Here is a 72,089-nt window from a genome sequence, read left to right as displayed (position 1 = left end):
GTACAAATTTTTTTTTTTTAAATTTTGTTTATTCTCAATATTTGATTTTTAAGAGTTTACTTTTTTATTTTATTTTTTTAATATTTTTTATTGTACTTTCAATTAAATCTAACTTATTTACATTTTCACTCTCTTTTTAATACTTGCTAGCCTTATTTTTTCTAGGTCTGATCACTTAAAACCCCTACACTTTTAAATTTTTTTCAATTGCACTCTAACATTAAAAATTTCTCTCAAAACCCTTCCACCTTTAAATTTCTTTTCAATTGCACCCTGACGTTGAAAAATCCTCTCAAAATCCTCTCATCTTTAGATTTTTTTTTTCAGTTGTACCCCAAATTGGAAATTTTTATGGTTTTAATTATAAAAATTTATTGGAATAAATCTAGAAAGAATTCTTTTTACATCATAAATAATATTAGCGGTTAATTAGAATATAGATTAAAAATAAAAGATTATTTTAAAATTTTTTTCCATGTGAAAAGAGGTCAATTTACTACTTTGGGGTACAATTAAAAAAGAATTTAAAGGTGGGGAGTTTTTGAGAGGATTTTCCTATGTCGGGGTGTAATTGAATAAATATTTAAAGATGAAGGGCTTTTGAGTGATTAAGCCTCTTTTCTATCCTTGTTTTTTTTTTCTTTCTTTCTTCTTATTCTTCTTCTTCTTTTTTTTTCTCTGTAGTTTTTTTCATTTGCTTCCATAAAATTTCTTAAAAAAATTCTATATTAGTTCTCTATAATTGATCTAATATATTCGATTTATAACAGAAACAATTAAAAAACTGAAAAATATAAAAAATAAATAATAAAAAATTCAATTATATTCGTCTCAAAGAATTTGAAGCAACAGAATATTCCGCCATTGCCACAATCATATTCTCTTATTTTAGATATTCTTCTTCCTCTTTCTATATTTATGTATTAATTTTTATTTTTTATTGAGGATTTTTGTTCATACGTTTGAAACTGTTTTTAAAAATCATTTTAAATTGTTTGTTTGACCTTTATAAATTGTTTAAAACTTTATCAATTGTTTTAAACTGTTGTTACAACTAATTTAATTTTTTATTAAATATTTGGAACTGTTTTTAGAATCCGTTTGGAACCTTTGTTAACCGTTTTTGAAAATTTTATAAACTGTTTGAAAATATTTTTTTAAAATTGTTCAAAACCTTTGTAAACTATTTGAAACTCTTTGTAGATAAAAGTTGCAAATTGTATTTTATGAAACTGTTAGAAACCTTTATAAACTGTTTGAATCTATTTTTTGAAACTGTTTGAAACGCTTGTAAACTGTTTGAAATCATTGGATAAATTTTTTTAAAGATAATAAAACTGTATTTTAGAAACCTTTTAAAATTGTTTGAAACTTTTATAAACTGTTTGAATTTGTTTTTTAGATAAAGGTTGCAAATTGTGTCTTCTGATACCATTTGAAATCTTTATAAACTGTTTGAAAATTTTATAAACTGTTTAAATCTATTTTGAAACTGTTTGAAACTCTTATAAATTGTTTGAAACCATTGAATATATATTTTTTAAAACGATAATAGAACTTTGTTTTTATTTGAAACTGTTTGAAACTGTTTGAATCTGTGTTTGAAACTGTTTGAAATCGTTTTAAAAATATTTTTAATAAGAGCAATTAAATTAATTATTTACAGTTTTCTTTATTTATGGAGAAAGTTATAATCGTTGTATTTGAATTTGAAGTAAAATTTAAAACGATTTGATTACGAATTAAAAATTCGAACATATTAGAAACTAAATTTGAAACTCACAATAAATTTTTAAGAAATAAATAGAATGATATAAATCAATTTGTTGAATTGTTATGAGCTGTAATTTATTGAATTGTTAGTTTTTTTTTTTTAATAAGACAAAAAAGATGAAAAAAAAAGAAAGATGTTTGCATATAAAGTAAATAGATGTTACAAAAATAAAAGAGCATAATAAAAAAGTAAACATGTAACACGCTTGTAGACATCTATTTTTCGGACAGGTAAAAAGTGATAAGGAACTGAAGCGTCCAATGATGATTTCCAGAGAAATCCGTCCAGGTGACGAGCATTTGATTTCCTTGCTAGAATCTAAACAGGCATAGTTTGTGCACTATCGTGAACTTGGAAGATTAAAACGTAATTAAGCATAAATAGGCCATAAAAATTCAAAAATTGTAATTTAAGTCTAGAAATTAGTCTAATTGCCATAGCTTAGATGTTTATGAGTCTGTTTGCAAGTTTTACGGACTGGAATTAATCATAACCAAACCCATAGAACTTTAGTAGTCTATTTTAACACTTTTAGGCGCCAAAACTTACCTTTAGCACCTTTTTGCTTAGCAACTAAGTGTAAATACGAATTTAATATATAAAATCCTAATTAATTAATTAAAAACCTAATTCTAATCTGAAAAGCATATCACTTAACATTTCTTCAACCCCTAATCAAACTCTAACTAAGTAAATAGTAATTTAAAACTAATTCAACCTCTAGCTAACCCTAGGTCATCCCTTACCATTATAAATGTCACGACCCGAAATCTCGAGTCGAGACCGGCGCTAGAGAATGGGAGTGGTAGCTCCGTAACGCGTAGCAAGCCTGAAAATATTGTAAATTTTTCGCTTTCAAATCAAACATTCATTCTGAAACTGTTTTATAATACTATAACCCCATTTAAAATAAATATTAGATTTAAAATACTTAATACATAAATATTAAAACACTACTCTACTGCGGACTTCTAGAATAAAAATCTTCTTTTCATGTCTTGAATAAAATGACTACCGAGGAAATAAAACTTTGGAAGTTTTCATCGGATCATCATTTTCTTTCCTGTAAAATTGGATGGACAACGGGGTCAGTATAAAACTGAATGAGTTCATAATATTACTAATAAATGTTACATAAAGGGTAAAAACACTTTAAAACCACTTTATGTAAAATATACTCTTTTGAAATTATTTTTAAAATTCTTCTCAATTAAATTCACCATCTACATTGTTTTCAAATACCTTTAAAGTATTTATAGAAAATACTTTTAAAGTCAATAGAATCTTAATTAGTCTATAGCATTAATACTATTGACAATCACTTATAAACAAGTAAAAATCATTTTTCAGAAACATAGAAGGCATATCAAATATGATCCACATCTTTAAAACTTATAATCACATGAACATCATATCAACAATTGTGATATCCATCTCTGTAATAATTCACCAAACCCTAGGTCTGTAACTAGGAAAACAACACTGGCTTACAGCCTAGTCAAACTCTTTCTAGGCCACCTGGCGGCTAACCCTTCTACTTCACTAGCAGGCTCGGCCTTTTTCTCTTCACCGACCATCGTTCAGAACTTAACACGATGTATTGCGCATTGACACCAAATAAAATATTCTCCCATGTGCATATCTCTATCTCAGTACATAATCACAGGTACATATCACAACTCAGCACCTCTCACACACATCATTTCAGAGTCACTATAAAAAATTTGACTTGTTGGGACGACAAAATTTATCACGTTAAGCCCAAAATTTGTCACAACAACGTTATTGTGACTACTTTGTGACAAATTTTGTTGGTCACAACAAACAAGTCACAATAAGTCCATTTTATAGTTTGTCACCATAAATTTTCTATTGTGATAAAATTGTTTTGTCACATTCATATTTATTGTGACGAAAATGTATCTCACAAGTAATCCAATGTTGTCAAAATTTGTCGTAATATACATCGACTTCTAGTGACAAAACGCTAATAACGTGACAAAAAAATATTTATCACAATTCATATAAATTTGTCACTACATACACCGAGTTATTAGTGACAAAAAGATTATATGGTGACAAAACCATATTTTTCACAATTAATATACATTTGTCACTGCATACGCTGAGTTATTAGTGACAAAAAGATTGTGAAGTGACAAAAAAATATTTATCATAAGTAATCTATCATAAAGTGACGAAATTAATTGCCATAATAATTAATTAGCTGTGATAAATTTAATTTATCACAACAAGTAATTTAACATAATGTGACGAGATTAATTGTCATTATAATTAGTTAGTTGTGATAAATTTAATTTATCACAACACGTAATTTTATGATAATGTGACAAAATTAATTGTCATTATAATTTGTCGACAGTGACAAATTTAATTTATCAAAATAAGTAATTTATCATAACGTGACAAAATTAATTGTCATTATAATTTGTCAACGGTGACAAATTTGATTTATCACAACAAGTAAGGTATCATAACGTGACGAAATTAATTGTCATTATAATTAGTTAGCTGTGACAAAAATAATTTATCACAACAAGTAATTTATCATAATGTGACGAAATTAATTGTCATTATAATTTGTCAACGGTGATAAATTTAATTTATCACAACAAGTAATATATCATAACGTGACGAAATTAATTGTCATTATAAGTTGTTGACGGTGCCGAATTTAATTTATTACAAGAAGTAATTTATCATAACGTGACGAAATTAATTGTCATTATAATTAGTTAGCTGTAACAAAATTAATTTGTCACAACAAGTTATTATTTTCATTTTTATCGATACTAAAATAATTGAATACGGTAATTTGTTGCTAAAATCAATGAATAAAAAACAAAATTAATTCAAATATTATATAAAATTATCAATGAATAAGTCTTTAATAAGACTAAAATAATCGATCATATGCATACATGTAAACTATTTGCTATAAAGAAAATAAACTAAATTAAGCATAACTTTTGATATAGGAGACGTCCATCTTCTTTCATTCCAACAATTCCCATCTGCAAGAAAAAAAATACGTTTATTATATACACTTTTATTTTCAAACTGACATAATTAAGTGAATAATTTTGAAATTATAAAAAAAATTAAAAGCATAACGAATTAAAAAATATATTTAAGTAAGCCATCACATACCAATCATTAGATGGTTCGTCATCAAAAGATTTTTCACAGCCATCAATACATGTTTCGTCGCCATCAATAGATATTTCCTCATCATCTTTTGCATTCAACATTTGTTGAACAAGATGCTTGAGTTTGCTATATGATTGAGAAATATTGTCAATTTTCACCTGTTGATTTTGAATTTGGTCATTTAGTTCTTTAACTTGCTTTTCAGTCTCAAACTTCTCAGCTTGTAAACGAGCTTCAAACTCTGATTCTTTAGCTGTTATCCGTTTGGCTCCATATCCGAGTCCACGAGCATAACCAGACTTCGGTATATCCAAAACCTTTTGTAGAATTTTCCTCCCATCAATTGCAACGCCTTCCTCGAGTGCTTTTGAGCGAATAGCTTCCATTTGTTCCTAAGAATAGAAATATGCTTTAATAACACTTTATAAAATTGTGGTTAGATAACTATATATATATAAAAAGAACTTACGTATTTATCTCCAGCTTGTGGGTCAATCCATGAGCCGTCTTTTTTACGGTGTGCTTGACAGTAGAGCTTCATTTCAGGTGGCTCTTCATCAATGACTTCAGATGTTTCCTATAACGTTCATACAATTGATTAAAAATTAAAGGATAAAGAATTTAAATACGAAATCAAAAAAAGATTACATATAAACTCATATTTACCATTTCATATAAACGTTGGCAATAAGACTTTGATCCCGAAGTGTGAGAAAAGGTCACTTTCTTGCGATTATTAATGTTTACAGTGCTTCGATCCTATTATAATAAAGCCAACACATAAAGGTTTTAAAGGTACATATTATACTATCAATAATAAAAGCTTTATATAATTAGAAATAAACTATTTTAACCAAACTAGTAGAGTTATTCGTATTTCAGAAGCATAACTCGAAAATATGCCAAATACTCGGTGAAGTTCAAGCATTTCCTCGAGTTACGTAAACTATGGAGACATTTGAACTCGAGGTAAGGCATAAAACTCGAAGAGTTTCAAGCCTTACCTCGAGTTTGAGCTTCTCAGAAATGAACTAACTCGAGGAAGGAAAAATACTCTACGAGATCATTCATTCCTCGAGTTTTTCATTTCTGGAGAAGCTCATTTTCGAGGAGAGGCTTTAAACTCAAAGTGTTTTAAGGCTAACCTCAAATTTAAGCTTCTTCAGAGATGAAATAAATCATGAAAAGATTAAAAATCGTTTAATATTGAAATGCTTTGAACAAACCTCGTATTGTCGTTCAGAACACAATATGTGAAGCTAATTTAGATATAATTGGAATCATACTAGCAACTAATTAGATAATAAACTACTCATTTTTAGCAAACGATAATAGACAATTGTACATAAAATTGAAATGTTACCTTAAAGTGTGCATGTTCATCAAAATGTTCACATAGGTTCTTCCAATCGTTAATTTTTACATCCTTGGGTGGATGTTTTTCAGCTTCCTCACGAGTAGAGAACGTCTTATAGTGTGAGTGACACTGATACTTGAAGTTTCTAAATCCTCTAGCCATCATTTCATATACTACTTCTCTTGCATGTGGATCACTTAAATCAATCTCAAATTCACCCTATCAATAAAAAAACACATGAATAGTCACATATTATAAGAATATAAATAATTGAAATAACAAGTATGCTATAAAATAGTTATTAATTTTACCTGAATAGTTGTAAGTAAAGCTTCCTTTTGTTCAGCTCTTATTTGAGACCAATAAAGTTTACCTAGCGGTGCCAGTAATCGAGTGACAATACCAATTTCCATTTTGAATATCTTTTCTGAAGGACCAATTGGTAATCTGTTTGTTTTTGCAATCAAAATTCCACCAATTTTTGAACCATCTTTAGTCATTTTTTTAACTTCAAATCCTCTAGCTTTCCCTCTACCAATATTTTTTGGAAGAGGACCTAAGAAGTACAACAGTTTACCTCATGTTAGTTTGCTTTTTGTTTCTAAATTGATATGTACTTCTTTAAAAAATTATTTATATGCAGTTTTTTAAAAGTTATAGTGACTGAATATAAACTACATGTCAACCATATGTCAACCTCGAAAAATAAAAAACAAACACAGAATAGAGAAATACGTAAGAAATACAAAACTTTACCTCATACTAGTTTGCTGCTCTGTTAAATTTTATATGTAATTCTCATACTAATTTAAAATTTCATATGTATGTCTTATACTATTTTTAAATTTAAATGCAATTTTTAAAACGTTTTTGTGTCCAAATACGAATCTTATGTCAACCGCATGAAAAACAAAATAATCACAAAATAGAGAAATAAATACGAATAGCAAAAAAAATATGGTAAAGAAAAACATGAAAAATAATCTTTCCATTTCGGAAAAAGCATTAAAACACATTTATTTTTGGGAAGAAGACCTAAGAAATACTACAATTTATCTCATGTTAGTTTTCTTCTCTATTCAAATTGATATGTATGTCTTATACTATTTTTAAATTTTATTTAGATGCAGTTTTTTAAAAGTTTTTGTGACCTAATATGAACCTTATGTCAACCGTATGTCAACTTTGTGAAACACAAAATAGAGAAAAAAACGAATTGCAGAAAATATATGGTAAAAAATAACTTGAAAACGATATTTCCATTCCAGAAAAAGCATTGAAACACAATTTTATTTGCTAATTATATCAATTCTCTAAGAAAAATAAATGAAACATAAAATTAATTCAACCTAACCTTCATCAATGTTTGTTGGTTCACCGGACATGGTTTCAGTTTCACCAACCGTATTAACTTCAGCAGCCACTGGTCCTTCAGTTGTTGAATCATCACAGTGGTTGTGATGTTCAATAATATTTGGGGTTTGAATTGGAGGAGACGGAGATGTAGTATTCACCAAAAGAGGAATAATTTCCGACTCAGTTTCGGTAGTCTGAGATTGTTGTGCTATATTTTTCATCGATGGTTTGCCATTCACCTTTCTCATATGAGCTTTCAGTCTAACTGATTTTTGTAATTCGTTAAACGGTATAACTCTTTTTCTGGTACTAGGTGACATTGTTTAGAAAATCGTTGAAACAAATTGAATTGAAGAACAAGAATGGTGAGAATTGTTTGTAATTCTTTCTATGATCGATATTTTGATAAGAAAAAAGAAACCACTTTATTTTGTCATTCAACAACGTGATTCCTGCAATTATGGTTAATGCCAAAGAAGTTTCCTTTTAGAGAAAACTTTCATTAATTAAAAAATTAAATAAGGACAAAATTATTTTCGTTTGCCTCCTATTTTAATATTGTTTCCCTCCTAATAAAATCGTTTTTCACTTTTCCTGATTTGATTTGCCAAAATCTTGGCAAATCTAATCAGTTTGAGATATATTCTGAAAATCTTGTTGCATAAAATTTGTTTGTTACTCGAGGTAGTCCAGAAACTCGACGAGTTTTATATGTTTCATCGAATATATGCTCTACTGAACTCGTAATAACTCGATAAAATGGCAAGTATTGACGATTTTAAACAATGTCCTCGAGTTATAATCTGTTTTTTTTTTCAACTTAATCCAAATATCACAACTTTCCTTTAGATATCTAGAAGAAAAATGCAAAATAAAAAATTTTCGTATCCCATATTAAAAGCAAAACAAAGAGTTTAAAGGTTATAAATGGTTGATTTTACGGTTATTTATGGTTACTTATAAATAATTTATGTGTTATTCAAAGTAATAGTTGACCGCGTCATTTTTATCGTTCTCCCATAAATATTTCAAAACAATATTTTGTCTTAATTTTTTTGGAGGTAATATATGCCTTTTGTAAATAAATTGAAACAATAAGAAATTTTTGCACTTTTGCCTATTCTTATAATTTATTTTAATGTTTTTAATTAGTATAATTTGAATTTTTAATAGCTAAATTTATTCGGTTGAATATGATTTTACTCGCATAACCATTATTGAAACTGTATTTTAGGGTTTAGGGTTCAGGGTTTAGGGTTTTGGGTTTTGGGTTTTGGGTTAGGATTAGTGTTAGGGTTAGCAAAAACAACATTTAGCAACATTCAATTTTTTTAATGACCGCTAAAAAGATATAACATTTAATTTATTTTTTTAATGACCGCTAAAAAAATGTGGCAAAATTTACGTGAAGCTAATTTTATAACTTTTTACAATTTTCCAAGGACCTCCATTTTTTATATCGCTGACATAAAAAACCTCATGTATACTTGAGAACTCAACACGAAAGAATCATCTCTATACCATTTACGGCTCAAATTAACAGAAACTAAGTTGCCATCTCTTTTAATTCCATTTTTATATTAACAAAACAATGTGGCAAAATTTACGTGAAGTTAATTTTATAACTTTCCATAAACATTAAGAGAACTTAAAATATATGTTACATGTGCCTCAATTTACGTTGGATGTGCCTCAATTTACGTTGCATGTGCCTCAATTTACGTTGCATGTGCCTCAACTTACGTGAGATGTAAAAATAAACCTACAAATTCAACCTACTCGTAAAATAAGACATGATTTCATCACAATTAAACCTACTCGTTTTCAAGTACATAAATCTCAAATTCATGTACATATACTGCAATCAGACACTTCTGCAATTTTGAAAACATTGGTTCAGGCAGTACACACTTTAATAATCACAAGTTATGAGTAGCACACACAGACCATGTTATTATGTCGTTGCATTCTATAAAGTTTATACATTTAATAATGTAATTTAAAATTTTATGAAACAAATTAGCAACAAAATATAATTATATAGATCATATCCTAATATATTAACAAATTTAAATATTTAAATATTTAAATATTAAAAAATCGACTCAACCGAAAAATAAAACCTTAAAGACCGATGTAAGAAATTAATTACATATTTTTAATATTTAAATATTTAAATTTGTAAAATATTAACATTTATTCAAATTATCTAGATCATATCCTTCTTATTTTATGGATTTAGATATTTAAATATTAAAAATTGGTTCAACAGAAAAATAAAAGTTAAAAGACCGATGTAACAAAATAATTACATATTTTTAATTCATAAATATTTAAATTTATCACTTTTTATTCTGTGCCTTTATAAGAAAACTTAATCAATAAAATTCATTAAACTATCCTAATTTATAGCAATTTAACAAACTTAAATTTTAAATTTTTACAAAAAAAATATTAGTGTACAATGATCCAGAATTAACAAGTGTTAATATTCAAACTTGATAATAGCATTCAGACCTGTTAATATTCAGACTTGATAATAACATTTCTGACATACTAATAACACATGAGTTTATCAAAATTAAACCTACTCGTGTTCAAATACATAAACCTCTAAATTTAAAATACCAAATCCGTAATAACCAATACAATTTCAGCTCCACGTCTTCAAAACTGCACCTCCAAGTCTTCAAAACAGCATATCCAGAATTAGACATTTAGAAACAGATATGCAATTATACAGCAGCCACCCACCTTATCTGCAATTCGGAAAACAGATCGGTTCAGGAAGAAAAGTAATGCCCTGAAACCAAATGAATGACATAAACCAACTGATAACATTTGTATGCATGACAGCAGACATATATGAAATAATCAAAATAATTTGTTTGTTACTAACCTTAACTCTCCGGTGTATGTGGAGGTGAAGGATCATGTGCTCCCAAGGTGCCGAAACAAGCCTTCCATCGGCGATGTGACCTTCGTTGTTCTCTTTTAATCTCTTAGATAGATGTTTCAATATTAGTCAACCTCGACTTTGCTTCATTTAACAATGAAAGTACTTGCTCTTCAAAAGCTCCCCTTCGCTTCGGCTTTCTTGGTCGCCTCACTTCCTCCTCTCTTGGTTGATCTAAACCGACATCATCCCTCACCACCTCATCTTGACCATTCTCGGTTTCGAGTTCTCTACTTACATTTTCCTCATCTTCGTCACGGTCATCTTCAATTTCTGCTTTTCTTCCCTTTCCTCTTCTCGGCTGGCCAGTTTTAATTAAATAACAATTTCGGTCCTTTACATTCATTAATTCTCCATACAGATCAAGAATGTCGGCTTTACGGAGCATAGTTTCATTAAGGTACGCATCCCCCAAACATTCCATCTTCTGCAAATCATCCTCATCAATAGCACTATGAAGCAAGGCTATACAAGTTACTAAATGACCATTTCCAAGTGCAACTTTAGATGATGTGGCCATGGTCATCATGCTTTTAAAAATTAAGTGTATGAAATCAACACTTTTTGCCGAGCGTCGCACTAAATAGTCGAGTACTAGTAAATCATCCTTCGTTACTCTATTCGACTCTTTTTTACCACATATAGAATGACAAAGGAATTTATGAAATATAAGTTATGATGGTTTAATTATGAGTCCATTAGGAGCTTATTGTAAATCGACCGAGTCATCACTGGTCAATTACTTCCATACTCTATTAACATCAAAATTTGAAGGACAACCTCTAATTCCACCTTTAGGCAACTTCAATTTCTGATTCATAAAATCATACCCTATGCTATAATCAACCCCTTTTATTCTAAAAGAAATTGCTTTTTCATTCTTAGAGAAATAATTAAAGGTGGTATATAATTCTCTAGTTAACTCTTTAAAAACTTGATACTTACCATGTGCAAGAAAATTAAAACTCATTCTACCAACTATTTCATCCATTTTTGATTTCAAACCCAACCTAGTATACAAAGCATAATCAAAATATCTAGGTATAACAATAGGTTTGCGTGAAATGGTTTCGTAACGAATACCTTCTTCGTCGGAGAAAATTGGAAATGGACAATCATAATTTGAGGAAAAATCTTCTCTTCTAACAAATTTCGGAGGCATAGTTCAACTTGAAGATTTTCCTTTTGAACCAACTCTTTTAGCTCGTCCCTTTGTTGATACCATGATTTTGGTTGATGATTTGATAAGATTATGATAGAAATTTGATGAATTTAGAGGCTAGGGTTCGGGTTGTGGAATGGGGAAGATTAGAGGAATTTGTTTTTTCACTCGTTTTGATTATAGGTTTCTAAAGAAAAGTGGAAGGTTTAGTGTTCAATTGCAGTAATTTTCAAAATAACTCGAGGTTGGGCTACATACTCGACGAAAACAAAGTCTGACATCGAGTTTGGCATAACTGGACAAGCACAAACTCGATGTTAGGTTTAAACTCGTCGAATATTATCCCAGCATCGAGTTTATGCAGAACTGAACAACAACAACTCGAGGTCAGGGTTAAAGCTCGTCGAGTATTTAGCCACACCTCGAGTATTTGCTTGCCCAGTTCTGTATATGCACATACCCTAATCAAAGTAATCATTTTAATGTTTTTAATTATTAAAATTATACCAAAATCAATTAAAATCTCAAAACTTTATATTATTGATTTAATATTTTTTTCCTTGAAAAAATACCTCTATTGAAAACATTATTTTATTTTCAACACCCTTTAGATTTTTCATTCCTATTTTATCCTTATCTAAGGTATATGTGTCTTAGTGTGTTTCTAATGCACCATATAATTTACCTCCTTTTCTTTTTCATATAGCGGGAAATGGGTATTTCATAATTTGCAATTGATTTCATTCCTAATCAAAACTCTTTCTTTCCTTCCTAATTTACCTTGTTTTTCTTATGACCTAAATCCATGGTGACTAACCACGGTGCCACTGATAATGACGACAACATCAAAATCCCAGATATGGGTTAGAAGGCCGTTGCAAAAAAAGCTTCAAAAAAGACAAAGGTGGTGTCAACCGGAGAAGCTCCTGTTCCTCCATCTCCTATACATTTGAATAAGAATAGACATGCAGATGATTTACCTCTGAAATCGAAGAAACACAAAGGCATTTCCAGAACTGAATCCAAGAAATCTCCTCCTAAGGTATGATTTCATTATTTTATAATATGAACATTAAGAACCTAGTGCTTTATTTTTGTTTGATGTCTTAGAATAATAAATTGATTCTGTTTATATCATTGTTTGAAATTATGTTTTAGTATGATTGTTTGGAATTCTGTTTATATAAAATTTTGGTTAGGTTGGTTGGTAGTTAGTTTTGAAGGTACAATTCTGAAATCTATTTTTTTAGGGTTCACATAGTCAGTTTTGAAGGTTAATTCCACCATTCTACTGGGTTTGACAATGAAATATCAGATTTTGATTTGGTTATTTTTGGGCATTGTTTTGAGAGGAATGTTAGAAGTTAGATTTACAAAGTTGGCAATGTTTCTTGTATGCTATTTGATAAGAACTTAATGTGTATGGTTGTGCTTTTGAATAACTTATTTTCTATTTAAGTTTGAACACCAAAACAGAAAAAGAGTTGAATTTTGTTTGGGTGAGATTTTTTATATCTAACAGTTTTCACTCTAATTTCCGTACAACTATGGCAGTTGAAAGTAAACCGAGAAGAGCGTGTTCACTCAAATATTGATACGCGCATGTCATACGATGTCATTTCTGATATCAAATCGACTCTAACTCCAGGTGAATTGGAAAAGTTTAGAAAATCTTGCTTTGGCTACTTCCTTGATATTCCTAAGATCAAAGTGCAAAATCAGATCATACATTGTTTATTATTGAGGGAGGTTGAGAAGCTAAACAAGTCTGAGTTGTGGTTTGAGGTTGGCGGTCATAGGCTGAAATTCGGAATCGACGAATTTGCTTTGGTCTCGAGTTTAAACTGTCAAGGTGACAGCAGTAAGTATGCCTATACAAAAGTTGAAAATGGCATTTTGGGTAAGTACTTCAGCGAGTTGCAATCTGTTTCTAAACAGACCCTTCAGGATTTTTCAAAGCTAGGCGTTGGGAGTCGAAGGAGGATGGGTTTAAGATAGCATTTATGCATTTTTTGCATAACTTCTTGCTTGCTTCACGGAGGACTGCTCGAATCCCTTTGAAGGACTTTGACGTAGTTGATTCGGCTGATTTGAACGACTATCCATGGGGTATTGACGTTTTCAAGTACACGTTTGATTCTTTGTCGAAAAGAGCTGTTCTTAGTCCGGGATCTCTTATTATTGAAGACAACATTTACCAGTATCGCCTTCAAGGTTTCCCATATGCACTGGTATGTTGGTTCTACGAGTGTTGCCCGGCGGTGGAAAATACCTTTGCTTAGCTAGTGAACAAAGCTGCAATCCCGCAGATTCTGAGGTGGCAAGCATTCGTTCCTGCAAAATACATTGATGTTGACAAGGATTTATTTGTTGAGATTGCATCCGATGAGATTCGTATGTGTTAAATTTTAAACTTTTCATATGTAATTTATCATTTACTCTGTTTTCATATATGGTTTTCATTTGTTATGTGTAGATGATTTTCCGATCGATTGTTCCAACCCCGGCAGAGAGGAATGCCCTTCGTCTAGGTGACTTATTCAAAAAAATTACGGGAAACGAGGAGGGTTATTGTCCGACATTTCATATATTGAAGGACAGTGAATCAACGTCGAACAGTTCGGATTTAACTGTTATGGAAGAGAAGCTGGAAATTTTAATGGCTGGTCAAAAGACGATGAAGGATGATATAATGGATTTGAAACGTTTATTCACTTCCAAATGTTCCGAACTTTTGACAGTTGTAAATTCATTGAATGCAAGGCTAACTCTTATTGGTGATTATAAAACGGTAATTTGTTTTGATTTATGTATATTGTACTTTATCACTTAGAGTTTAGTTAAATATAATTTATGTTATTTCATATTATGTTATTGTAACTTGATGGGAACCTAATATGAACTCCATATCTGTATCAGGTTGAAATTGAGAAACAGGATATTTCTGATGGCTTGCAGACAAGTGTTGACAAAGAAAAAAAAGGTTTTTCTTCCTGCAGAGGAGATTTCAAAGAAACCAAGTAAAAATGGTACTTATATAGTAACGGAACGAGAAGAAAGGGATGGTAGGGAGTCTGCTGTTCCTGTTTCTGCTGATACTAAAGCTACTTCCAGCAAAGAAAGGGATGGTAGGGAGTCTGCTGATGAAGAAGAAGGTGCTGAAAAATTGAATTGGAAGATTTGGTTTGTGAGAAGGCTGTACTTGAAGGCAAGGATGACCGTGGTGAACCTTGTGTTCTTGTTTCTCCCGAACACGTTGATGTTATCTCTCCGACTTTTGAGGTATATTTAATAATTTGAAATTAAGTTGTTTTGATTAACTATATTAATTTGTTTATTGTCAATTTACTAGGTTTCGCGACAAAGCGAGGTGAATTTAAAATCTCCAGCAGATGAAACCATTAATCAGACTAACAAAAATGCAAGTGAATCTATTGCTGAATTCAAATCAAAGGAGGTATTGTTTGCTTTAAATTTTATTTATAGTTTAATTTTATATATGATGGTTCACATAAAGTATATATAGAGTTGATATCAGATTACTTACTGTGTCCTCTCTTATGTTTTTGGTAGTCTGGTCCTTCTTCAAGCCGCATCATACCGACGCAAACTGGTTGTAAAGTCCGTATTTGTCCATTTGATGCTAATCACATTTTATTTAGTGATGCCACCAAACAAGACATCGTTCATAATTGGCTGGAAGAAGGACGTCCTAAAGGCACCAAGTTCGTATCTCAACTTACTTTATTTTCATTTATTTTTATGCTCACTTATTTATTTTTTTTTCTTTGTTTTTTTATAAGGCAAAGCTGGTTATACGATCCAATGATTGACAACTTCCATCCCCGTCTTTCTCTTGGCGTGGTTGAAATTCAAACTGGTTTTACCATCTCTACCACGTTGGAAAGCCTATTGAGTGTTCTCTAAGTATATCTTCTTCTTTTTATTTGTTCTTTTTTTTTGTGTTTATTATTTGAATTACTTATGATAGTTTTGTTAATAACATTGTTGTGACTGTATGGCTACTTAACCTTAACTTTTGTTCTTTTGGCAGCATGTAGATGTTCTCTTTTATTATTTGAGAAAGAAAATGAAATATGGATGTGCTGCAAACAGTAGATGTACGTCTACTGATAATTTTTTTGATCGGCGTATTCAAACTCTCTACACAGCATACATGAAAAAGAAAGTTGTGTCACTTGTTTCTTCGAAACATACAGTGGTTGTCTACATTAAAGGTGGTGCTATGCGTTGCAATACCAAGTGGGCTAATGTTGACGATGTTTTTTTCCGATCAATTGTGTTAACGATTGGCATTGGATTTTGGCTCGTTTGAATTTCAAGGAACGATGCATCTATATCTACAATTCATTGTTGATAGGGCTCATCATTCAATATTGAATCTTCATTGCAAACTTTTTCCTTTTCTGGCACATCAAATATATTCCTGTGAAATGATTTTTGCACAATCTTCCAATGACCTCCATTTTTCATATCGCTGACATAAAAAACCTGCTGTACTTTAGAACTCAACACGAAAGAATCACATGTATACTATTTACGGCTCACATTAACAAACTAAATTGCCATCTGTTTTAATTCCATTTTTATCGCCAACATCCCACCAATCACATTTAAACAAGAAAACATGATTCCCATTAACATATTGGAGGTCAATGATATCTGTTAGCACACCATAAAACTCGATTGCTTTCGACTTATGATCTCCCGTAACTAAAACTCCATTATTTTGAGTTCGACGAAAATTATCACGCTCAACTGTGTGAAACCTAACTCCATTGACAATTATCCCACTATACCTAGCAATTCGTATATCAGGACCTAATCCCAACACATATATATGATCTGTTGCTGCAACCAAACCAGTAGCACGTAGGCGTCCAACCTGAAAAATAGGTTTAATGGTGAAATTAGAGGCATAATTCAATATTTAGTACTTTTATAGCATAATGCTTACACACTCCTTGAACCAACTGGCAAATCCTGCCTGGTGTCTTTTTTGCACATCTATAACACTTTCTGTTTGTAATTCTTCAATGTGTATCTTGCAGAACTATTATAAAATTAGAGAAAAAGTGTAAAATAAAGCTATTTTGAAACTCTAAAGTCTTTGTTTTTTCAAAATAAAATAACTTACTTCAGATATTCATCCACATCCTCACAATTGTTAAGCACATACCGCTGTAATTTTTCAAAATCAGAATGGGATAACGTTTTATATTCTGTAGCTCCTAAAGGTCTTGCATTGTTTGAAAATATGGAAAATCCATTTTCCACTCCTATTTGCACAGGAAAATTATTTCTCTCAACACGATTATATATTGTCTCAACCTCATGAAAATACAGTGAACAAAAGTTCAAGCATTCTTTAGTGATATACGCTTCAGCAATTAAGCCCTCCGGTCGAGCTAAATTACGTACATAATTTTTCAAAGTACGTAAGAACCTGCACAATAAATTTGTTGTAAATGTGAATAAACCATATAGTTATATAAAAAAATAGTTAAAACTGCAGCAAGAAAACAAAAAATAAAATTTCCTTATGAACTATACCTCTCAATAAAGTACATCCACCTATAGTGAACAGGGCCTCCTAACTCTACTTCACCTGGCAGATGAATTGCCAAATGCATCATTATCACGAAAAAAGATGGAGGATATATCATCTCAAGTTTACATATTATCAAAATGATGTCGCTCTGCAACTTTTTAACTGTAGATTTTTTTAAAGTCTTCGAACAAAGCTCCTTAAAGAAAGAGCTCAACTCTGATAATGTAGTGTAAACCTCACTACGCAAAGACCCACAAATTGATGCTGGAAGTAACCGTTGCAAGAATATATGATAATCATGGCTTTTCATCCCCATAACTTTGCAGTCCTGAACACTTACACATCGACAAAGATTTGAAGCATATCCGTCTTGCAACCGGATTGACTGCAACCATTTGCAAAACTTTCTCCTTTCAGGCTTCGGTAATGTATAACAAGCAAGTGGCATAAGAAATTTATTTCCTTTTTGCTGTAAATGTAACTCTTTTCTTATACCCATTGCTTCTAAATCCATTCGAGCCTTAATGTTATACTTAGATTTTTCATCAATATTCATCAACGTACCCAATATATTTTCACATATATTCTTCTCAATATGCATTACATCTAAATTATGACGTAATTTTAATGTTTTCCAGTAAGGCAATTCAAAGAATATACTTCTCTTTGTCCAATTGAGCTCTTCAGGACCACGTGCACGCTTTTTTTTGGTTAGGTGTCTTCCCAAAAACCATGTCTTTAGGAAGCAAATCTAATTGCCTTAAAACTTCATCTCTTGACAACTCTTCAGGCTTTGACCCGTGCTCTGGTTTGCCATCAGATTTTCTGCTTTTTCTCCAAGAATGTTGGGCATGTAAATATCTCTGATGACCCATGTAACATTGCTTCACTCCATTTTTTAATGTTAGCGAACACGTCCACTTATTACACACATGACATGCCAATTTTCCTTTTGTACTCCATCCAAATAACATTCCATATGCTGGAAAGTCATTTATTATCCATAATAATGCAGCATGTAATTGAAAATTCTTACCGCTATATGCATCATATGTTGTCACACCGATCTCCCATAACTCTTTTAACTCATCAATTAATGGCCTTAAATATACATCGATATTATTTCTAGGAGATTTCTTACCAGGAATAAGCAAAGATAACATCAAAAAAATCTCCTTCATGCATTTCCATGGTGGTAAGTTATATGGCGTCACAATCACCGGCCACAAGCCATAACTCATGCTCATATTTCCAAAAGGGTTAAATCCATCACTAGCAAGCCCAAGTCGCACATTACGAGCATCTTTGCCAAACCAAGTATATTTCTGGTCAATATCTTTCCATTCCGTAGCATCACTTGGATGTCTAATCGTATCATCATCTACATGTTTCTCCTTATGCCACCTCATATTTTCACCAGTATCTTTAGACATAAATAACCTCTGAAGTCTAGGTACTAAAGGGAAGTGTCTAAGAACTATTTGAGCAACCTTCTTGCGTTTTCCGAAACCTAATTTCCATCTAGGGGCCTTACAAGTTGGACACGTGTCAAGATTTTCATTTTCCTTCCAAAATAGCACACAATCATTTACACAATCATCAATAGTTACGTAACCGAGTCCTAAATTACGCATCAATTTTTTAACCTCATAACTTGAGCTTGGAAGGGTTTCTCCTTTCGGGAGTTCATCCTTGAACAACTCCAAATTCAAAAAAATGACTTATTACTAGAATTTGTGAGTGCTTTGATATTAATCATCTTAAGAAGAAAAGAGAGCTTTGAATATTTTTGACTTCCATGATATAGTTCACAATGAGAATCATTCCACAATTTAGGAAATTTTGCTATTTCTCCTTCTAGCATGTTATTATCTTAATTGGCAAGTCTGTCTTCCATGTCGGTGTCCATAAAAGTTGCATTACACATATCATCTAACATTTCTGAACCATCATTTCCATTATTCTCCAATTCATTGTCCAAATTAATAGAGCCATCAAAACTATCACGCGGTTGAGAAGTCTCACCATGGTGCACCTAGTTTGTGTAGTTTTCACTAATTCCATATTGATATAGATCCATTTTGACTTCTTGCAATGGCTTCAAATAAATATTGATGCAGTTCTTGCATGGACATCGAACTCTTCCATTTGAATCAGTAAAGTCTTTTGCAATATTAAGAAATTTTTTTACCCCTTGAATATAACATGAACTAAATTGGTACGACTTCATCCAGCTTTTGTCTGATGGCGTCCCTTTAATTCCAAAATAATATATTAGGCAACATCAATATTTGGTACAAATCTATCAATTGAAAATATAATTAAAACTTACCCATTACAAATCAGATATCGTTAGCTATTTTAAACTTATCTCCAATTTCTTTCCCTGGACAACCTGCGGTTCTGAAACAAGACTAACATTTGTCTAGGGTTACTGTTAAAAAATTTGAAGACCCTCTCTAATGAGGTATTATTAGCCAGAAATTTTGTTTAAACTTGTATAGGTTATTATACCTTAGAAATTTCATGCCATTTCAGTTATAAACATACTCGAGGTAAGGCTATATAATCGACGACTTTTACACGTTACTCGAGTTTATACGTCTCTTGCAATGTTAAAACTCGATGTCATGCTTAAGACTCGACGAGTTACATCCATAACTCGACTTTTTTATCTTTGTTTACGCACAAACTTGATGTAAGTCTTAATACTCGACGAAATGGAAGCATAACCTCGAGTTCTTGTTTTTACTGAGATAACAAACTCGAGAATAGGCGATAAGTCGTCGATTTTGAAGCCCTACCTCGAGTTTGTACGAATCAGTTGAAAATTTAAATGATCAATTGAACAAATAAGCAATTTGAATGTGAAATTCATCCTACATTAATCAATTTAGTCTTTTTTCTTAAGTTAAAAAATACCTGGACAAATAAGCAGCAACAAACACAGAATCAATGAAAGTGCGGCGGCGTGAGAAGTACAACGTATGGAATTGTGTAAATATTCAGCAAAAAAAGTTTTTCCCTAATGAAGAGTGCTTTGATAAGATAAGAGATTAACCTAATTTGGATATTTGAATCTTAATTGTCACATACCTTTTTTTATCAAAATAATATATAATTTCATAACCCATTTAATCCTATTATCATTAATTTTTTTTCAATTGCATAGTGACAAAACATTTATTAATCACAATATCATTTAATTTCGTTTAATTGCTGGAAAATAAAATTATTCACAATATTTTTACATATTATGATAAAATTTATTTTATCATAATAACTGTATTTTTAATATACAGTGACAAAACGGTTTTTGTCAAAACCCATTGTCACAACAAACACAATTAATTGCTATAATGACAAAAATATTTGACACAATATTTAATTATCACAACATTATATAAATTTAATTAATTGCTGCAAAATAAAATTTGTCACAAAAGTCTTTAAATATTATGCTAAAATTTATTTTATTATTATAACTGTATATATTTTCTTCTTTACCATTTATTTTCTGCAATTCGTTTTTCTTTCTCTATTTTGTGTGTATTTTGTGTTTCATAAGGTTGACATATGATCGAGAAACGGTTCATTTACGGTTATTATAACTATAGTTTAAAATACAAGCACAAAATATTTATTTTGGCAAAATACTTTGTCACAAAAACATATTTACTTTTTTTTAATGTGACAAATAAATATGACACAATAAACTATAAATATTTTGTGTCTATTTTGTGTTTTATAAGATTATCATAAGGTTTACATAAGGTTCATTTTAAGTTATTATAACTGTCTTTTTAAAATACGGGAATAAAACATTTGTTTTGGCAAAAAAACATATTTACTTTTTTTATTGACAAATAAATTTGACACAATATACAGTAGTGGAAAGAGTGTTTTTCGAGTTATTCTTTAACATATATATTTTCTGCAATTCCTTTTTCATTCTCTATTTTGTGTTTATTTTGTGTTTTATAAGGTTGACATAAGGTTCATATGCGGTCGTTATAACTGTATTTATAAAATATGGAAACAAAACATTTGTTTTGGCAAAATACTTTGTCACAAAAACATATTCACTTTTTTTGTAGTGACAACATAATTTGACACAATATTAATTTATTACAATATCATTTAATTTCACTTAATTGCTGCAAAAATAAATTTGTCACAACATTTTTACAAATTATGATAAAATTCACTTTATCATCATAACTTTATTTCTAATATACAATAACAAAATGTATTTTTTGGCAAAATACTTTGTCACAATAAACATAATTAATTTTTATAGTGACAAAATATATCTAATTGCTGCAAAATAAAATTTGTCACCACTTTTTTAAATATTATGATAAAAAATTTTGTCATAAGAAAAATATTTTAAATTACGGCGACAAAACATTTTTTTTGTCAAAATAGTTAGTCACAACAAACATAATTAATTTTTATAGTGACAAAAATGGTTGACACAATATGTATTTGTCACAATATCATTTCATTGAACTCTCATTGTAATAAAATATTTTTTTCATCACAATTAACCTATTTATTATGACAAAATATAGCTTAATACATTTGAAAATGGTTTGAAAAATGGAGTCGCCACCTAGTTCAACTAGGAAATGCCTTTTAACCGACTAGATAGCCTTACTTGCCTTCGGTAAGACAATCGTGCATCGGACCAATGATTAGGGTTCGTGGACCTCCCCGAGACTCTTGTGCTTGACTTATCTGTTACCGGCTTTATTTTCTGAACATATTCGTTTTTTATCTCATCTCAACAGTATATGCAATTCACAGGATATGAAAGCTGTGAAAGCAGTAAACACGTTTGACGCGCATATGACCCGATCTGGACTAGCATTAGAGGCAAGTAGCAGGTACTCCTAGACATACATCTAACCTTAGAGGTTTCAGCAAGTAGCATAAGTCTGGCTGGTCTGGATTGATTACATGCACAAAGCCTAAAACCAGATGTATAAATGTGATTGATTGATTTTGTTAGGTGAATCTTGAAAAACCTATACAACCGTTACTACTTTTTCGTATTAGTCTTACGATGTTTAAGTGATGTGTTGGATTTGCATTAATGGGCCAATTTTAGGTGATTAATCCTGTAACCGGTTATTATTAGATTTTGGATTCTTTTGGAAAGCAGTAAACATTGCTAGAATGCTCAGGGGCAATTGGATATACATACAAGGTCAGAGATACTTTTAAACCTCGTTGACTTTGAGTGCTTGGCACTCGCGCGGGTTTTGACCATCGGTTTGGTCAGAATGGGCTTTTCGTCAGATCACGAGAGTTGTGCGTCTCGTCGATCCGGTTCTACTGGTTTGATCCAGAGTCGATTCCAAGTTCGGGTTAGCCCGAAATCGGCTCTGGAAGTTGCTGGTTTGCTGGGCCTCGGACTCGTGGGCCCGGTTTATACACTATGTTACATATATGGACTTCTGAGTGCGTTTTACATCAGGTCTAGCCTGTTACAATACAGAATATGATACTAGACTAAATTCGCTACCTCTGGGTTCAAACTAGGCGTGATTTGGAGTCCGGATGTGCCCGGAAACGCGGTTTGAAGTTCGGATCGAAGTCTGGAAGATCTGGGAAGCGATTCTGGAATCTGGCGAAGGAGGAGCACGGCGGCGGTTCATAATGCCGGCGCCGGCAGCCTAAGGTGGCGGCGCCGCCGGTTTGTTGTGGCAGCGTCGCCGGTTGCAGCGGCGGCGGCGGCGGTTCGTCGACAGCAGTTATGAGATTTTATTTTGCTTCATTCTCACTCGTTTCAAGTCCGTTTCTTATGAAAAAAATAGTCAAAACTGCATAAAATCAAACAAGAAATCCAAAAACAGCAATTTCAGACTGTTTAAAGCTCATCTAGGCAAAACATAATTTCGGGGCAGCAACTATTCTAGGGTTTCTTTAGGGCAAAAATAGCTAAAATACACCTAGAAACATGCATTCTAACGTGTCTAATTGATTGTATTCTGGTTTTGAACATTAAAAACAGCTACTTACAGTGATTAACATGCTTTTTCATCGAATTTTATGGCGATTGCTAAATGCAGCGAATTGATCAATTATGGCTATTTTAATGGCAAAATTAGCAAAATAATCTAAACATGCAACCTAAGCGTAATTACAGCAATTTTGGCAATTTTATATGCAATATTTATGGCAAAATCAAAGGAATAAGTCCTCTGAAGTACCGTTCTGAGTCCTTGGCTCGTTTACTGGCGAAGTGGATGCGGAATCCAGCTTCGAATCTATGCAGGGCTTGCATTCTTGGAGAATCAAAGCGTATTAGGTGTTTCAAGACTGGAATGTAGTGTGTGTGTGTGTGTGATGGCCGAATTTTCTGGTCTATTTTTAGGGTTTGTGTGCCACAGTGTATGATTTCTAGGGTTTGTGTGCCACCTTTAGCCAGGCTGGCTTAAGGCAGTATTTATAGTGGTTAGGGGTGACCTAGGGTTTCCTTGTATCTTCTAGAACATTATAGAATATTCTAGGGTGAAAGTGTGTGAAGTGATAAGTTTTTAGGTGTTAAGATTAGCTTTAAACTCTATTTTTCTAATTATATTCGTATTAAGGATTAGTGGCTTAGTAAAAAATTGCTAAAAATGCATTTTGGTGCCCGAAAGTGTTAAAAACGGTTCCTCGGGCCCTATAGGTTTGGTTAAGGTCAATTTCAGTCCGTCAAACATGCAAATTGGCCCATAAACTTCTAAGATATGGCAATTAGTCTAATTTCTAAGACTTAGATTACAATTTCTTTGGATTTTTATGGGCTATTTACGCCTAATTGCGTTTTAATCCTCCAAGTTTGCAGCTGTGCACAGATTACGCCTGCTTAGATTCCAGCAAGCAAATTGAAAGCTCGTCACCCGGACAGATTTCTTTGGAAATCATCATTGGACTTTTCAGTTCCTTATCACTTTTTACCTGCCCGAAAAATAGGTGTCTACCGAGCCTTAAACCGGTTACTACAAAAACCTAGTGACTCAGCCTACATGCATTCCAGGTTAGACACTACCCTCTAGGATCAACCCAATATAATGTTTGTGTTGGAGGTATGTTATCTATGTAATGATTCTAAATCCAATGTTTCAAAAAACTACTACTTCAATCTTACTCTTAAGTTCGGCCTAACAAATTTTCCAGTTTCAAAACCAGATTTTCAAAACTTCCTTTGCTTAATCAAACCTCCAATAACCAGTCTAGTGGAAACTCCTTTCACTAGATACAACCGCAAGGCTAAATCAAATTCCAGATTTCAAAACAGACTTCGACGTCCACCTTACATGCTTTCAACTCCTTCCAGAAAGGGATTTAGAGTCATTATATTGACAAATGATGTCTATTTGCTTTAGAACCGCTAGAAGAGATCTTTGTAGGAACGCTGACTCTTGCATTGTGATGCAAGGGTCCAGACCGAAATACCTAGGAATAAACCTTTCCCGAAACACGTGTGTGGGAGAAATAAGGTTGGAAGGAACAATGTGTCTCTGTGATATCAAATTGCTCTATGTGGCAAACTTGCTACGTGCTACATGTTCAAAACTAACCCTGCATTGCATAACATATCATGCATCTCATGCATCCTGAACACAAAACACATACTAACCCCTTGTGATGCAGCTGCATACATGCATACATGCACTAATCCCTTGTCTTGCAGCCATGCTACTGACTGTTCTATCCAATACCCAGTCAACACCCAGAATGTCAAGCAACCAGCCCAACAAATTAGAACGGCCCTACCACGACCCCAACATCAGCAACCCAGACAGCCGACCAGAAAACGGTCCTACCATGACTCCGACAACGGCAACCCAGACAGCCGAAGAATCAGAAAACGGTTTCAGTGCCAGATTAGAAGGAGGTATCGATCAGGTCTTCCACGACTCCAGAATACAGTTAGAACGTGCTTCCGGCCTCCTACAGAATCAGAACGGGCTTCCGGCCTCCTACAAAATTAGAACAGGCTTCTGGCCTCCTACAAATTTAGAACGGGCTTCCGGCCTCCTACAAAATCAGAACAAGCTTCCGGCCTCCTAAAGAGTCAAAACAATGGAGGTCTCAGCTTTCCAGAGCAACCGAGTGGGATAGGAGAAATCTCGGTAAAGCTAGACGGAGTAATAGAAGGCTCCACCATCAAAGGCCCGCCCATCGACGACCTGCTCATGTCCTAGGAAGGCATCCCTAGAAAATCGGCCCCATATTTTCTTGCTATAGACTCAGTGTTTTACAACGTCGTTAGAAACAAGAAGAATTGGCGCCCCACATCGAACTCGACATCTATGACATCTCTAACAAGACGAACACTGGGATCCATCCCATATCTTAGGCTCTAGGGGATTTGTTTTCCTAAACAATTTATTACGTTTTCCAGTTTTATTCCTCTTCCGAATTTGAATATTTTCGAATAATTTTATTTAATGCATTCAAGTTCCAGAGTCAATAGTGAAATCTATCCTATGCATTTATCTGATGTCTCGATCAACATGCATATTCTCTTCAATCACCATATGTGCATGAGTGATAAAATCGAGCTGTATATAAACCAGCATATTCAATGACCGGTACAGGGAAACGATAAAATCGAAGTCCAAAGATAATTCTGTTTCAATAGGTTATACCCTTGAAAGGTGAGGGAGGAGTAATAGCCTTCCAAGAGAAAATCCACAAGAACCTCCTGACCAAAAAATAGGGCAAAAGCAAAAGGCGGCGCTCGAAATCAAAATTAAAATCAAATACAAAATAAAAAAAGGAAAAGAATTTTTTCCTTCCAATCTAAAGCACCCGAGCGCCTAGACAAATATAAAAAATCCTCCTAGGGATTATTGCAAGAGAGAGGAAAAATAGTCAATCGTGGGATTCCGCAAGGACCGATTGATGACAGGGGAATGACCGCTTGAAATAGAAAATATCTCAAGTAATGTATCGGATGTTGAATGAGCTGGTACATATCTTCTATCAAACATGCACACTGCTTATTGACCAACATATATTCTCAGAAAGGACAGACAATTGACCATAAATCTAGAAGCATAGATTATTGAGTAAATGGAACAAAACCTTTATGTTAAAATTTGAAATTCAAAATTTTTATACACCTCTTTCTGAATAACACTGTGAACGCACATAAATTATTATAGGCACTACAAATTGTTCCTTCCAAAGCCAGGATACAGAGTCCAGAACAAACATAGCAAGAGAAAGACTCTTCAATGAAACATCCAATCCCCCACCAGAAAACCGAATGCTTCAATGAGGGGGCAATACCGAGTCTACAACAGACAAGCTCAAGAAAATGAAAAATGGGCCAAATTTTTGCAAATTTGAACATCCCGAACAGGCCCAAAAGCCTCCGGAACAGGCACTATGCCACTACTATCCTGAGATGGAAATTCAGATAGTAGGGGACATCGAAACTTTCATCACGGGTTTCAGGCCTCGTACTTAACTTAGACGTTATGCCTCTACCTCCCTACGAAAGACATCCGGATAGCATGAGGAATTAAGGCTACCAGAGTAGATTCCAAAGTCTCTATACTACCAGAAACACGCATACATGCAACATGCCTATAGTACCCGTAGAAGGAAATCAGATGATAGTGGACGTCAGAGTCCTCTCAATAGGCTTCATGCAGACATTGCCACCATTGTCCTAAGATGGAATCCCAAAATCTCAAGGGGACATCAGAACCCTTATCCCAGATGATATAGGGAATCACAGTCTTCATCCCAGAATTAAGGGGTATCAAAGTCCTCACAACAAGCACTAAGCTTTCCACTACGGATAGGCAATGTGGCCCTATTATCAGAAGTAGCCAGAAACAAGACGAACTTCTGGTCCCCTTACTCCAGAAGAATGCGGAAAAGGCGTCGGGACTTCCTCTAAGAGATAAGATGAGTTTCGAAGCTCTTACCCCAGAAATCCCTGGACTAGAAAACTGAACGCTTCGATGAGGTGGCAACACAGAGTACGACGCAGGGAGTAGAGCCCACTCCACAGGAAAGCAGAAAATAGGGCCAATTTTTACAAAATTGGGCACCAGAAACACATAAAACAATAGCGGCCAGACTGCCACTTCAGGGATTGATAGGAGTATTTTACTCCTATAATTAGGGTCGATTTTACTCAGTTTTTATCACGTTTAGTATTAATTTTATACATTATTTAGCAATTTTATGTTTGATAGTGTTTGTTAGTGTTTCAGTGGAAATTAGGTGAAAACCGAGTATTTGGATCTAATTAATGATGGATTGAGTGTTGAAGTAAAAACGTACGGACGAAGAAATTAACGTCTTGAAAAAAAGATCAAGAAGTTTCGAACGAAACTTGTGCAGTAAAGGGATGTTCCCATTCGAAAAACACAATTCTCGAACGGGAACCATAAAGAAAAAGCTTGAGTCTCGAACGAGAAAGCCATTCTCGAACGAGACTCAAGAAGAAATATGAAGGTTTCGTTCGAACCAAGGATGGGCAAACGAGAATTTGTTCTCAGTCAAGGCTTTTCTCGAACGAGACTTGAAGGTACGAACGAGAAAGAGGTGAAATTTGCCTAATCAGAATTGGACTTGGACTTAATCTCCTTTTACGACTCCAACCGAAACTCCTATTTCAAATTCGATTCGTAAATCGACTTAGAAGATTCCAGAGCTTCCTCCACTATATAAAAACCTTGTAATAGACTAGTTTTAATAATTAGAATACATTAGTTTTATTTTCGTTCTCTTAAAATAGCGTTTTAGCTTCTGTTTCCCAGCAGTTTATAAGTAGTTTATTATTAGTTTCTGCAAAGAACGATTGTGAAGATTTTAAGTTTAATCTAGACGATTCTTCCGAAATTGAAAACTCCGATAGTTATTGTTATAATTATGTTTAATTCTTCATCTTCTTCTTTGTTTAATTTAAGGTTAAGCATGCGTAACTAAATCCGTTGTTCGGGGATTGATATGAATACTTAGTTTTCGAATTGGATTAGGATTTATTAAGTGAGTAAAATTGTGTTCTAATTACTAAGATTAATGCTTGAATTAATTTGATCACTTAGTTCATGATTTTGTGTTTAATTAATTAATTGAGAGATTTTTAATTAAATAGACATAGGTAATTAAAAACTTAGAGGAAAACGCCGTGAGAGCGGGTTGGAATTTAGGTAGTCGTTGAGTTTGCTTCATAATTACAATTTAGTTCTTTAATTCAATTTTAATATTGTGAGAGCAAGTTAATAATAGATTAGCTAATTAGGTTGTGATTTTATTTGAATCTTTGAGGCTTGAGAGAGCGGGATTCGGTGCATTAGAATAGCTCGATTCACAATAAAATCACTAGATAAATTTTAATCCATTCTTTTACTAGTTTATTTTGAATTATCAATCCTTGAGCTTTTTATCATTATTGTTTAAACCTCAATTTATTTGTTTAATTTCAGATTTTTAGTTTAATTACTTGAGTTAATTTAAGTTAGATTTTATTTAGTTTACACAAATCCATTTATTTTTCTACTAGCCAATTAAAGAATATTAGAAATTAGTTGTTTAATTCATTGTTCCTTGTGGGATCGATACTTGGTCTTCAAAGTTATATTACTTGCGCGATATCATACACTTGCGATTATTTTCCAACAAGTTTTTGGCGCCGTTGCCGGGGAACAATTGCGATTAAATTAATTAAGAGTATCTTATTCTTAGATTGAGTTAGTTTTATTTACTTTTATACTTTGTGATTCTTGGATTTTACGTTGGTTATCTTGTTTGTGTTTGCGCAGGAGTTTTGGTTAGTGTATGCCTAATACACGACGTGCCAAAAAACCACTAGAACCGTTTCAGTCAGATTTAAAATCCTTCGAAAGAAGTATCCGAAAAACAGCACGAACATCCAAAACAATGGAGGACGACCGTAACCCTCCGTTGAATCATGAGGGGATTGTTCCACCACCACCACCACCACATGATGGTCTAGCTCTTAATAGGGCAAACGAAAGGGTTGTCCCTCTTCCCGAAAGACGTACCTTGGGTGAGTTCTTCTTACCCATCGTGGACAACGCCAACTATGGATATTTTGCACCTCCTATCCTCGCTAACAATTTTGAAATCAAGCCGGGAACAATTCAACTACTTGAAAGTCGTTGCCAATTTTATGGGTTGGAACGCGAGGTTCCAAACGCTCATCTTTCAAAATTCACGGAGGTGTGCAACACATTCAAAATCCATAATGTGACGGAGGATCAAATCAAGCTTCGTCTTTTCCCTTTCTCTTTGAGGGATAAGGCGAGGAATTGGATTCAATCACTTCCAAGCACCTCAATCACAACATGGAAGCAATTGGCACAAGCTTTTTTCAATAAGTATTTCTCTATGGGCAAAACGGCGAGGATGACCAAGGAAATTATAGATTTTCTCCAATTACATGGTGAATCTCTATACCAAGCTTGGGAACGCTTCAAAGAGTTTCAAAGAAATTGTCCGCATCATCATCTAGAAAGAGAGCATCTTGTCTCTATTTTCTACAATGGTACCAATGAGGGTACACGGGCAACGATTGATGCGGCATCGGGAGGATCACTTATGAAGAAAACTTATGATGAGGCCAATAACTTGCTAAAGGAACTCGCTACAAATAGTTGTTCTTGGTCAATCGAGCGGATGAGGCAACCACCTCCAAAGGGTATAATGACCCTCGAACAAACCCAAGAATTTGAAGCAATGAAAGCGAAGAATGCGACACTTCTAGCACAACTCGAGATGTACAAACAACAAGCGAATCAAAGGAATGATCAACTTGCGGTAGTTCAAATGGGTTGCGAGACTTGTAATGGGTACGATCATTCGGGAATGGATTGCCCAGTTCTACATCAAAACTCAAATGAGCAAGTTAACTACGTCAATGGGCAAAGGCAAGGCAATGACCCATATTCCAACACCTACAATCCGGGGTGGAGGAATCATCCAAACTTTTCATGGAGGGATAATTCAGGTCAAGCCAATGCCAACCCAAATATGGGAGGAGCAAATTTCCAAGGAGGAAACCGTGGTCCACAAAACCAAGGCAACTTCAACAACTACCGACCACAACACCCACCCGGTTTTCAAAATCGGAATGCGGATGAGGGGAGCAAAAATTGGCAAGCTTATTGAGGAAGTTAGAGCCGGTTTTAAGAACCAAGCTTCCGTCAATCATCATCTCGAGACTCAAATTTCTCAACTTGCCATCTCGCTTCAAAATAGAGCTCAAGGGGGTTTACCGTCTACAATGGAATCAAATCCAAGGGAGCAAGTCAAAGCTATTGAACTTCGAAGCGGGAAAGAACTTGATGATCCACATGCAAGTAAAGAGAAAGCGATCGATCTAACAACGGACACAAATGAGGAGGAAGTACGAACTTCCATATGTTAAACCGCCACCTCCTCCTCCATTTGTGCCGAAGGTCCCTTTCCCGGGACGATTAAAGAAGACGCCGGACAACCAAAAATTCCATAAATTTCTGGAAATTTTCAAGAAACTCCAAATCAACATAAGCTTTGCGGATGCTTTGCGTGAGATGCCTCAATACGCGAAGTTTCTTAAAGAAATCATAACGAAGAAACGGAGTTGGGACGACAAAGGCACAATTTCCCTAACGAAAAATTGTAGCTCACTCATCCTTAGTGACTTGCCCACCAAGCTTAAGGACCCAGGGAGTTTTACAATTCCATGCAAAATAGGCGATTTAAATTCAATCAATTGTCTATGTGATTTAGGGGCAAGTATCAATCTAATGCCTTTGTTTCTTTTCAGGGATATTTTTGGTGATCAAACATTGAAGCAAACATCGATGATGCTTCAATTGGCGGACCATTCACTCAAAAAGCCATACGGAGTGGTAGAAGATGTTCTAGTCAAAGTAGACAAATTCATCTTTCCGGTGGATTTTGTCGTACTTGACTATGCGGCGGATAAAACATGCCCTATGATTCTTGGGCGTCCATTCATGAACACGGGGAGGGAATTGATAGATGTGCACGCCGGACGACTCACTTTGCGTATCGATGATGACAAAGTGGAGTTTGATATGAAAAGGATCATGCGCAACACTTTTGAGGAGGTAGAATGCATGAAATTGGATATGATTGATGGAATCGTGGAAGAACTTTTCCCGGTTTCGAAAGTCATATTTCATTCCGATGAGACACATGAAACCACCGGGGAAGAATATTCCAAAGAAGATGAGCCGAAAGCCAAAAATTTGATTAGAAGAGAGAGCGTGACACCACCTTCTTCTATTTCTCCACCAAAGGTTGAGCTTAAAACGTTACCATCTCACTTACGGTATGCGTTTTTAGGCGAAAACATGACACTTCCCATCATCATCTCAAACAACTTGTCGGAAACACAAGAAGCGAGAGTTGTCAAAGTGGTGAAGCAACATATATTGGCAGTCGGTTGGCAAATTTCAGACATCCGAGGAATTAGTCCATTGGTGGTCATGCATAAGATCCATCTAGAAAGTGAGTCAAGAGCATCGACTCAAAGACAACGGCGCTTGAATCCAAATATGAAGGAGGTCGTGCATAAAGAGATAGTAAAACTTCTCGACGCCGGAATTATATACCCCATATCCGATAGTGCGTGGGTTAGTCCCATTCAATGCGTTCCAAAGAAAGGGGGAATGACAGTGATTGAAAAAGAGAAGGGTGAGCAAATTTCCACAAGGACGGTAACGGGATGGCGTGTTTGTATTGACTACGGCAAGTTAAATACGGAGACGAGGGAGGACCATTTCCCATTACCATTTATCGATCAAATATTGGAGCGGGTAGCGGGCCACGCTTATTATTGTTTTCTCGATGGATATTCCGGGTAGAATCAAATTCTTATCTTCCCGGATGACCAAGAGAAAACAACTTTCACATGTCCTTATGGAACATTTGCCTACCGGAGGATGCCATTCGGTCTTTGTAATGCACCGGCAACATTTCAATGATGTATGACCTCCATCTTTGCCGATATGATTGAAGATATTATGGAGGTCTTCATGGATGATTTTTCGGTATTCGAAGACTCTTTTGAGATGTGCTTGAATAATCTTGAACGAGTGTTGGCCCGGTGTGAAGAGACCAATCTAGTCTTGAATTGGGAGAAGTGCCATTTCATGGTAGAGGAAGGAATCGTCTAGGGGCATAAAATCTCCAAACGACGGCATCGAAGTAGATAGAGCAAAAACGGAAATCATCGAGAAATTACCACCACCAACTACCGTAAAAGGAGTTTGTGCTTTCTTAAGGCACGCCGGGTTTTATCGACGATTTATCAAAAATTTCTCTTCCATTGCTCGTCCTTTAACTAATTTGCTTGTTAAAGATATTCCTTATGAATTTACTAATGAGTGCCTTGTTGCTTTTTCTAGGTTGAAGGAAGCTCTTATCTCGGCCCCAATTATTTCATTACCCGATTGGACTCTTCCTTTCGAACTCATGTGTGATGCAAGCGATATAGCACTTGGGTGCGTATTGGGGCAACGGAAGGAGAAAAAGCTTCATGTGATATACTATGCGAGCCGAACATTGGCGGGTGCTCAACTCAATTACACCACCACAGAAAAAGAGATGCTTGTGGTGGTGTTCGCATTGGATAAATTTTGTTCGTACTTACTTTGCTCTAAGGTTATCATCTATACGGACCATGCAGCCCTTCGATACCTTTTTGCAAAGCAAGATGCTAAACCGAGACTAATCCGATGGGTGCTTCTTATGAAAGAGTTTGACATCGAGATTTGCGACAAGAAAGGAACGGAGAACCTCGTCGCCGACCACTTGTCAAGATTAGAGATTCCGGAACCAATTTTAAGTGGCGTAGAGATTAATGAAACGTTTCTGGATGAGATGTTAATGGTGCTTTCGGAGGTAGAAACGCCATGGTATGCGGATATTGCAAACTATATATCTTCCGAAATAATGCCACCGGACTTGACTTACCACCAAAGGAAGAAGTTCTTGAGCGATGCTAAACGCTTTCTATGGGAGGAACCGTACCTCTTCAAGGTGTGTGGAGATGGGATTTTGAGGAGATGTGTACCACTACAAGAGATGATGGCTATACTTAGTCAATGCCATTCGTCAGACTATGCGGGTCACTATGGTACATCAAGGACCGCCGCTCGTGTGCTAGAGTGCGGATTCTTTTGGCCTACGCTATTTCGCGATGCAAAAGATTTTGTTAGTCATTGCGATCGATGCCAAAGAGTGGGGAACATATCTAAGAGAAATGGAATGCCGCTTACCAATATACAAGAGGTAGAAATTTTCGATGTGTGGGGAATAGACTTCATGGGTCCATTTCCTATGTCGTTTGGAAAGCAATACATATTGGTGTGCGTAGATAACGTTTCAAAATGGGTAGAGGCGGAAGCATTACCCACTAACGATGCCAAAGTTGTGTTGGATTTTCTCAAACGTTTAATGAATCGACACGGGACTCCTAGAGCAATAATAAGCGACGGTGGATGTCACTTTTGCAATAGGCAATTCGATGCCTTGATGCGGAAGTATAAAGTCTATCATCGGATCGCTATTCCGTACCATCCTCAAACAAGCGGGCAAGTTGAAGTTTCTAAGCGTGAGCTAAAAAGAATTCTAGAGAAAACTTTTAATAGCACAAGGAAAGATTGGTCGCTTAAACTAGATGATGCATTATGGGACGGCTTTTAAAACGCCTCTCGGAATGTCTCCATATCGTATTGTTTTTGGGAAAGCTTGATCTTCCGGTGGAACTTGAACATAGAGCATATTGGGCCATTAAAAAGCTCAATTTTGACCTTAAAGCGGCAGGGAGAAACGTATGCTTCAACTCAATGAGTTAGACGAATTTCGGATAAATGCCTACGAAAACGCCAAGCTTTACAAGGAAAAGACGAAACGATGGCACGATGCTCATATCGTTCCTAAATTTTTTTCGGAAGGGTCGTTTGTCTTGCTCTACAACTCACGCCTCAAATTATTTCCCGGGAAATTGAAGTCATGGAGCTTTGGAATTGGAGAATGCTAGTGGTGAAGTCTTCAAGGTAAATGGACAATGGTGCAAACCGTATCTTGGACCTTTGACGGATCAAGTGGTGGAACAAATCATGTTCACCACTCCTCCATAAATTCCGAGCCACGGTCTAGCTTTTGACTAAAAATAAAGCGCACTCGGGAGGCAATCCCGAGAGGTTCGTGTTTTTATTTTATTTTATGATTTTGCTTATTTATTTTTGATTTTGTTTATTTATGTTGTTTCCGTTTAATTCCGGGGTGAGTTTTTGTTTTTGATAATACAGGTATTTAAAGGGTTTATAGCAAGTTTCAGAAGAATTTCCAAATGATATTTGAGCCATTTTGCCTTGGTCTCGTTCGAAATTCCTATTTTTCGAACGAGACCCTTGCAAAATAGCTCAAATATTGCTCAGGTATTGGTTTCTCGTTCGAAAAAGCAAAGGTTTCGAACGAGAAACATAAATTTCCTCTTGGTCTCGTTCGAGAATCACATTCTCGTTCGAGACCAAGGGAAATTTTCAGAGCCAAAAGCTCTCGGTTAAGGTTATTTCGAACAAGAATGGTTTTCTCGTTCGTACCCATGCAAAATTGGCCTTTTTCCCGTTCGAGAAAGGCATTCCCGTTCGAGAACCAAGGCATTTTTGCCTGGGTTCGATTAGGTTTCGAACGAGAAAATCATGCCACAACCAAACCTGATTAAAATTTCTCCTTTCCCGATCGAAAAACCTATTTCCCGTTCGGGAATCATCAAAAAATTGTGGGAAATTTGAAATTTTCATTTAAAAGCTTTTAAATTAAAGTGTAGTAGATTTCTTGGGACTTGTGTTTCTTTTGAGACTTGTGAAACTTGTGTTTGTTTGAGATTTGTGCTTTGAAAAATTTGAATTTTTCACTTGGATTGATGACTTGGCAAATCTGAACCATTCATTAGTGCTTAAATTTCACTTGGATTGATTACATGGTGTTAATCTAAACCATTAAATCAATTCAAAGTTATTAAATGGAAAGTTTGAATTTAGTGGTGGGAAATCTTGAGATTTGATATATTTTTCCTATAAATACCTTGCATTATTCTATTTTTTTTCACACACATTCTTCTTCTAATACTTTTCTTTTCTTATTCTCTAAATTTGTGCTTAGAAAAATTCTCATTCCGCAATCATGGTGTGTAGCAAAAATGCCGTAAATCAACCAATCCGCCGTTCAAGCACAAGAAATCAAGAAGCGGCTATTCCGTCTTTACCGGCTGTCGGAAGAAGTCGCTCAAAATCAACCGCTCCCTCCGCCTCTAGGCCTAGCACCTCGGCGATTTTGACGTCTCGTTATCAAGCACCTTTCCAAATCCATACGGAGGAGGAAGGTGACTTGTATTCGAATATTAAGGAGCGGGATTTGGCGGTTCCATTTGAAATTGATTTTGATGATATGAAGCGCCTCGGTATTAAAGATGAAACTGAGCGGTACTTAGACATCTTGTGTCTAACGGCGTTGGCCAAGGTAAGTCACCATTCTTACGATGAGATGACTCTTGAGTTCTTTTCTACTCTTCAACCGGTTCGCGGTTCTCCTACTTCCATTACTTTCCGCATCAACAACACTAGTCATACTCTTAGTGTTGAAGATTTAGTGGAACTTTTTGGAATGAGGAGAACGGGATTGGTCAATTGGGCTCAAGAGTTCGATCAAGTGGCAATTTGGAGGGAATTGACGGATCGTGCCGATTACAAGTCCAAGGTGTCGAAGATGAATGAAGTCAAAGACATCAATATAGTGGTGTTCTTAAAATGGTTTGGGCACTCTTTTGGCGGGCGTAATGAGTACTCCAAGGTGGCGAAGAGTGATCTTTTGGCGTTAAATGCCATTTTACATCCGGAGATCGACGCCTACCAAGTCAACACGGCTTATCGTCTTTTGAAGCGATTAAGAGCGGTTCCATAAGGATTGTCGAAGATTGGTTATGGATGGTTTGATCGTGCATTAGCCGAGAAGTACAATTGTATGCCCACGGCATCTATCTTGGCAACCTTCGAGTCCACTCCGGCGCGGATAATCAATATTTCCCATTTAGATGTGGCCGGGTACGTGAAAAGGGGGAGAATTATTCCCTATAACAAAAGGGTTCGATTGTTGTCAAGAGCCGAAAGAGAAGCGGCGGCACAAGAAGAGAGAGCGGAAGAAAAAGGAGGAGACGTGGAAGGAAGAGTAGGAAGGCGAGCGGGGAAGGAATCCGCGGAAACTTCTCAAGCCGGCGAAGCGGCTAATATTTCCGGGTTTGATCAACGGTTTTCTGAGTTGGTTGAACAAAACCGGACCGGATGGGAGCAAAACCGGGTTGGTTGGGAAACTAACCAAAAATTACTTGAAAACATCCGACGTGAGCAACATGTTGGTCTTGCACAACTTCAATGGAGGCAAGATCGAATGCGGGCACGGCTTAATCGGCAAGAGGATTTTCTTCGGGGTTATTTTAATGCCGCCGGCGAAGAGCGTTATCCATCACCGGAACCATCACTGGATCCACCGGCCTTTGACTAGAGCGAGATTTGTTTTTCTAAACTCAAACTCCTTTAATTTTCTGTTTTTATTTTTCTTATTTCTTAGCTTTGGGGAAATAACTAGAAATAGTGTGAGGAGGGGGGAAGAAAATTTTATCTTTTGTTTGGGTTATTTTGGGTGATTTATCTTTATTTTCAGCTTTATTTTTGTTTTTATTAGGGTGTTGAAGTAGTTATTTTCAGCTTTCTTGTTATTTTTTTTAGTAGAATGTATTAGGGTATTAAAATAGTTTATTTTCAAAGGCTTGTATCGCTCCAATCTTTATGAAAAGTGTTAGTTGATTTGGTGTGTATCTTAATTAATTTGTCAATCTTAGATTTCCCCGAATCGATGAATGTATGAACGCGACTTCTTAATTCGACAATTGATAAGCAATGCTTGCTTAATGACTTAATAATTCGTTGACATAATCCGATGAAATAAGGGCGAATTCAAAATTTAGACTTGTTCAAATCGTTGAAACATAATTGAATAACTTGATGCGGATTCATGACATGTCGATTGTTTATCTTTATAGTCGTTTTTAAAATTTTGGCATAAGTAGCATAATTCTTGTAAGAATTAAGTTTATGGCATAACACTACACACTTTTGAGAGTTTTGAGCTTAATTTCCTTGTTGTGAGTGTTGATTTCGTGTTTTATTCCTAGAACTTGCTCGGTGTCCGTTTAAAGTTACACGATTGAGTTTTCAACAATTAGATAATTATGGCAATTAGGTATAACCTTTCTTTTAGACCACTAAATAGACTACCCTTTATCCCCTAGATTACACCAATTTGAGCCTTAAACCTTTTTTATTGTTTTACCATATTTTACCCTTTACGGTTCTATATTTTACCTCTTTTGTTTACCTTATCGACTTGATACATTATTTGTTATAACTATGATGAATATAGGTGATTAATAACTTAAGATTAGTAAAAAGAAAAAGTGAACTACATTGTGCTTAAAAGATAGAGTTTGCGCCTTGAAAAAGATTGAAAAAAAAAGAAGGAAAAAAAGAAGAAAAATAGAGATAGAAATTTGCAAGTAATAGATCAAAAGAAAGAAAAATTCTGAGATTGCAAAAAACGCAATAAGTAGAGCGTAATTCAAAAAGAAAAGAAAGTTAAAAGTTCACATAAAACGCAAAAAGCGGAGTTAGATCAACCTAGAAGTTAATAGTAGTAATAAATAGTCTATTAAGTTGATAATTAGCCTTTGCTTTACTCCTTTTACCTACCCTTTTACCTTAGCCACGTTACAACCCCATAAAAGACCGTATGATTTTTGTTGATTACCGAATTAAGTCGTGGAGTCCGGGACTATGAGCAAGCCTATGGTGAGTATACATGTTCTCAATTGTGAGTTTTTCTTTGATATATACCCTACTTATTGATATATTGATGCCATTAACTTAGTTTTTACTAAATTGTGCTATAATTTGCCTAAGTGAGAAATTGATTATTTTCCATGTCCCACAAGTGATAGTGAAGCTTGAAGTGTGATTCAATTTGACCCTGTACTAATGAGTTAGTAACCTTTGTTATATTGAATTATATCATAAATTATTATTGTTATTTGATTGCATCATTATTTATTTGGCGGGTTTAGAAGTTTTGATTGTTCATATTGTTCATAGGATGGGGATTTCTATTATTGATTCATTGTTAAGTTATATGCTAAGGATTTCTAACATATTTTGTAGAGTAGGATTTATTTCTTGCTTGAGGACAAGCAAAGGTTAAGTGTGAGGAGGTTTGATAGGAGTATTTTACTCCTATAATTAGGGTCGATTTTACTCGGTTTTTATCACGTTTAGTATTAATTTTATACATTATTTAGCATTTTTACGTTTGATAGTGTTTGTTAGTGTTTCAGTGGAAATTAGATGAAAATCGAGTATTTGGAGCTAATTAATGATGGATTGAGCGTTGGAGTAAAAGCGTAGCTTGCGGACGAACAAATTAACGTCGTGAAAAAAAGATCAAGAAGTTTCGAACGAAACTTGTGCAGTAAAGGGATGTTCCCGTTCGAGAAAGTCATTCTCGAACGAGACTCAAGAAGAAATATGAAGGTTTCGTTCGAACCAAGGATGGGCAAACGAGAATTTGTTCTCAGTCAAGGCTTTTCTCGAACGAGACTTGAAGGTACGAACGAGAAAGAGGTGAAATTTGCCTAATCAGAATTGGACTTGGACTTAATCTCCTTTTACGACTCCAACCGAAACTCCTATTTCAAATTCGATTCGTAAATCGACTTAGAAGATTCCAGAGCTTCCTCCACTATATAAGGACCTTGTAATAGACTAGTTTTAATAATTAGAATACATTAGTTTTATTTTCGTTCTCTTAAAATAGCGTTTTAGCTTCTGTTTCCCAGCAGTTTATAAATAGTTTATTATTAGTTTCTGCAAAGAACGATTGTGAAGATTTCAAGTTTAATCTAGACGATTCTTCCGAAATTGACAACTCCGGTATTTATTGTTCTAATTATGTTTAATTCTTCATCTTCTTATTTGTTTAATTTAAGTTTAAGCATGCGTAACTAAATCCTTTGTTCGGGGATTGATATGAACACTTAGTTTTCGAATTGGATTAGGATTTATTAAGTGAGTAAAATTGTGTTTTAATTACTAAGATTAATGATTGAATTAATTTGATCACTAAGTTCATGATTTTGTGTTTAATTAACTAATTGAGAGATTGTTAATTAAATAGACATAGGTAATTAAAAACTTAGAGGAAAATGCCGTGAGAGCGGGTTGGAATTTATGTAGTCGTTGAGTTTGCTTCATAATTACAATTTAGCTCTTTAATTCAATTTTAATATTGTGAGAGCAGGTTAATAATTGATTAGCTAATTAGGTTGTGATTTTATTTGAATCTTTGAGGCTTGAGAGAGCGGGATTCGGTGCATTAGAATAGCTCGATTCACAATAAAATCACTAGATAAATTTTAATCCATTCTTTTACTAGTTTATTTGGAATTATCAATCCTTGACCTTTTTATCATTATTGTTTAAACCTCAATTTATTTGTTTAATTTCAGATTTTTAGTTTAATTACTTGAGTTAATTTAAGTTAGATTTTATTTAGTTTACACAAATCCATTTATTTTTCTACTAGCCAATTAAAGAATATTAGAAATTAGTTGTTTAATTCATTGTTTCTTGTGGGATCGATACTTGGTCTTCCAAGTTATATTACTTGCGCGATATCGTACACTTACGATTATTTGCCAACAGGGATCAACTACAAGAAATACAAAAATCAACAGGCATCAGGCCCACGCCCACAAGAAATATCCAGAATAGGCACCACAACAATAAAACCTAGAGACAGGATCCGGCCGACTGGGACCATCACAACCCTCACAATAGGCGACAAGCCTCTACCTCCAAGAGAATTGCAGAACAGGCAACATGCCTCCGCTATCCAGAGACGGAAATCTGATAGCAGGAGGCATTAGTCCTCCAATAGAGAAGCAGAAGAATTCCCCAGCTATATAAAAGGAGCAGAGGAATTCCTCGCTTAGAGAATTAGGGGATGCGAAATCCCCATTTGCACAGAAGATCAGGGATTTAAGATCCCCATGACCCAGAAACCACAGGCGCTAGCCTTCCTTCACCCAACCACAGGCGCTAGCCTTTCATCACCCACAGGCGCTAGCCTTCCATCACCAAGAAACCACAGGCGCTAGCCTTCCATCACCCAGAAACCATAGGCGCCAGCCTTACATCACTCGGAAACCACATTTCTCTAGAGACTCCAACCTCCAAGCTTTCACCTAAGAGCGCCAACCTTGCAACAACCATGGAGCCGGGGGCATCAAGCCTCCACCAATCAGAGCATATGAGGCATCAGGTCTCCACCAGCCAGTTAACCGGAGGCATCAGGGCTCCACCAGCTAGTGAATTGGGGGTATCAAGTCCCCGCCAGTCAGAGAATCAGAGGCATCAGGTCTCTACCAATAAACGAACAAGGGGCATCAGGCCTCCATCAACAGAAGAACCGGGGGCATCAGGTCTCAAACAAGCCAGAGAAGCAGGGACATCAGACCTCCACCAGTTAGAGAAACAGGGGCATCAGGTCCCCACCAATCAGTAAATCAGGGGCATCGGGTCTCCACCAGCAGAAAAACCGGGGGCATTAGGTCCCCACCAGTCATTAAATCGGGGACATCAGGTTCCCACCAACAGAAGAACCGGGGGCATCAGGTCTTCACCAGTCAGAGAACTGGGGACATCAGGTCCCCAACAACCAGAGAACCGGGGGCATCAGTTGACACCCAACCAAAAAAACAGAAACAAAGAAGCCAAAAGAGCTAAAACAAACATAGCAAACTAAACAAAGTTATGGAAATAAAGCGTCCAGAATGCCAAATGTACAAAATATCGTGACAACATACACAATCATCAATAAGAGAAAACGTTCAAAACGTGACAAACATATAGTACAAGCCTAACTATCAGAGTCCAAATCCTGCTCTAGGGTCTCTAAGTCTCCGTGGCTCCCAGAAGGCGTGTCACCGGATTAGCGCACAGTCTGCGCACCACTAGAAGACGAAGCGAAGTCTCCACGACCTCCCCAGATGTCAGATCCTCGACTACCATGGGCTGCACGTCCACAATCACCAGCATGAATTCCACCTCCACCAGAAGGGAAACAAGGAGGGATGTCTTTGCCAGCCTGACCCAGCCCTGTCAAACGGACCTGCTCCTCCAGATCGTCAATGCGCAACTGCAAAAGAAAGCAGTGAGCAATCAGAGCTATAGGATTGCATTAAAAAAATGCATACATATAGGAAAAAAATATTGCATATTTGTTTTTACCCTCATTTGTGCAAGAAACAGTGCACAAGCGATCACGCCAGTATTAAGCAGCATAGGCCAACTGAACCACGTCAGACACCAGTACCTGAAAACCAGAGGAAGATGCTCAGTCTAACAGGGCAAACGAGCCCTCAAAAATACAAGCACAAAAAAGGGAAAAACTCGCGTGAGTACTGTCAGCAGATGCAAAAGAATGTGTCATGTAGCACAAGGGAACAGAGTCCTGCACAAGCCCACGCACGCCACCGTAATGCGCAGATCTTTCTGGCGTCTGACTCAAAGAACTAGAGACTATGTCACCAACACCAACTTGCCTGCCAGACGGGACTCGACTAGGAGACCCTAGACCTTCCACCCTATCACGGACAGAACGAGACCCATGTCTAGCACCTCTTTGAGAGAACATAAGAAAAGAACTCAAGAAGATGAAGAAACCCAGAAAGAGGAAAAACACAGAAGAATAACACCTACCTGTGGCCTTGCAGCCGCCTGCTGAACCTAAATGACGGGTACTCCGTCCAACAAAAGCCTCCCCAGAAGACGATGTCTCGCGAAGTCGTCTAGATAGCTTAGCTGAGGGACAGATACGAGACAGTAGTAGAGTAACCTCTCAAATTCAGTCGAAGAGCTGGCGATACCACGTCCCTACCACACAACATCGATAGAGGAGGTCCAGCCAGGACCATACGGATACGTAGGCCATCCCACCAATGGAGAACACGCTCTCCAAGAAACCATGACCTACAACTCGGGCCATGCATCAGATAACGCATGCCCGATCTCTATGGCACCCTGTACCCATCGAGGCCAACGAACTCCAGGCGGAGTGTTCCAAGAAGTATCCACCCGCAACCAGTAGAACGGTGGTAAACACTGCAAATAATACCCATAGTAATTCAAAAATAGAGTTCAGTAATCACATTTGTCCATGCCAGCTCGTTCAGCCGGCCTCTGCACTCAGCTCCCTAACTCAGCATTAGAGTAAGGGAAAAGTCCCAAGACCTCAGCATAGGGTATCCTAACCCCGGAAGGACACCAAAGCCAGTCAGAAGGCCCATCTGGATGGCCCAGATCTGAAAACGGAATAAAAACCAGCTAAGATGATGAAATAAAAACCACGATGCAGTTAAAAACAATAAAACAACTCACGTGTACAGTAGGCCACATCCCAGAAAGACAGAATCCTCCACAGACTACTCGGTCCATGCTGGTGTAAAGATAGGTCAAAGCAAAAGACCCTCAATCATACGAACCGACCGCATCCAAGTCCTCTAATGACAACAGCACGCAAAGTGGCAGAGTCGCACCTGAACTACAGAATGGATTAGACCCCAGCAGATAACAGATGAAAGCTCGGGCAATCAGATCAACCTCGTCGCCAGTCTGGGGAAAGCTCTCCTTATAATGATCATACAGCTCAGGATGTCAAAAAGTGCGACCCTTCATCTCAAGAATGAAACCCAGCATCTCGAAGATATACGTATCCCTCTAAGGATAAAATCCCAAATCGCCATCAAAAGGCCCAGGTAAGCATCCAAAAGAAATCCCCGTAATCAGCAAGAAATCAAGAGGAGTCACTGTCAGCTCTCCAACCGGAAATGAAAAGTGTGGGTAGTATCCAACCACCGCTCCATCAGCGCACGTAGAGAAACGTTGTCACAGATACGCGCATCCACAACGTTCTTTTGCAGCAGGAAAAGCACCGTACCAGATACGCGCATCCACAACGTTCCCAGATGTACGTAACACGTCTCTCTCCTGAAGGCACAAAAGATCAAAAAACGGGATCAAAGTCACCAGAAATCAGACCGGAATAGTCAAAAAAGACACCGCAGGTCGCGTGCCATAGAGACACTGGCGCCATCATCACAGTGCCAGTATCATTAGCGGCGCTGCCAGTTTATTGTGGCGGCACCGCCAGAATATAGTGGCGGCGGCGCCATTATGCCTTGGCGTCGCCGCCACTTCTTTTCCCTCTCCGCGACGAATATTTTGGGGACTGGGCCCACTTTTGACTGAGTTTCGACGATATTTCGAACTTATTTTAAACATACAGACAATAAAATGTCTATCGACAAGCTAAAAACGATAAAAACGCACCTCTCGATGAGTCTTGGCATATAAGTGCCCCTCCAGATGCAACAAAAGCGGGAGCTCCTCGCCCGCCTCCAGTAAAGCAGCATGTCGGTCAGCCTGCTGGTCAGGATCACTGCATGGCTCCCTAAAACACCCAAGATAAGCCAGAAAGATACCTCTAAGGATGTGAAGCGAGTAGACGGAATCAGAATGACATGCATCCCGGAAGATGAACAGCCGAAAAGTGCAGACAATCCTAAAAAATGGCAGACAAAGAAAAAGACACCACAGAAGATGAACAGCCAAAAAAAACAGACAATCCTGAACAATGACAGACAAAGATACAGACACCCTAGAAGATGAACAGCCGAGGAATACAAACAATCTTGAAAACAGACAGAAAAAACTTTATACAAGTCCTAAAGCCTTCAGACAAAGTCCCGGAGCCTTCAGACAAGTCCCAAAGCCTTCAGACAAGTCCTAGAGTCTGCAAACAAGTCCCACGGTCTTCAAACAAGTCTTAGAGCCTTCAAACAAGTGCTAGAGCCTTCAAAAGAGTCTCAGAGCCTTCCGATAAGTACGAGAGCCTTCAGAGAAGTCCAAAAGCCTTCAGACAAGACCCAGAGCTTTTAGACAAGCCCCACAGCCTTCAGACAAGTCCTAGAGCCTTCAGAATAAACCAAGGGAATCAGAGCAAGTCCTAGAGCCTTCAAAAGACGGGATCCAAAAGAGACAGACTCCTCAAATGGGTTAAAAATGCCAAAACACTGTAGAGAAACACCAAAACGTGGTATAGAGACACCATAAGTGGCAGAAAGACGCCAAAACCTGATAGAAAACATCAGGATATGGTAGAAAGACACCGAAGCCTGGTAGAAAGACACCAACATCCGTTAAGCGTGCAATGATAAACGGAATCCAGACACTATTCATAAGGGTGGCCTTTGGGACGGCCAATGGATCCTGTCTTTTCTATAAAGAAGTATCAGACAGGAAAATTACAAGGGTTAGAGCCATCGAACCCCTCTCGGGATAGCCGAGAGTTTATAGCTCCAATCAACGGGGCACCCACTCAGGAAGCCCGGGTTCAATAGCAGATGAAAAGACTACTCCCAGACAAATGAGGAGTAGACCAGAACCAAAGGTGCATGAGGCCAGAGTCATGCACCACGGAGGGCAATGCTCAAGCTAGGGAATTACCGTACCACCGGGCGAGCGAGCGCCTCTGATGGTGGGCAGTATCCTTGTCGCTTGTGTAACAGCAAGTCTTCTTTAACAAAAACTGACCTACTTTGTCAATTCTCATTAAAGAGGGGGCAAACTGTAGCACCTACTTTCCAGACAGGTAAAAAGTGATAAGGAACTGAAGCGTCCAATGATGATTTCCAGATAAATCCGTACGGGTGACGAGCTTTTGATTTTCTTGCTGAAATCTAAGCAGGCGTAGTCTGTGCACAATCGTGAACTTGGAGGATTAAAACGTTATTAGGCGTAAGTTGCCCATAAAAATCCAAAGAAATTGTAATCTAAGTCTAGAAATTGGACTAACTGCCATATCTTAGAAGTTTATGGGCCAATTTTCAAGTTTTACGGACTGAAATTAACCATAATCAAACCCATAGGACTTTAGTAGCCATTTTTGACACTTTTAGGCACCAAAACTAACTTTTAGCACCTTTTTGCTTAGCCACTAAGTGTAAATACAAATTTAATATATAAAATCTTAATTAAATAATTAAAAACCTAATCCTAATCTGAGAAGCATATCACTTAACAATTTTTCAACCCCTAATCAAACTTTAATTAGGTAAATAGTTATTTAAAACTAATTGAACCTCTAGCTAACCTTAGGTCATCCCTTACCATTATAAATACACCCCTAATTAACCTAGCCAGAGGTGGCAAACAAAATCTAGAAAAATAGACAGAAAATTCGGCCACCACACACACGCACACACACAAAAATATCCGGTCCAGAAAACTAAGATCGCTTTGATTCTCCAAGAACGCTGCCCTGTACAGACTCGAAGCTGGATTCCGCATCCACTTTGCTAGCAAACGAGCCAAGGACTCACCACAGTACTTCTGAAGACCCTCTTTTTATCACTTTTGTCATATTATATTCATGCATGTTGAATTAAATTGCTTAGATTGCATGTTGTAGCTCATTATAATTCTTGCCATGAAGATTTCCATGCTTAGCTAAAAGTCAATATTTTGCATAGATTGCCATGAAATTCGATGATAGACCTGTTAATTAGCTGTAATTGATTATGTTTATGCTCAAATCAAGTAAACTAATTGATTTAGAACCTTTAGAATGCATGTTTTTAGGGACTTCAACCCCTAATCAAACTCTAACTAGCTAAATAGTAATTTAAAAATAATTAAACCTCTAGCTAACCCTAGGTCATCCCTTACCATTATAAATACACCCTCTAACTAGCCTAGCCAGAGGTGGCACACAAACCCTAGGAAAATAGACAGAAAATTCGGCCACCACACACACACACACAAATCTCTGGTCCAGAAACACTAAGATTGCTTTGATTCTCAAAGAATACAGCCCTGCATAGACTCGAAGCTGGATTCCGTATCCACTTCGCCAGCAAACAAACCAAGGACTCAGAAAGGTACTTCTGCGTACCCTCTTTTATCACTTTTGTCATATTAAATTCATTCATGTTGAATTAAATTGCTTAGATTGCATGTTGTAGCTCATTATTATTCTTGCCGTGAAGATTGGCATGCTTAGCTAAAAGTCAATATTTTGCATAGATTGCCATGAAATTCAATGATAGACCTGTTAATTATCTGTAATTAATTGTGTTTATGCTCAAATCCAGTAAACTAATTGATTTAGAATTTTTTAGAATGCATATTTCTAGGGAGTTTTAGTCTTTTTGCCATTAAAAAGACCTAAGAATAGTTGCTGCCTCGAAATAACCTTTTGTGTAAATCTTCTTTTAAAAACTTTGATAATGTGTTTTCGCTGTTTTGACTATTTTTGCATGAAAAACGGAGTTAAAACGAGTGAGAACGAAGCAAAATAAAATCCCGGAAAACTGCTGCAAATTGAATCGCGGCAGCCCCAAGAACCGAAGGCGCCGCCAGAATAAAGTGGCGGCGCTGCCACACCATCCTGCTGGCCCCGGCAGCTTAAGCTGGCGCCGTGCTCCTCCTTCGTCAGCTTCCCAAATTCGCTCCCAAATCCTCTAGACTTTGATCCGAACTTCAAAACGTGTTTCCGGGCTCATCCGAACTCCAAATCAGGCCCAGGTTCAACCCAGACGTAGATAATTTAGTGTCGAATCATATTCTATATTGTAACTGGCCAGACCTGATATAAAACGGACTGAGAAGTCCAGATATGTAACAAAGTGTATAAACCGGGCCCACGAGCACGAGGTCCAGCGAACAAACAACTTCCAGAGCCGATTCCGGGGTAACCTGAACTCGAAATCGATTCCAGATCAAACCAGTAGAACTGGACCGACGAGACGCACAACTTTCGTGATCTGATCGAGAGCCATTATGACTAGACCGATGGTCAAAACCCGCGTGAGTGCCAGGCACCCAAAGTCAATGAGGTTCAAAAGTATATCTAACCTTATATGTATATCTAACTGCCCCTGAGCATGCCAACATTCTTTACCGCTTTCCAAAAGCATTCCAAATCCAATAATAAACCAGTTAAATGACTAATCACCTAAAATTGGCCCACTAATGCAATTCCAGCCCATCACCTAGACATCGTAGGACTAATATGAAAACGCAGTAACTGTTGTATAGGTTTTTTCAAGACTCGCCTAATAAAATCAATCAATCACACTTATACATCCGGTTTTAGGTTTTGTGCATGTAATCAATACGGACCATCTAGATTTATGCTATTTGCTAGAAACCTCTAAGGTTAGATGAATGTTTGGGAGTACATGCTACTTGCCTCAAATGCCAGTCCAGATTGAGTCATATGCCGTCAAACGTGTTTACTGCTTTCATACTTGTTTATTTACATCTTTCATATCCTGTGAACTTCATATACTGTTGAGATAAGATATAATACGAATATGTCCAGTAAATAAAGCCGGTAACAGATAAGCTAAGCACAAGAGTCTCGGGGAGGTCCACGAACCCTAGTCTTTGCTCTGATGCACGATAGTCTTACCTGAGGCGAGTAAGTCTATCTAGTCGGTTAAAAGGCATTTCCTAGTTGAACTAGGTGGCGACTCCATTTTTCAAACCATTTCCAGATCGAGAAGTCAGCCATAAGCCTTGGGAGAGCGGCTCCTGAACCCCGCTTCGCTCAATGTAAGAAAATCAAGTTGGAAAATAGGACTTAACAAATGTTAATATTTTTCTTTTTTAAATATTTTGCTAATGATCCCTTTTTTCTAATACAATTGGAATATTAAATTTTATATGTCATCAGACTTTTTTCAAATTACAAAAAATTTTATTAAAAATGTGTTTTTATAAAATAATCACTGAACTATATCTTTTACTACAAAGGGGTTCACCTATATAATATGTACCGTTTTCACGCAAAAATGCAATATTTTTGCTTATATGGCAAGTCGAAATTACAAATAGTAACATAGTTTAATGACCTTTTTGTAATAAAAGTTATAACCCAATAACGTTTTTATAATTCACAAAAAAATTTAGTGTTTCTTTTTATAATAGCAGAAATATTTTTATAACAAACATTATAGTTCAGTGATCATTTTATAAAAAAAATTATTTTGTGATTTATTTATAATTTAAGAAGTATCTAGTGATATATACAGTTTAATATCCATTACAGGTAGTAAAAAAAGTGATGCAGAAATATTAGTTTAAGTAAAATAATCGGATGTGTTTTATAATTTCACAACTCCAAAACTCTTGTCCACTTTCCAAAAGGAACCAACTTTTACACTTAATTTTTCTATATTACCCTATTTAAAATCCACTAATGAATAAAGTAAAAGTAGATTGCTAGTAGTCCCTATATTAAATAAGGATATGACAAGAACAGTAAAAAAAATTTACAAAATCTATAATTAATAATTGTGTTTTTTAAACTATATGATAAAGGCAAAGTGGACGACTTTATTGGGACGGAAGGAGTATTAAAACAAGGAACTTAATTGTGAGTTGATCAAACGTGGTAACTTTGATGTCTCATCTTATGATCTACTCCTAAGGAAGGAAAGGTTAATGTTTCACGAAGAAAGAGGTATAGAAGGTTGAGTTTGACCCATATGGAGTTTTATTATTTTTAAGTTTTTTGGTACACGCTTGGTTTTAGCCAAAACCAAGGTCAAGCAACAGACAAAATTGGAAGCAGCCCAGAGGTTCATTTGGAGTCCCAAGTTTTGCATTTGACTCTCTTCTACTACTCCCTCCGGTTCATAATATTTGTCGCATTTGGCTTTGGCACAAGAACTAAGAAAACAATTAATATGTCTTAATTTGTAAATACTTTTACTAAATTAACCCTACATTGAAATTTGTTTTCATTTATGACTACCATTTTCATTTATTTATTGTATTCTTTCAATAAATTAATGAGGGGCAAACTTGGAAAAATAGCAATTAATGCTCTCTTGATATTATAACATGACTAATATTATGAATCAAGAAAATTTCTCAAATGCGACAAATCCGGTTCATAATATTTGTCGCATTTGAGAAATTTTCTTGATTCATAATATTAGTCATGTTATAATATCAAGAGAGCATTAATTGCTATTTTTCCAAGTTTGCCCCTCATTAATTTATTGAAAGAATACAATAAATAAATGAAAATGGTAGTCATAAATGAAAACAAATTTCAATGTAGGGTTAATTTAGTAAAAGTATTTACAAATTAAGACATATTAATTGTTTTCTTAGTTCTTGTGCCAAAGCCAAATGCGACAAATATTATGAACCGGAGGGAGTAATTTCTTTTGCTGACCAACCACTAGACATTGTTAGCAAATTTAAGTCTGAAAAACTGCACTTTTTCCTCATTACTCCTTCTGTTCTTTTTTAATTGTCTATTTAGCCTATTTTATTTGTCTATAAATAATTGTCTATTTAAAAATTCTATATGATATTAGCTACTTATCTTTCAAGTTTTCCCATCCGTAATAAATGATTCTATGTTTTAATTTAAAAGGCATTTATTAATTAATAGGGCTATATTAGTATTTTTTTTTATAAATTAAGAAAAAAAAGCACTATTTTATCATGTGTAATATTGGCTAAATGGATAATGGAAATGAAGAAATTTAAAGAGCAAGAAATTTGAGGAATTCCAAACTTTGGTTTCCCAAACCCCACAAAACCATACCAACTACTTAATTCACTTTTATCTGCCAATGAAGTCCCCATCTGCATCTCTATTTTCTACTTTCTCTGTTCAAAAAATCCCAATCTAAAAATTAAACCATCTTTTTATTTTTAGCATTTCAATTAATAGGACACCTTTTATATTTAGTTAACAATTTAAAAATTTAAAATCTCATATATCCTTAATAAATATATCTAATAATCCTTAAATGAATTAATGATTTTATTTTTCTATACGGTAATACAAGATTTACCAATAAATAAATTAGTCTTATTATATTATTTATATATTTAAAAATTATAAAAAAATAAAGTTGGAAAAATATATTAAAAAAAAACTAATTTTAACAAATTTTGCTGTGTTGTTTCAAGTTTTTGTACTTGTACAATAGCCTATACTTTTATGACGGAGGAAGTATTTAATTTCCCCACTTAATTTCAATTTTGTTGAAATAAATATTTAAAATAGGCTTAATCTATCAAAACGTTACATGTATCTTTAAATTTTTATTTATCTGTTATCTCTCAATAGTTTCATGTACTATTCAGATTGTATAACGGCCATTTAAACTAAGTTTCTCGTATGTTTTATTGTAGATGTAATTCACGCTCCTTTTGCGTTTAAAAAAACCTAAAAATTTAAAATAAATTAAAAATATCGATTAGATAACAATTTTTTTTTTAAAATAATAAATAAATAAAATTTTCACAGTATATTTATTTTAACACATATTTGGCCCTTATTTCGCCAACTGTTGATTTATGTAGATATTTAAATTGAGTTTCTCGCGTGTTTCATGGTAGATGTAATTCGCGCTGTTTTCCCATTCAAAAAATAATCTAAAAGTCTAAAATAAATTAAATATATGAATTAGATAAAATTCATTTTTTTCAAAAAGAACAAAATTTTCAAAGTACATAAATTTTAAGACAGATTTGGCCTTTGGAGAATTGTATGCATCTATCACTATATCTATAGTATAAAACTGCACCCTTAAATGAACAGTGTTTGACAATTTCTCATATATCCCTGATAATTTTTGTTGTTTTATAGGATATCAACTTATTTAAAATGCCCATAATGGAAAATTTCAATCCCATATAGCTATAATTTTTTTTTTATTTTTTAATCCCTAACCATGTCTTCTATTTGAGGCTCATTGCCTTGCCCTTATGTAAAGATAATTGTTTCCCATAAATTAATTATTTTCTCTTTTATGTTATGTCCCAATCTGTTCTTCATAACAAATAACAATTTGACAAAAAGAATAACAAATAACAATTTTGCTATCCCTATTGGAAAAGATAAAAACACTTAAATAATGTTTGATAAAACTAAAAAATTAAGTGCTGAAAATTAAGTACCGAAAATAATAATTGTTAAATTTTTTAGTGCTAATAATAAATAAGTCTGTTTGATAACTGCAGTTCCTGAAAATGTTGAAAATTATTTTATTTTTATTTTCAATCTATAAAGATTGATTATTTTTAAAATAAATTATTAAATACAAATTATATATTATTTAAATTAAATTTCTAAAATTTAAATAAAAAATATTTAAAAAATATAACAAATATTATAAATATCATAGGGAAAATCATAAATTATATTTGCATATATTTACAATTAGTTCTTAAATATTATAATAATGCTCCCTTTTATTTTAAAAATTTATCCTTAAAGTAAAATATTAATTTTTTAAAACTCTAAAAATCCGTTTAAATTTTATAATTAATATTGTGTGTTATAAAAGGAAATATAAATAATATTTAAGAGTGAAAATAGTAAACAAGTGACATATAGACTTGAAAAAGAAAATTAAGGATATAATAATTCTTTATAATAAGATATATAATAATTTATAATTTTAAGTATTGATCTAAATATATTACGCTCATTATGATATTAAAAAAATAAATCAAATTTAAATATGTGAGATAAAATATTTTTATCTATGAATAATAATTGTAATAATAAAATTAAAAAATGTATTCAATAATAAAATAGATATTAGCTGATATTCACAAACATAGCATTCCTTTAGATTAAATGTGAGAATTAGTGGTTTTATTTCCATGATTATATTAAAGTTAGACATTATTTATTTCACTTGTGTTTTTTAATTTGGTTATTTATTTATTCAAAAATATTTAATATCTAATAAAATTTACAAAATAGTATGTAAAGTGTAAAAATTAGTTTTTTTTAATTACTTTTTGAATGTGTTATTTATTCGGAACTATACTGGACTTGACATTAAATAGTCTATACTCTATCCTAAAAAATATATTGGCCTAATGCCTCAAAAATCCCCGACTTTTTAGCCCCTTTTCAACCTGACATTGAAAATTTGTCAATTTTATCCTATTTCACATTTTTGTGTTTCAATCATACCCTGAAATATTAAATTGGCGTTTTTTTATTTGGAAAAAATATAAAAACGTTCTCCATGCCGACATATATTAATTGTATATGTTGAAAATTTATTTAGTTTTATTTAATTTAATTTAATATTTAAATTAGTTTTAATTTGATTATGTTTTTTAGTTAGTTTTTAAAAATAAAAGACTTATTTGTACTTTTTTTAATGGAAATAAATTTAATTTTATCTTTAAACTTAGTTAATTAAATGATTTCATCATTTAAATAAAAAAATTATGAAAATTTAAAAAATTAGAGTACAATTAAAACGAGAAAATGCAAAATAGGGTAAAATTGATCAGTTTTCAACTTGAGGGTAGAATTGAAAAAAGGCTAAAAGATTGGGGTTTTTTAAGGTATTAGGCCAAATATATTTGATGTTTAATAAAATTTACATTTTTTTTAAAGGTTTGTACATTTTTATTATAAATGATATGTCAAATCAAAATTAGGATTCACATTAAATATAAACACATAAACAGGCGGGGTGGGGTCGTATTAATAGAACATAAGTAAAAAAAATTGAATAGAAAGAATAACCAAAAAATTTAACCTAAGTTAACCGGTTCCTTTGCCTCAAGTTCGATTCTCGCTGGTCGAAAATATACTGCAAACTCTTGTGGTCAGTAATGACTTCCCAAGTTGCACCGTACAAGTAATGTCTCCAAAACTTCAATGCAAAAACCACAGCTACCAACTCTAAATCATGTGTGGGGTAATTTACATTGTGCTTCTTCAACTGGCGAGAAGAATAGGCAATCACCCGAGCATATTGCATCAGCACGCAACCAAGACCAATCCTAGAAACATCACAATAAACTGCAAACCCTTCGGTGCCCGGGGTAACGCGGAAACCGAAGCTGTTTGTCAGATACTCCTTGAACTTCTGAAAACTAGCTTCACACTTTTCCGGCCACTCAAACTTCACATTCTTCTACGTCAGTTTTGTTAAAGGCGCAAATATCCGAGACAAATCCTTCACGAAACGACGGTAGTAGCCGGCTAATCCAAGGAAACTTCTAATCTCAGTAACTGATTTAGACCTCTGCCAGTCCATCATTGCTTCAATCTTTTTAGGATCAACCTGAATTCCATCATTAGACACCACGTATCCCAAAAAGGTAACTTGATCAAGCCAAAATTCACACTTTGAAAATTTGGCATATAATTGATGTTCACGTAACGCTTATAACACAGTTCTCAAATGTCAAGTGTACTCTTCTTCACTCCGCGAGTAGATCAATCTGTCATCAATGAACACGATAACAAATTAATCCAAAAATGTCTTAAACACTCTTTTGATCAAGTCCATAAACACGGCGGGTGCGTTAGTCAAACTAAACGACATAAACAAGAACTCATAGTGCGCATACCGTGTCCTAAACGACAAAAGCGGTCTTAGGCACGTTGACATCTTGAATGTGGAGTTGATGATAACCGGATCTCAAGTTGATCTTAGAAAAACACTTAACACCCTGCAACTGGTTAAACAAGTCATCGATGCGAGGAAGAGAAAATATGTTCTTAATACTTGCCTTATTCAACTCCCTGCAGTCTATACATAGCCGAAAGGAACCATCCTTCTTCTTAATGAACAGACCAGGCGCACCCCACGGAGAAGTTCTTGGCTTGATAAAACCCTTATGCAACAACTCTTGCAATATTCTTTCAACTCTTTGAGTTCAGCAGGCGCATCCGATATGGAGGTATCAAAATCGGAGCTGTACCCGAAATAACATGGATACAAAACTCAATGTCTCTCTCTGGCGGCAACCCAAGTAAATTCTCTGGAAACACATCAGGATACTCGTTCACTATAGGGACATTGTTCACATTACCAACATCCGCCTTTACACTTTGAACCACCGGTAAGAAAACTTGACAAACTTTATTCAATAACTACTTCGCCTTGATAACAGATATGAGGTTTATAGGTGGATCCACATTTTCCTCTCGAAAAGAAAAAGGCATATCACTGGGAATCCGAAACACAACTGACTTCTCTCGATAGTCGATATTAGCATAATAGTGAGCTAACCAATCCATTCGCAAAATCACATCAAACGACATAACATTAAGTAAACTTAAGTCAACATGTAACTCTCTATCCTACATAATCACAGAACAAGATGGGAACACAACATCCACTTCAACACTAGCACATATAGGTGTAGGCACGGACAAAAGAAATTGCATATAGGACGGTGTCATATCCAACTTCATAACAAAACTATGAGATACAAAAGAATGGGTTGCACCCGAACCAAACAACACCATGGCATCAACAAAAGATATCCGAATAATACCTTGCACCACAACATTCAAAGCATGGGCATCCTTAGGAGTCAAGGTAAACACTATAGCCTAACTACGTCGTTGTTGCTGAGACGATTGTCCAGTACTATTTCTCCAAGAAGTACAACTGCCATTTCCTCGACCTCTGAAACCACGGCCCCCAAAACCTCGGCCCCGTTGGCTGTTGGTAAAAATACGCAAGCGTACGTATGCCAACTTATAATACAGACTGCGAAGTCCGGATATCGTACCCAGAGAGAAAGCTTCTAAAGACAACCAGTTAGGAAACTCAATTTGAATAGCCAAAAAGATATTTAATGTTGTTATTAAACTAAATAATCTGAAATAACAATTATGGATAAAATTAACTAAAGTTGTAATGAAAATAAGATTTTAACAATGATGGGAAGAACATGGATTATTAACTTTCATTATACTGTTTAATCAGATTGGAATATGGATTTGATTGTTCTACTAAGGTTCAGGCTAATCGTAAGCACCTAAAATTCTCTCTCGAGCAATTGCAGGCAAAAACAGATAACAAACTAGTAAGAGGGTAATTACTTACTCTCGCACAATGACTAAACTAAATTACTAATCAAAATGTTTATGAAGTAAACCCTAAGAACACGTGCTCGTCAATTCACTCTCGCGCAATTAACTCCTAAGTTCTTAATTATGTTGGTCTATTCCAGTTTTACTCTCTCAAGGTAAAACCAAAACACAGAAAAATGAATAAATTGGCCAAATAAATTCAAGCGTTAAGAACAATAATTAAAACATAGTAATAACAACAACCCACAAATCCAATTCGTTTAAACAGACATAAATCCCATTAATAATCCCAAATGAAAGGTTTAGCTACACATATTCAAAGATAATTCAACAATAAAGTAGTAAGAATTCATGGATGAATAAGAATAATAAAATTAATCTCTTAATAGTTATCGTATCTTGATTGACAATAATCCCAAAACAATTATGTAGAAAATCCAGAATACAAGCTAAAACGATAAACTGATATCAAAAACTAAGCTAAACTAATGTAACAACTAATGTCTAATGTGGCGAACTAAGTGAACCCTTGATTTGTTGTTTAGTGCGGTATTTATACGTCTTTCAGCTCGGAGAAGGGTTTTGGCTCGTACCCATGTGTAATTCCAAAGTTGCCCTCAGGTTTAAGTGAATTCAGGTGATGTGGTAAGGTTTAGACGACGTTTTATGCCTTTTCGGCGGTGTACGTTCGCACACTTTGACTTGTGCATTCGCGCACCTCTTGTTTCAGCTACTAGAACCCAAAATAATCTCTCACAGGGCTCGTACAGGGGTGTGCATTCGCACACCATTTTCTGTAGCACAACTGTCAACTTCAAAACTCCGTAACTCAACGCACAGACCTCAAAATGAGTTGGTTTTTGATTCTACGGAAAGCTTAGGATGTCTACTTTATTTCTTATGAAGAACACAAATTCATCAAAAGTCTTTAAGTATTCCAAAATCTTCAATCAATGCAGCGGGTCAAATTCAAGAAAATTGTGCTCTCGGCATCTATTTTCATTAGATCTTCGCACAACTTTCCTCAAAGCTTCAATTATGATCCCAATGGCTTCCAAATGGCTTGAATATCATGAAAAACTCCCACATTATGCCTGAAATGCTCAACACAAAAATGAGTACAAAGAAGCTCAAAACCAACGTCAAATGCACATATATGACATATAAAACACATAGAATATAGGAGTATTTCTACTTCTATCATGTTGAGCGAACCCCGCAGGAATAGATAACGCTGGTCTCTGCTGCTGGAAAGACGGCTGCACAACACTCGTAGTCGACATCTGTTGTCCGGAGAATGTACACTCTTTAGCAAAATGGCCTCTTTGGCCACACACAAAACAGCTACCTGAACTCATATGGAAAACACCAAAATGGTTACACCTTCTAACAAAAAGGAGCCCTAAACCCAGAATTGTTATGACCTAAACCACGACTACTCCCACTACTCCCCGAACTATAAGGAGTGCTTCTAACACTATGCCTTCCCTTCCTATGCATCTGGCGGTTTCCTATACCAAACTGCGAAGGAGAACCGTAGTAGTTGCTGCTACGAAACTGCATCGAGGCCTACTGCCCACTACTAGAACCTTCACCCTTGCCCCTTTTAGGCTGAGAAGGATTAGGGAGTTCCCCAAGCTGAATTAGAATACTCTCCAACTGTCGAGCACTATCCACAACCTGAACAAAGTCTTTCTGAACTCCAAAAGCAACCCCACATACTTGGGACCAAAACCTTTCACATACTGATTGTGGACTCGTGTCTGATTGGTAAAAAAGTAGGTAGCGAACCTACTAAGTCGGGCAAACTCCATAGTATACTCTTGAACAGATTGATCACCTTTAGTGAGTGATAGAAGCTTGTCTCTGAAGCCTTCAGTAACAAAGAATGGAAGAAAGAACTCCTTGAATCTTGCCACAAAATAAGTCCATGACAACTGACCGATGAAAGGTTGAACCACCCTGTAGAACTAGTCCTTTGGCGGTCCTCTCATAGATATCTTAATCAATACAATTGTCTGCCAGTCATGGACTTGTAACCTCTGATAAATTTTCTCAACCTCCTCTAGAAAGTCTAGCGCATTGCCGCTTTCATTAAACTCAGTCAGCTTCAACCTCATGTAAGCCAACACCAAGTCTTTATTTGTTGTTTCTGTCACCACCACCTCAACGCTGATGTTGTTGTTTCACTAATTGGCCCATCAAAGCATGCTAGTCTTGCATGGCCACTTCCCTTGCTTGCAACTGCACTTGGTTATTCTACAAAGCTGCAATCCCAGCTAGAAAGGTGTTCATGTCAAAAGCTTGCATGTTCGGCTGTTAGGGCATCTCTGGTGCCTCCACATCCGCCACAATATTCCAAGCCCTATTATTATTAAGATTTCTATTCTGATTCATAGGTCGCCCATGATCTCTTCCAGCTTGAACAACCAGTTCATTCTGGTTAACCTCAACGGAACCCTCATCTTAGGCTCCCTCAGCCTACTGTGCCGCAGCACGGGCACATGTATGAGTACGATTAAACATTTTGAGAAGAAGAAAGAAAAGTTCAACAACAAAACAAGGCCAAAAGACCAACATGTATCCATTATAAGCAACCAACAATCATTCAAATAATCATACTCATATCATGATGGACACACAATCCTATAGGTGTAGGTGGAAGTTTTAACACCAAAAGATGACATTCGCAGACATGACACAGATCTGAATTCCGTAGTAGTACTTATGACACGACAACAACACATCATGCCAAAACCAACATCAAACATCATGCATAAGGCCTAGGTATTCATAAGCATAGGCTCTGATACCAACTTTGTCACAATCCAAAATCATAGGCCGTGACCGGGGGGCGCTAGGGAATGAGAGTGCAAGCTCCGAAACACGTAACAAGCATAACTAAACATATGTTCTGCATCAAACATATAATAGAGCCAATGCTTAGGGGAAACCGAGACTCCAATAACAATAATATAATACAACATCCATACCATAATAATATTCATCGGACAACATCCGAGTAATAAACATCTTAATACATTAACAAGTTATGCATATTTCTAATACTACTGCGGTCTAGAGTTTTTAAAAGTTTGACCATATTTAACAAAAGTAAAACACTTCCGAGGAGAATAAATCGGAAGTTATACCATGCCAAAATAAGTACATGAAAAGGGGACAACAACGAAGGTCAGATATACTGAGTGAGTTCATAATATCACAATTAACCATTAAGCGAAAACAATAATTTAAAATCATTTAAAACATTAGTTTAAACCATTAATGAATAATATGGAACCCTGAACCACAATATAAATAACTATAATATAATAGATCCTCGAACTAGTCACTTATCCAAAGGCCTTGGTCTCGAGAGCGGAGCTCCAACCAAGTTACCACTGATCACATTTAATCCACAAGTGGGAGTCCCGAGAGCTAGGCTCCAACCGAGTTACACAATCAATACGGGTCCTGAGAGCAGAGCTTCAACCGAATTACCCAACCACATACATAACCAATATGAATCATGTACCTCTATGATCAAAACGGTGCGCACACAGTCCTAATGAAGTCCATTGGATAGCATGTTCCAATAAGTCTATAACGGTTATAAACACATTTGAAAAAAAAATATAATTAATATAATTTGCAGAATTAGTAATAAGGTTTACTTAATATCAAAAGCAATAAAATAACTCACTGCTTTAATCCCCAAAAGCCTTGCAAACGCCACTATCCTTGGTTCGAATTTGAAGCTCGAGATGTAGACAAGTCTAGGAACCAAGGTACAAAACAAATTATAAACATCACCCCTAACTCTAGAGAATTCTAGACTCAACACATCGACTCATAACAACATCCAACAATCATATCATAATGCAACATCAACCAAAACATATAATCAATCATTCAACAATTAGTTGAGTTAGTTGAGCCCCAAGTTATAAAACATTATCTGAAATCCACTTTTATAGTATAAGAGTTAAATAAACCAAAATCAAGTTTATAAATATATCATAGTGGAAATGACCGAGTTATAGAAATTATCAAGCCCAACTGTCACGATCCAAATTATTGAGCCGAGACCGGCGCTAGGGAATGGGAGTGGTAGCTCCGAAACCCGTAGTAAGCCTAAAACCACTAATAATTTTTCGCATTTAAAAGTGTCATAATATATATAAAACTTTTTCGGAAAACTCTTTTAGATAATACATCTATAGTTATTAAAATATCATATATCATATTAGAGTTTACATTAAAAATCAATTACTTGAACTTAAATCGCAATTCTTCTATTGACGCCTACTGACTACTGCAGCTCTAGGGACTCATACTTGTGCAAGTCCAACGACTTCTGGCACAATGAAGGTGGTTTGTCCGATCCGACTCCGGCTACCTGAAAACATCAGAGTAAGGGGTCAGTATTTGGGAAAATACTGAGTGAGTATGCAACTTATTATCGGTATCATGAAAATACACATCGCATACTAAAACATATATATATATATATATATATATATATATATATATATATATATATATATATATATCTCAATATAATAAGAAAATAACATAATACTCGCAAATAGCAGATCCGACCGAAACTCTAATCTTAAACTCTCAACTTATCTTATTCTGAATATTCGAATCAAACTGATCCAAATGGTCCGACCCAGGAGTGTTCACACTCAACCACGTCAGCCGCGACCAATCTCTTAATCTCAAAGTGTGAGTCCAACTCACTAGTGGGTCCAACCCATTAGATACGGGGCTCAGGTTACACCGTAATCGAGTTCTCACTCGTATCACATTCATATCGTATGCGCATTTCGTAATCTCATAGACAATCTAGACATGCTAGATTGACTCAAATACTGGTGATCACATAGCCTATTGACACCCAATAGGTAGTTGGTTTCTTCGGATCGCACACTAGATATTCATATTCAAAACAATGAATATAACAGCATTCATATAATCAAATTCACAGAACATAACATCTTATACGAACGAATCATATAAATGCGATGTATTGATAATAATATTCAATATATATGAAAATAACTTTAATAATAATAATACGCGAACGTAAATTGCCACTCATAGTGACCGCTATCCCAAACTGCATTATCGTCCCCCGATCACGCAGGTTCCGTGCATCGATTGATCTCATAGCTACTCCAGCTCATCGGCCTGATAGCTTGTCGATACGTCAGTTACTTAGTCGAGTTACCTGTACGTTTAATCCATAAACGTAGGCTTAATATCAAAACCCTAAGTTATAAACTTAGGTTAATATAATCATATTTCAAATATGATTATTAACTTTAATTGTATTCTAATACCTAGTCGAGATATTCGTTATATCTCTTATTCATCAATTCTCAAATTTAGTTCCTTATATCTCGAAACCCTAATCGAACACGTTATGTTCGATATCCAAATTTCTCATTTTCGGGGTCCGTGATTCACTTTTAATGTCCGACGTACTTAAAGTCGGAAATCTAGGTCTAAACGGGGCAAAATGGTCCAAACAGGCGTGGTTGCTGGCTGTGCAAGCGCTCGAAGGGTCCTGTGCAGTAGCACGGCCCAGTGTGCGTTCGCACACCGCATTCAGCCCCCGGAAAAGTTATTTTCCGGGCGCTTCGCCGCTCGCCGACACTCCCGACATGCTTCCACTTTATTATAACACATGATCCAACTCGATTCTCACCAAAAACGACTATAGAAACGCGATTGCGATTCGTTTAATACGTTAAAACGAAATAACCTTTATTTACTAATTCTCACAATAAAAACATCAAGCTTACCTCGATTTGAAGCTTATAAACGATAGAGAATCGAATTCTAAACAAATCGATATAAAGAACGCTCGATTTGGACGAGAAACGGCGGCGGATCGAATCGATCATCACATTTTCTTTCTTTTCTCTCTAACTCTCCTTTCCTTCTCTCTCGATGGTTCTGCTTATCCAAAGTTTATATATATATTTGGATAATTAGCCATTTTAATCCTTCATTTCTTTAACTCAAACCATTTCTCTTTTAAACTTTCTAATTTAACCAAACGGTTAAATTATCCTTTTAACTAGATTACTTACGTATTATTTATATTCATATAAATAATACTAACTCAAAATTATTATTTTCCGTCAATAATCTTTTAATTACCATTCTCGAGACTTAATTGGCTAATTTGCACTTTAGTCCTTGAACTTCTCAAAAGTTGCAATTTAGCCCAAAACGCATTTGCGTCCAAATTTTAAAAGGTCTCCGATTGACCCGAAATTTTTACCATAAATACTATAAAACATTTCGCGGAACTTAGCGAAATAATTTTCATTTCGAAATTTATATGGTTAAATTACCACTTTAGTCCCTGAACTCTAGTTCATGACTTTTCTTGACATTTTTCCTTTTAATTTAAATTCCAACTTTAGAATTGGAATATGATATTAAATTCCTTTAATTTCTTGGAAATTATTTCCGATACATGGTCCAGTTAAATACTTAAATATTTTGGGGTATTACACCAACTCACACTCCAATAGACCCATGTCTATCCCGCAATAACCACGTCGCAAAACGTGTTTCCACAAACATGAATTCAGAAAAACGTAAGTAAAACATAATCTCATCATTTGGAAAGCCAAGGGTGCTCAACCCTACTCAACTCAAGCCAAACAAGCCTTATATCGACCATGAAAGCTAATGGACTTAACATCAACCATTTAGCATGTGAGAATCATACAATCAATGGTTATCAACTCTATTCAACAAATTAAGCGAGAATCAATCAAAGCATAACCTAAACATGCAATCCTTAAAGCTCAAACAATTTAATTCATACCGTAGGCATGCATTCTAACCAAATTATCTCAATCAACAAGACCAAGTAGGGGTGAGCAAGAACCGAAGCAAACCGAAAAACCGAACCGAACCGAACTTCGTTGTTTGGTTCGGTTTTTCGGTGAAAACTGTTTGGTTCGGTTTCTACATTAGGTAAAGTTTGGTGTTCGGTGTTTGGTTTGGTTTGGGTGTTTTGAAAACCGAACCGACCGAAAAACCAAATTACCCGAATTTTAATATAAAATATATATAATTTTTAAAAATATTATACATATATACTTATATTTATATGTTTTTTGTCTTTATATCTTATATACTGTTGATATATGAGTTTATAATTGTTATTTAAATATATATGGAAGTATATTAGACTCTAATTATTTAATATTTCAATTAATTTTAGGGTTAATGTCGTAAAAATTCACGAACTTTACACGTTTTCTCATTTTAATCACGTAGTTTCAATTTTCTCATTTTCATTCACGAACTACCACTTTTTCTCAAATTTATACACAGTGCTGAGGTGTCACGGTACCATTGGTGTAATTTGCTGAGGTGGATGTCACTTTACACCAATGAATGAGTACCACCTCAGCACCGTGTATGAATTTGAGAAAAAATGGTAGTTCGTGTATAAAAATGAGAAAATTTAAACTACGTGATTAAAATGAGAAAACGTGTAAAGTTCGTGATTTTTTTTGACATTAACCCTTAATTTTAATATAACTTTTTTTTAAAAAATAAAAAATAGTGAAATTCGGTTTTAACCGAACCGAACCATACCGAACCGAAATTTTCGGTTTGGTTCGGTTCGGTTTTTTCATCTCCAAACTAAAAGTTCGGTTCGGTTCAAAAAATTTTCAAACCGAAAAAACCAAAAATATTGCAACCGAACCGATCGATGCTCACCCCTAAGACCAAACATAAGTTCCACAATAATCATGGCAATGGAAGCATTTACATGTGTTATAATCATTAATCAAGCATAAACAACAATTACACATTAATATCTACCCAAATTCAACAAACCCAAATCTTAATATTCAACAATTCAACCAATAAAGTTATAATCACTTACCTATATGAGAAACCCAAGCCAAAAGAAAGAGGAATTGATGTTCAACTCCAAAAACCTTTGAAGGTGCAATATTGGAGGAAGAACACCACAATATCAAATCTAAAATTTTATACATCCTTGGAAAAGGAGGGTAGATCTAGGTATTTAGAAATGTATTTAGGGTTTAGTTTGAAGGAGCAGCAAGGATATATGAAGAATTGGGGTTTGGGGGGCTGAAAAAATTAGTGGCTTCGAGTTTTATGGTTTTTTCCTCGCTCAAAAAAAGAACAACCCTTATTGCTTAAATTCATTCCTAGACCGGCTCATAAGCCGGTTGTCTGGGTATGAAACGGTTCTAGGGTCGGTCAGCTCTCTGATCTTGGCCGGCTCATCAAGCGGTTCTTGGGCCAGCTCAGCCCTTGATTACAACCCCAAAACACTTCCGAAGACGTTCCAAACTCTACGATACAAACCCGATGAGTACAAGTTGAAGATGAGTCAACCACACAACATAAAAGCATGAAACATGCCAAGACATAAACATAAGAAACATATAAGTCACCGAACCAAACGAGATTGATCAATCAAACCATAAATCATGCCGGAAGTATGACGAAAACATGCCAGAGAACTACGGGGTATTGCAGCTTTTGATTTTGGTCTATTAGATGGTATTCATGTGGATGGTTATGAAAACATAATTCTATCCTGCAGTTTGTGGATGATACGTTGTTATTTGTGTTTAAAGATATGGAGATGGTCTAGAATTTATTGAGGAATCTCAGATACTTTGAGTTGGTGTATGGTCTTGAAATCAATTATCTGAAATCATCTGTCATTGGTATTAATGTGGATGATAATTCCCTTACTGAAGCTTCTTGCATTCTTAACTGCAAATTTGATGAATTGCTGATTATGTATCTTGGACTTCCATTTTCTTTGATTCCAGTTAAAGCGAAGCATTGGAATCCTGTTATCAATAATTTTTCATTTCAGATGGCTTGGTGGAAAGGAAACTTATTATCTCAATGTAGTCATCTTAGCTTGATTAAATCTGTTCAGTACAGCCTCTTTGTTTATTATTTTTTCTCTTTTAGCATTCCTCATTCAGTGATTTTGTCTTTAGAGCATTCCATGCGTTGTTTCTTATAGAGCAAGTCGGCCTCTTCTACGTGTTTCAACAAAGTTTCTTAGGATGATGTTTGCTTGCCATTTGCAAATATTAGTTTGAGTTTAACTCCTTTAAGAATCAAAAATCAAAGTTTGCTTTTAAAGTGGATTTCGAGGCTTATTAATTTTGATAAGAATTCACTTTGGTTTCTTGACATCTCTTCTTGTTAGGACTTGTTAAATTGGTTTAATATCAAAGATATTGATGTTTGTCGTCTATCTCATTTGTGGAAAGGAATTCACTCGGTTAGTGTTAAAAATCAACAGGTTTGGGAGTTTTTTAACTGTCAGCTAAGTATTACAACCAGTTATGGGACTAACACTAGATTTTGGTATGATATTAGGGCTGTCAACCCAGCTCTTCACCTCAAATTTTCTGATTTATTTAATATCAACTGAAACAAACAGTGTGCAGTGGCTGATTTATTCGACTTTGAGCAGCAGTCTTACTGGTTTTGTTAGCAGCATCGACTATGCCATGGTGAGTAGTCCAGCTCTGTTCCCTTCTAGAGAAGATATCTCGTCATACTCCTTCTCACATGTCTAATTGTTTTCAATGGCGGGGTAGATCGTTTTCAGCAGGAACTATCATATCTTTACGGAAATATTTTTTAGTCTTATGCTTATCTCTTCGGCAGGTTTTGGAAATTCAAACTTCCTCCTTACATAAATTTCTTTATGTGGTTATTGACTAGAGATATTATATATTCAAATACTATGTTAGTTCAGAGAGGAGTTTCGTTAATTAACCATTCTTGCTTTTTGTGTTTTGAAGATGAGTCTAGTATCCACATTATTTTTCATTGTCGTTTTGCTTGGCACACTTGGAATTTCAGTATTGATCAAATGCAACTTGCAATGGGCAGCCCCAGATTCTATTCATATATTCTTCGATTAAATCAAGATTTAGTGGATATCGACTCTTTGATTTATTCTACTATTTCTAAAGCGGTAATATTTTTCAAGGACAACAGTGAGGATTTTGATTATTCGGCTAACGAAGTTTATAGGAATTTAATTTGTTTCTGTAATTACTTGAAGCCATGTGTTTATTGTAAAGACTATTTCCTTCCACTGTTTTGTGGTTGAGCTAATATAATAATCATTTATTAAAAAAACAATTTCACCTATTTAATTTCTTTTGGCGGATATTAAACTCTTTAGATCACTCAACTTATGCCAAATTACAAAATGATCACTCAAGTCACTTTTATTACAAAAATTTCACTGAAGTTATTAACAAATTACAACGGGATGTCACTCATTCGAAACTCACCGTTTTTGGTGACATGGCATGTCGGATTTGTCCAACAAAGCACTTTTTTTCCACATCATCCATGCCACATCAATATATGAATCTTTCTAATTATATATTAATTTAACAAAACTTTAAGGATTATTATAAACTTTTTTCCTTTTTTCATCTTATTCCCTTGCAATTAAAAAAATCAACCAAGAACCTAAAATACAAATTCAGCTGTCGACAACCATGCTCTATTGTGAAGAAATTCTAAATTAAATAATCAAAATTGGCAACTCAAGTTCAAGATTTTCCATTATTTTTCTTCTACTGAACTCTTTTTTCTTCTGCTATGGATCTAAATCTGTTTTCAGAGATGACGATAAACAAATCTTAAACATTGCCGGAATTATTGAAGTTAATTCAAAAATTGGCAGTGAAGAGAAAATCGCTATGGAAATAGCTGATTTAAACTTCAAAAATCATTCAAAAAATTATAATCTTTCTCTTCACATTCAACATCGTCAAGCACACCCTCTAAAATCTGTTCTTGCAGCTGAAACATTAATAAAACGGAATTCAGTGAAAGAAATTATAGGCATGGAACGAGGCGAGTTTAGTTGCTGAAATTGGAAATCAAGCTCAAATTTCGATTCTCTCATTATTTAATTTAAATCCTAAATCTACTCTGCCCTTACCCTTCAATTCCAGTCTTGCCTTTGTCGAGTTCTCTTGCATTGCTGATGTTGGTTCTTTGTCTGGTTCTTTGCCGATGCTTCTATTTCTCTGCTGCTGTTTGCTTCTCCACCGCTGGTTCTACTTCTCCACCGCTGCCTGCTTTTCTACCGTTACTTTTGCTTCTCCGCCGCTGGTCCTGCTTCACCGCCGCTGCATGCTTTTCTGCCGTTGCTTCTGAAATTGTTGGCGGCAGCTGAATTTGTTTTTAGGGTTTTGGTTGATTTTTTTAATTGCAGAGGAAGAGGATTGAAAAAGAAAAAGAGTCTAAAATGGTCCCTAGATTTTTATTAAATTAATATTCAATCCAACAGACTTATTTATTGACGTGGCATGGATGATGTGGAAAAAAAGTGTTTTGTTGGACAAATCCGGCATGCCATGTCACAAAAAATGGTGAGTTTCGAATGAGTGACATCCCGTTGTAATTTTTTAATAACTTCAGTGACACTTTTGTAACAAAAGTGACTTTAGTGATCATTTTGTAATTTAGCATAAGTTGAGGGATCCATAGAGTTTATGTAATAACCCGGAAATTTAAGAGTTAAAATATAGCCACGTGTCTAATATTTTATTAGACGGGAGTAGGTAAATTAAATTTAAAGATAAATTTAATTTACAAGTGTCCCTAAATTTTTATTATGGCTATAGGATTGCAAATTTAAATTTTTAGAATTTAAATTTGAATAGTTATATAGTTAACGGAGACAATATGGATTTATGAATTGGGTGCAGAATAATTCATAAGTCCCTAGCGAATATTTTTGGTACTAATATTCGCAAAATATTTTAAAAAGGTTATCGTGAAAATTTGATAAAATTTGGAAGCAGAAATTTATCAAGCGCAGTCAATGCGGGCTTAATAAATCAAAAATGATTTATTAAGAATAAAATATAAGTCGGACGGGAATAAAAATTATATTTTTATTCTTTTTATATTTTATTTGATTTTTGGTAAAATTTTCACGAAATTTGGAAATCGTTTCCGTTTAGGCTACGGACGACTAGTTTAGAAGTTGGTTTAAAGTGCATGATTGAGCTAGTACTAAAGTGCACTTTAACCAATACTATATATATACCTAATTGTTATCAAAAAGAAGGCAACAACTTCATTTCTTCATCTGAAGAAATAAAAGTGAGCTGCTTCCTTTGAAACACAGTGCGACGATTAGGGTTCCGCGCCGCTTCGTCCGTTTCTCGATTCTAACTCCATTTCTTCAACGATTACTCAAGTAATCGAGGTAGTATACCCGTATTAAATGTTTATTTTGATATATATCGATATATTTCGAATATAAACTCGTTTATAAACGGTTACCGTATCGAATCGAACGTAAACGTATTAGTTTTACGTTTCGAACGTGAATATGGATAGATTGGAATGTGTATACGTGTTAGGGGCGGAAAAATGGAGTTAAAGCACGTTGGAAAGCCCGGGAAATCAACTTTCCCGGGGCTGTGCACTCGGGTGCACGAACGTGCACCATTTGGTGCACGAACGTGCACCATGAGAGGGTGCACGAACGTGCACCCAAGGTGCACGAACGTGCACCATCTGGGGTGCACGAACGTGCACCAATTGTGCACGATCGTGCACTGCCCTGGGGTGCACGATCATGCACCCAAGGTGCACGATCGTGCACCGTGCCGAGACGCTGACGGATAGGGATTTGTTTTTGGGCTTTTTGCCCTAAGAACTTGACATAGTTTCGTTAATTCGAAAACGTTTTAAAACGATAACTTGTGTTAGAAGAAATTGAAAAGGTTTTATATACTAAACCTAAAGACTTTTAAAAGGAGATTTTAAAAGTAAAGTTAAACGTTTATAATGGACTTTAAAAGAGTTAAAGTCAACGTTTAAACGATTTTAAAGATTTAGCAATCGGTTTTGCTAAATACTTAGTATATGACCGAGAATTGTATTGACAATTAGGTCTATACTATAAATGGTTTTCTTTAGGTATTGTGATACCTAAAATAACTTCTAGAGAGAAGTTAGAACGTTTTCTCAAAACGAGAATTTATAATATGGTTTTAAAAAGAGACCATAAGTGCTATATGTTTGAATGATTATATGTTTGACCTAGATCTGGGTTTAAGGACCTAGAAGTTTTATAGGAAACATATATTGATGTGTTTTATCCTGTTTACTTTGTGTGTTTAGTCCGACCAGCTAGCCAGCAGTCTGACCACAACCACAGGATTAAGTTCCAGACCTAGCGGTGTTTGTGAGTTCATTTGTTTACTTTTGAATATTAGTATTCAATTGTTTTTAAATCATAAATCGCACTAAGTATGAAACTTAGCCAAGGAAGATCCACTGAAACGAGCTATCTATTGGGCAACAATAGGACTGTGTGATCACCGGTGTTAATGAACTAGATGAGAGGTAAATATTATAAGCATACATATTGAGATTAGGTTTTAAGCCAGATGCTTATAAAGCGGCTTAAACCTAATGGGTAGTCCTGAGGTGGCAGTGATTTAAGTTCCGGCCCAGCAACCCAATACAGAGTCAAGATGGCTGTGATACATATGTATACAGCACATCCTGTATTAAACAAGAGTTGTGCATATGCATTATATATATGATAGCACTATAACGTAATCAGGATTAGGGTTTCATTTGGATCGAGGACTGGTAATATTTTTATATATCGACATTTTGTCTATACGCGATTTTGGTATTTAACTGTAAACCTATCTACTCACTCAGAAATATTTATATTTCTGACCCCGTTGTTGTTTATCATTTTCAGGTACCTAGCTACCGGGTCTGGTCGAGCTTCCATCCTTTTCCATCAGGGAAGCTTATTCTGTTGTTATGTAAATAACACTTTAAACTCTTAGATGCTGCAATAGTGTATATAGGTTTGATATGCCTGTAGCCACGTCATGGTTCCTCTGTCTATATACTCTGATAGGAACCTGACTTTGTCTAGCTCTAATAAGTGGCTACTCAATAGGCATATGGTGTTTTATGGTGTCCCCTACGGGTGGCCAAGCTTCGTGTCTTTGGTCTGCAAAGACACTGTGTGTAGTTTTAGCTGGCCTTACGTTTGTGTGCCTGCTGTGCATGTTTTTAAATATGTTTGATACAACGCTTTGAAAAGGAAAGTGTTCGATATATTTTATTAAACATATTGTTCGGGTGCGCGGTTGGAAACAGGGCTGCCTGCGAGGCAAGGCACGTGAGCTAAGTCCCTGTACCACCGCACCGGTTTTCAGAAATGCGCGTGGGTCAGAATAACTAGGGTTATTCAACCAGCATTTCTGAAAGCGCGATATCGCCTATATGAATATTTTCAGAATGTGTTTTCCACGTTAAACGGAAAAATGTTTTAACGGTGTTTTCTGAAAACGGGTCGTACGCGACGTACGATATATATTTATATTTAAGAGGCGAAAAATTTATAGAGGTTTTAGGCTTGCTACGGGTTTCGGAACAACCATTCCCATTCCCTAGCGCCGGTCTCGGCTCGAGTTTCGAGGTGGAAATCGGGTCGTGACAAGGTGGTATCAGAGCAATGTTTTAGGACTTCAATGTCCGAAGTATTGTTGCTGATATATGTTAAGTAGAGGTACTAGAAGTCATAAGAGTTCCTAGTGAACTATTGCAGCAACATAGGATTCGAGTCATGTCTTGATCAGTTGTCAGTTATTGAATACATTCAGCTATAGATAGCAACTATACATGTGTGTAGTGTGTATTGATGTTTTGATCAGGAACACATGAGTTGTTCTTGTGTTCGAGATACGTTACAACTGATGGAACATGTGAGATGTTTCTAAGTTGGAAACACGTTACAATCATGGAGCGAAATGGTCAGAACAGATGACCAGTATTTGAGGAGAATGGTTCTGTTTGAACACAGGACAAAGCGAAGATTTTCTCTGAATTGTGAGTGATTGTTATATGTTTTGCTTATATGGGTTTAATAGTTGATACCTGTTATATGAAAATGTGATTTTTCTATAACTATTACATACGGTACTTACGCTGAAAATTTCATGTGTTTCAGTATGTCTGGGCCTAGTAGAGCTCATACGCATGTGGGGTCTGATCCACATAATGTACCAGGTTTGCCTGTTATACCTGATACATCTGTTCCCATAGAGGCTGTTGACTCAACATCAGCATGTGACATGGACATATGGGAGGATGCTATTGGAGTAGAGGAATTAGAGAGAATGTTGAATGAAGACATAAACAGTACTGGAAATAGCCATAGCTCTGTGTCTGAATCGACTGCTACATCAGCTTATCTGGGATTTAAGGTAAAAGAGTTCTTAGCTGAGGTGGACCATCTAAGGAGGGTTCAACAGCAAATAAGACACTCGCCGAATCAGTCGTGGGAATATGTGAGCGAGTGGGAGGTACAAGAGAACCAAAGTTTGGATAGGCTGAGGGATTATATGGATAAGTATACTAGAGAAGATTTAAATGTGGAGGCATACACTGTTGAGTTTATGCGTTTATGCGAAGAAGTACCTGAGTTAGTTCGTGATGGTGAGGAAGTTGCGAGTAGGTACGTCAAAGGTTTAGGGCCTGAGTTCGAGGAACTCATGGCGGTAAAGTCTGATTCTGTAGCATATCTGGCTGGACGTGCGAAGCAGATAGAAAGTAAGTTGAGGAGGAATGACATACCCCTCCAGCCGTACTATCACACCAAACCTGAAGAACCTACTGCTACATTTTCTAGGATAGGAAATTCTGGACCCGCAAGGCACTACAACCCCTACTTTGTTCCGCGAGGGGGAAAGGATAAGGGAAAACTGAAATTCCGCGGAGGGCGAGGTAAAGGCCCGATGATTCGTGAGGCGTTTCCGTCTTCGCGATCATCGTCAGGTAATGTTTAGTTATGTGTTTAATGTTTAAGTTAGTCTGTTTATGTGTTTTCAATATTCGCGTTAGAATTGAAAAACATAAACTACAGATATAAATTATATCCTTAAACAAAAAGAAATACACATACAAATAAACATTAAAAGATAAATGATAAATGAGAATTGATAAGTTAGGGATGTTAGAAACGTGCATCCTTAAATAGAAATCAATAACTATTGATAATCAATCAAATGATGTGAAGCAATAATAATCCTAATGTGAGGATAAATTATTAGGATTAAGAAACTTGAAATGTTACGGAGAAGTAGTTTGAAAGAAGCTTACAAAATGAGTATTGCAGTTTTGATTTAAAAGAATGTATTATTGTGCTCAGATGCATCATGAATGCATATTGCAACAATCACTATAGAAAAAGGAATACTTGAATTCCATATACCTATACAAAATGATTTTGTTAGGACATGCATCATGTATATTGTATGTCAAAGAGAAAGTGGATTATATAGCAACTCTTTGGGGATGAGAGATGTCATCATCCTGAGCCACAATTGTACAAAAGTTTTAAAATGTGAATTGTTAGATTCACAGTTTTGAAGAGATGAATTTTAAAGAAAATCCAGCTGGTACACACATATACTTGTATATGTGAGTGAATATGTGTAAATGCACATATGTTTGAAATGATTGATTTGAGAAACCATTTGTTTATAAAACAAAATTTTGTGAAATAAATTGTTGAGAAACAATTTGTTTACAAAATAAACTGTATTT

General features: G+C 35.3%; 1 non-coding gene across 1 annotated transcript; it reads right to left on the bottom strand.

The window, feature by feature from the left end:
• Positions 1 to 29,738: 29,738 nt before the first annotated feature.
• LOC126654180 (small nucleolar RNA R71) lies at positions 29,739 to 29,845 on the bottom strand. The gene has a single exon (XR_007632437.1). It is a non-coding gene; the product is annotated as a small nucleolar RNA R71 (small nucleolar RNA).
• Positions 29,846 to 72,089: the final 42,244 nt, after the last annotated feature.

This window comes from Mercurialis annua, linkage group LG6, assembly GCF_937616625.2.
Source record: "Mercurialis annua linkage group LG6, ddMerAnnu1.2, whole genome shotgun sequence".
Classification (NCBI taxonomy): Eukaryota; Viridiplantae; Streptophyta; class Magnoliopsida; order Malpighiales; family Euphorbiaceae; genus Mercurialis; species Mercurialis annua.
This window is presented reverse-complemented; position numbering and strand designations above follow the sequence as displayed.